Source organism: Triturus cristatus, chromosome 2_2 (genome assembly GCF_964204655.1).
Source record: "Triturus cristatus chromosome 2_2, aTriCri1.1, whole genome shotgun sequence".
Lineage (NCBI taxonomy): Eukaryota > Metazoa > Chordata > Amphibia > Caudata > Salamandridae > Triturus > Triturus cristatus.
This window is the reverse complement of record NC_140582.1, coordinates 984,518,451-984,590,539: the sequence shown is the minus strand read 5'-3', so window position 1 is coordinate 984,590,539 and position 72,089 is coordinate 984,518,451.

The following is a 72,089-nucleotide window of genomic DNA, read 5'->3' as shown; positions in this document are numbered from 1 at the left end:
TTGGTCTGGAGATCTATTATGAATCTAGACTCTAACCTGCGTAATTTGAGTTCCCTATTGCCCCCTCTTTCATTGTGTGGGACATCATCAATGCAAAAGAACCGTAATAGATTCCTATCGCTAGAATGTACTTGGGCAAAATGCCTTGAAATTGGATAGGAAGGATCTTTCTTTTTTATGGCCCTAGCGTGTTCCAAAATTATTTTCTTTGTCGGATGAATAGTGCTCCCTATATACATGAGATCACAGGGGCACAGTAAGCAGTACACACGGAAGGGAGCATTGCATGTAAGAAACGTATTTCTTTTCTTGGGTTTCGAATAGCCAGGAACATTGTATGTCAGTGTTTTGCTGCTTTGTTTACATACCTTGCCACATGAGTACCACATGAGTGCCACAGAAGTGACTTTCTTAGATCCCTCCCTCGCTCATTGCATAACTGCATAAGTAATCCATGATTGATTTCATTTATGTGGTAGTGGTGCCTACTTGATTCTAGAACTGCATCGCTTCTACCTAAGTAACTATATCATTAAAAAGATTATACCTTCCTGTTTACAATACTGCACGGAAACCGTCTAAGTAACATATTGACTTCGACAGCAATTCCTCGGTCATTGTGTGAGTGTATGAGTAGTACCTGAGGGAATCCATCAGTGCCTCCGTACTGCCTCAATCATTAATTTAGTGCAAAAATACAAACGGGGGGATTACATAATTCTGTTGCTAATGTCTGATTGATTGATCTCTGTAAACCACAGCCTCCATGATTGCATAAAACATTACCCAGTACACATTTAACTACCTTGAAACTACTTTTATTCTGCATGTTTTTGCATTTTGCTGTCAAAATGAAGATAAGTAAGTTATAGTAATAGACAACTACACTTTGCTTTGTTCAATATTCTTTAGTTTATACAAAAGTTAAACGGCAATTCTAACTTTTGAACTGTTTTTTTTTCAACAAACTGCAGTAACTGCTGTTAATCTCACGCTCAGGGTGCTTTTATAAATAAATTATCTTATTCCAAATAGCCGCAATTGCTCTGACCTACAAGCAGGCGTCCCGTACAGAGCAACTCTTTCACAATGTGTAACATGTTCAACCACTGTCTTTTCTCCTCCCCCACATGCGCTTGCAGATAGTTTGGTCTGGCCTTCCATCCCTACTTTGAAAACATATATTAACAGCGAACAGTAACAGAAAACGCTATTGTTTCAACATCGAGCGAGTCTCATATAACCTTGTGCGAAATTGCAATAACAGGTGGCTAAACCACCAACTGACATTGACTCAGTCTTCTATGGAAATCTCCCACTACATTTTGCCCAATTTATACACCAAATATTTAATCAGTCTGAAACTCAAGGCCTACCACATTTTTCTAAACTATCCCACTCCCACCTTGTTATCTCTTTTTAGACTATTTTCATATTAATTCCGGATTTAATTAATTCTAACTTTGCAAGCGCATTTGGCGGGTCCCTTGGTGCTTCCTCCTTGTTTCCGGAAAAGTCATTCTATAGCTATTACTGCGAAATGGCTGCCCGACCTCTGCTTCAACCCCATCCTCGGCAAATGCAGCTATACCGTGGACAAAGCTACAACTTTTTAAATGCTTGCCATTGGCGATATTTGGCCTCACATATCGCCTAAATGTGTTCAACCTGTTTTCTATTGTCTCCGGTGTCACTATGAATGCGACCTCTAAGTCTGCCTCTCTACTACTTCACAAGATCCCCTGGATTATGAAGTGTTGCTGTGTCCATTAGTGGCTCATGACCAACTTTGTTCCGAAGACACACACTTGATGGATGGATGTAATAATGCAATAAGGGAAAGATGGAGTACATGCGCTCATACGGAGAGCCTCTTGCAGCAGACTATCATCAACTATCATGCAAGTTGCCCTGACATGCTCCTGCTTGCAGAAGATTACGATGACCATGTGTGTTCTTTTGACTTGCTAAATTGTATGGCTCCCTCTCTGCGAGGAGAGATACAGATGACCTTTTGCAACTGATTGCATATCACAGTGCTTCTGAGTTCTTGAGCTTCAATAAATCTCCATAAGTGTGCATGGTAATACTATTTGATGAGCTCTTCTTTCTGCAGTTCAAAAACACTGTTTTTTTCCTTTTTCTCTTTTCGCTTTTCCTTCCTTTTAGGGTTTTCAGACATTGACTTTCTTTATAAATTCCACTTTACAGACTTGATTACGCTCTTTTGATGTTTCCACTCTGTTTGCCTAATTGTTACAGAGCTACTGGAAGAAACGGGCGACTTCTCAGTTGGGGACTTTACTATCTATAATAAAAGTTATGTAGTCTGCAGACAAACCTCTGACATGTTCTATTTTATAATAACAGTTCTTTTTAGCTGAGAGAGAAACATAACTCAAAATGGTCCTTTCTCTATTCTCTTTTTCTGATAACATCTCCCATTATCAGATATTGATTTACTACTATCCTGATTATAATTCTACGATACACATTCTTTTTTTGTTATGGCTCATATACTGCACATCACTCCATCTACTTTAAAATACATTTTTAAAAATGTATCATGCTGTATCATTTGTTACAAACACATTACGCACAGTTAATTCCTTTGCCACGATGTTTTAAACGTCATTTGCCTGCCCCATGTTCACTACCCACGAACTACTAACAATCTTCAGCCTAAGCAAATGTGAACCAGAATCTCTTTTCAAGTTACAGTTGACAGTGTCACCATATTACTATTACAATGCATACATCTTCTGTGCCTTTTCATAGTGACAGCATATTTAAAAGAAATATACACCTACATGTATACCTGTGTTTTATAGCTATCGCATCTTCCAATATATAACTTGTGTGAAAATACATGTTAAAGCATAGACATACCTTAGCAAAATTAAATGTTATCACCAATAGTCAAGCAATGTAAATTGGAGCGATATGTAAGTTACAACTGTGAAGCATATTTACAAGCCCCTATGGCCACCACAACGTCACTTTCACTGATGTTGTGGTGGCGATAGGCGCCACGCCTTATTAACAAGGCAGCGTTAAGCCACTTAACGCAGCTTAACACTGCCTTGTTAAAAAAGCCCCCTTTCACGCTATGTTATCCGTGAAAAGGGTGTCCAGTGGGTATTGTGAGGGGCATTCCACCTCAACACCCATTGATTTTAATGCTGCATCCTATTAATAAGGGCAGCGTTAATAGAAGGTAACACCAAAGTTAAGACCAGAAAAACCCTGATTTTAATTTAGCAAAACGAGGAGAAATGCTCGTTTTAGTTTTTTCAATGTGTACTCCCTTGTGCAACACACATGCAAAAAGCAAAATACCATAGTTTCATTATGTACAGGAAGGTGTCCCTTCCAGTACATAAACAAACAACTTACATCTGTGCTGAATGAAGCATCACACACGTAAATTACAAACTAACATTTTAGGTTTGTTTATGTGGTGGAGGGACACCTTCCTACACATAAACAAGCCTCCCAGCTCGCAGACACCCTTACAAGTTGGTGCAAGGATGCCAGCGGTAGCGCTAAGTTGTGAAACTTAGCATCTTTGCAGTGACAAACGCAAGGCTCCACCATATCCTTGGTAATATAGTGCAGCCTCGCATTTCCGGAGTGGCGGAAAAACACATTAAGCCAAGAACGCTAACGCCTCTCTCCGCAACTTCTTTAATAATATGCCCCTGTGTGCGGCTTTTTTATATAGCACAGAAATCAATTATACCATAATGTCTGCCCGTCACATGCCCCCAGCAGCCCAGTGACAGTCAACACACAAGGGCCACTGTTACCTTCCTTTTACAAACCATGAGAGAAAAACTGTTAGAGACCAGGAGGAAGAGGGTGGGGGGGTGTGGGAGGGTGGGAGGGTGGGGGGACTTAAGGAACGTGTCAATCCCAGTCTCTCGATCTGTCACCCCTGTGATATACCTAAGTACAGTACAAGCTGGTTGCCTCTAAATACCTTAACGTGTGCTTCACAAGTGTGCACAAACAAATGCACAAAGTATGGAAACAACATTCCTTTTTTTCATCTCACTGAAGTTATTAAAGCATGTCCATGTTAAAGCCCCCCCCCCAGTATTTTCCCACAAGCTTCAATCTGCAAAAGGACATTTCTTGTACATTACCACGGCCGATATTACACCCCAATTCATCCCTATACGTTACACACAAGACCATGTAACCATTGCAACATCACAAACGTGGAAAACAAACTTTTTTTCAGAAATTGATAACTGATTAGGTGATAAACAACATTATGTACTATAAAGTAATGTGCATATTACTTTCGTGGAAAACCATGTTTCTGATTGGGAAATAAAAAATGTTTCAAACGTACACTACATAGGATAAGATCACACCTGCGCAGTGCAACCACACCTACTATTTGCATTTGGAAGGTACTGTTCTAACTTAAAAAAATAGTCAACTTCTGACCTGCACATACTGTTGAATGTTCCAGAAACTATTAGGATGAAATATGATGAACTTATGACCTGCACGTGGTATTCAATGTTGCAGAAACTCTTGGGATAAAATTTGGTGAACTTGTGACCTGCACCCTTTTGTTAACGTTACCCACTATTCCTTTTAAACAAAGCCAGCAGGTCAATGCAAGTTCCCTTTGCCCAAAAGCAAATCTGCTTCGCCTCATGAAAGTGAGAGCAAATTTCCTCCTCTCGCTTTCATCAAGCGAAGCAAAAGTTTACTATGATAGAGCCGCAACTCTGCATAGATCCCGTCTTACTATACCAAAATACAATGTCCATGGCGGAGGCACCAAAGCTCATTGTTGAAACCGGCCCTTGGACATAACGATACCCAGGGCCATGGAAAGCTCCTCAAAAAAATTGGACGATGCGCCTCCATCCAATCTAAAGCCCGCGAACATCAGAGTCCCCGAGGCTGGCAATCCGCAACAGACCCTTGCATTTTAATTCATGAATGCACAAAGAAGTAGTGCCCCCCGGGACAGTGTGGGGAAGCTTCACCACTCCACGCTTAAATACGAATACCTCCAAAAACATGCTACTCTTCGGAGCGGAGGGGCAGGAAAGAAGCGATGCCCCCATATCATTATATTTGCTCCAAGGAAATGGCAGTCCTCGTGACAGAACTGAACCCTGTATCATAACTAAACATTGCTCCTGGGAACTAGCCCACCCAGAGGCTTAATTAAACAAAGCACTCCCTACCGTGCTCCGTTTCTCTTTTTCCCGCAGTCTGGGAAAGTTTCCCCCCTCCACACCCTCCACACTTAAATTTTACATTTACCTCCAAAGACGTACTCCTCCTCAAAGTGGAGGGGGATGGAAGATGAAACCCCCTCTCCCCCTATATCATTATATTTGCTCCTACAAAGTTTCGCTCCCCGTCACAGAAATAACCCCCGCATTATAACTAAACATTGCTCCCGGGAACTTGCCCACCGAGGGTTTAATTAAACGAAACACTCCACACCTCGCTCCGTTTTTTTTTCTTTCTGCCGTGAATTCCAGCCCTCGCGAATCCTGCTGAAAACATATAAAAATGTTTCTTTACGTTCTGACTCCCTGTGACACCCCTGACCACCGTAGGAAGGTCACAGGCAAGCTCGTGCTCGGAACGCCTCAGCCAATCAGATCTCACAATTCTCATATATTGATATCTGTAAATTTCTAAATATCTGAAAAACTACAGAACGGATTTACATCCTTTAAAAAAAGTATGTTTTCTGAACCAAGAGCTACCTGTTTGCCAAATTTGGTGCAATGCAGTACAGCAGTTCAGGCTGTAGTCGTGTGTAAAGTTTCCTGTGGAAATTAACATGGAGAAAACGCTTTTAGGGACCCCCTTTTTTCTCGGCCCCCCCTTCACGAATCACCCCCAAACTTTCAATACAGGTGCTAACCTGAATGAACAATTATTTTAGGAAAATTTGTGAAAATTCCTCAAACGGTGCCAAAGTTATTGGCAAAACACAAAAACTCTTTTTCTATGGAAACTAGGTTCTAATTATAACTACCTACTGGCGACCGTCAGTAGGTAATATATATATATATATATATATATATATATATATATATATATATATATATATATATATATATATGTATATATATATGTTAGTGGGCAGAATCCAGTGTTTCCTTTTAAAGGGCATTTCAAATCATTGAATGTAGGGTTGTCTAATCTCACGTGCTCTAGAGGGCATAGCAGGGATTGCGAGATACCTTTAAGCGAGGCCACTGGGCCATTATGATACCTACCAGCCTCAGCAGAGAGGTGCCACTGGGCAGTGCATTAATATGCACATATTCAGCGCGTAAGCTACACTGGGCACTTGCCGATCTCTTTGCTACAGGCACAGGGCATTGACTACACGTGCAATGCTTCCATTATTTCCTGCCACTGTTAGCACTAGCCACTGCTGCTAGCTACCCGAATTCCACGGTGCATAAAATCTTGGCACCCGTTCTAATGAAATACTTCATGCACTGTTATGAACTAACTCGAATTTGAGTGTAATTTATTTTAGCATTTTTTATAAGTACATATGCTAATTATTTGTTTGGAGTCTGTTTTCTGAATTAATACGCTCCTTTTGAGCATGTTTCTTTCTTCTATGTTTATGCTTAACATCACACAGGAAATGCTTTAAACTGCCGATCTCTTCACAACAGGCGTAGGGCATTGACTACACGTGTAATTCTTCCTTTATTTCCTGCCCCTTTTAGCACCTGCCACGGCTCTAGCTACCCGAATTCTCCTGTGCATAAAATCTTGGCATCCGTTCTAATGAAATACTTCATGAACTGTTATGAACTAACTCGAATTTGAGTGTAATTTATTTTATCATTTTTTATACGCACATCTGCTAATTATTTGTTTGGAGTCTGTTTTCTGAATTGATATGCTCCTTTTGTGCATGTTTCTTTCTTCTATTTTTATGCTTAACATCACACAAGAAATGCTTTAATTGTCACTTCCACTTCCGGGTCATTGTATGACTCTGACAAAGACCGTGCTGTCGAAACGCATCAGTCAATAAATACTTGAAACTTCTCTTCAAAATCCTGAGTGTGACTCCTTCTTAGGGACCTTGTACGTGATAATATGTAAATGTGATCAAGACTCCTTCTGAGTTGAAACTTGTCATGGCGGCATCCGAATAAACATCTGAAGTAACTGAGTGGTCCGTGTCCGTGCCTTTCCTTGGAGTAATCCAGAGTTTTTTGGCAGCAAGTCATATATATATATATATATATATATGACTGAATTGCTGCCTTCCAACTTCCCCACGGGCGATGAAAAGAACCAGCACGAACTCCTCTTAGTTGGAATGACAGGATGTTTATTGCTCACTCAATATGTCATTACGCGTTTCGACTGACACAGCAGCCTTGATCACATGACTATTGGTGTATATAAGTGAGTATATGTGAGAGTGAGAGATTGAAAGAGTTCCTGTGTGAATAAGTATGTGTTTCTATAAGTGATTGTTTAAAAGACTAAGTATGTGCAAGTTTCTGTAGAAGTAAGTGTGGTGGTGTGTGTATAACTGTATATGCAAGTAAATGGATGTTTGATTCTTTATTAGCATGAGTGACTATGTGTGTGAGTAACTCTACGGATGAGTGGCATTGTGTAACAGGATGTATAGGTGTATGAGTACATATGATGAGTGAGTACATGTATGAGTGACTGTATAGGACTGTTGGTGAATGAGTGGATGTGTATGTGGATCTTAGAATTACTGAAGAGGTTGTTGTAACTGGTATTGGTATGTCCATTGTTTTGAAAAGTTTAGTCTCTATTTATGAATGTGTGTATCAAAGGTTATATTAGGGTGAGAGGAGGTCTGCCACTCTATCACAAGGATGATGTCATCAGTGATGTCATCAGTGATGTCATTTGAGATGTCATCAGTGATGTCATGAGTGATGTCACTGACCATGTCATGAGTGATGTAATATGTGACGTCATCAGCAGTGCATTGCGGGCGCGCGAGTTATAGTTAGCTGAACTAACTATAACGGGGCAATTTCAATGGTTTTTTACGAGTAAAATGTCCAGCTAACTATAACATGTGTGAAACCTATGGTTTTTTCAGTGAATTTCTAAGGTTTTTTAAATGCTAATTCCTAACTATAACGTGTGTGAAACCCATGGTTTTTTCAGTGAATTTGCAAGGTTTTTTAAATGCTAATTCCTAACTATAACGTGTGTGAAACCCATGGTTTTTTCAGTGAATTTGCAAGGTTTTTTAAATGCTAATTTTTTTTTTTCTTCTATTTTTTCTAACATATTTTTATTTTAATTTTCTTACCTTTTATAAAGACTATGATTAAATTTTTAAAATTCTTTAATATGTTTTTTTTTATATATTTTTTAAAATAAACATGTAAAATTTATTTGCAGTACTTTTTTTCTATTTTTTTTTAAATTTTTTTAGTACGCGTACCGTAAGCTCACGGTAAGCATACGGTTTACGCAACGTCCGTAATTTTCCTACGCTGCTTGCGTATAGTTACGCAATTTGCGTAGCCGCGCGTACTCCGCGTGGGACGTGTACGCGTGTACGCTACACGCGCACGTTACGCGGAAGTGCCGGGAGTGACTGTTATGCGCATGCGCGCAAGCGCGTGTCTTTTTTACGCGCATGCGCACTTTTGCCGTAAGCGTACCGTAAGCGTACCGTAAGCGTACGGTAGGTCATGTGATCATGAAACAAAACTTTTGATTGGTTGAAACTACTTTCAGTTCTAGAACTCTCCTACACCACACCCATTCCCCTCATTTCTGCTTGTGATCCCTTGGGAGAAGGAGCTGGTTTGTCTTTGGGATACGATGGCAGAACAGCAGAGCTCTTCTGAGAGTGAGGCTAGCACTAGCAGCACTGTCTTGAGGCAGAGATCGAGGAAACAAAAGCCCTCTTATGTATGGGATTATTTTACTTTTCCAGAAGGCCAGCAAAAGGTAAATGCACCCTTAGTGACTTGTAAGCTGTGTAAGCGTGTACTTTCTAGAGGTAATCCTAACAGGAAGTATTCCTTTGGGAATCACACCATGAAGAGACACCTCCAGGATGTACACAGAAGGACACATGGTCATCTTTTTGGAGGTAACTCTTCAGAAAGACAAGCCAGTACATCCACAGCAGCTCAGCCTGGACCATCATCTGCAGGGCTGACTCCTTCTTCTGCAGGTCAGGTGAGCCCTTCATCTGTGGGGGGAGAATCTCCTTTTGCTGGCCCTCTGGAAATCAACCCTCGTTTTCGGAAGGTTGATATTCGATGCACATTTTGTCAAGATCTAATTTGCTATAGGGAGACCAGTGTTTCCCTAGTGAACAACAAAATAGATCAGCACATTTGTCGCTTTGAATAATTTTCCCATGCTTCCTTTCCTCTGTCCCTGCATGAACACAACGGTTCTTTTAAGAGCCAACCTTATCTTTCATCTTTTTTTTACATATGTTTTTAAAAACTTTTTTTTTTTTTTTACCGTACGCGTACGGTGCGCGTACCTTTTTTTTATTTTTTAAAAAAACCACTAAAAATCAATTATCACATTACAAGGTCCTTGAGAGACTACAATCATTATTATTGACTTACCATACTCACTCAAAAAAATATTTATTCATTTGTTTTTAAAAAAAATAGTTTAAAAAATGGTTCTAGTTTTCGAAAATTTTCTATATCAATCTGAAAAAAAAGAAAAAAGTATTAATATTTTAAAAACAATTTATAATACAGTACACATATTTACATTTTTTTCCAAAAAATATTTTACAGACTGAAACCTGAAAACCCCACTCGCTTGTAAATACTGTGCATGATTATACATGGCAAGCACATGGGTGTGTGCTAAGAGTCTGCTTCTTCCCCCAAAAATTCGCTCCCCCTTTCCATCTAATGCAACTGTGAAATCACCAGAGCAATACGCAATAAATCTCTGCCTATAATTCCTCTCTGCACACAGAGTCATGTTTTCACATTAGTCCCAAAACGAAATTTCTTTGCCAATTTGAAAGCACACTTACTGCTCTTTTTTTTTCGGGGCAAGTGAAAATCACTTTTACAGACTGACACATTATGAAACCACTTTTTTTGATTTTCTTAAATGCACATGTCCAAACTTCTTTTTCAGACCACCTCCATGTGTAACCTGGGTGGCTGCCTACACTCTAGCAAGGGCAACCAGCCTTAGTGATGCTGAATGTATTTGCATTACAGACTGAAACCTGAAAACCCCACTTGCTTGTAAATACTGTGCATGATTATACATGGCAAGCACATGGGTGTGTGCTAAGAGTCTGCTTCTTCCCCCAAAAATTCGCTCCCCCTTTCCATCTAATGCAACTGTGAAATCACCAGAGCAATACGCAATAAATCTCTGCCTATAATTCCTCTCTGCACACAGAGTCATGTTTTCACATTAGTCCCAAAACGAAATTTCTTTGCCAATTTGAAAGCACACTTACTGCTCTTTTTTTTTCGGGGCAAGTGAAAATCACTTTTACAGACTGACACATTATGAAACCACTTTTTTTTGATTTATTTAAATGCACATGTCCAAACTGCTTTTTCAGACCACCACCATGTGTATTCTCGGTGACTGCCTACACTCCAGCAAGGGCAACCAGCCTTAGTGATGCTGAATGTATTTGCATTACAGACTGAAACCTGAAAACCCCACTCGCTTGTAAATACTGTGCATGATTATACATGGCAAGCACATGGGTGTGTGCTAAGAGTCTGCTTCTTCCCCCAAAAATTCGCTCCCCCTTTCCATCTAATGCAACTGTGAAATCACCAGAGCAATACGCAATAAATCTCTGCCTATAATTCCTCTCTGCACACAGAGTCATGTTTTCACATTAGTCCCAAAACGAAATTTCTTTGCCAATTTGAAAGCACACTTACTGCTCTTTTTTTTTCGGGGCAAGTGAAAATCACTTTTACAGACTGACACATTATGAATCCACTTTTTTGATTTTTTTAAATGCACATGTCCAAACTGCTTTTTCAGACCACCTCCATGTGTAACCTGGGTGGCTGCCTACATTCCAGCAAGGGCAACCAGCCTTAGTGATGCTGAATGTATTTGCATTACAGACTGAAACCTGAAAACCCCACTCGCTTGTAAATACTGTGCATGATTATACATGGCAAGCACATGGGTGTGTGCTAAGAGTCTGCTTCTTCCCCCAAAAATTCGCTCCCCCTTTCCATCTAATGCAACTGTGAAATCACCAGAGCAATACGCAATAAATCTCTGCCTATAATTCCTCTCTGCACACAGAGTCATGTTTTCACATTAGTCCCAAAACGAAATTTATTTGCCAATTTGAAAGCACACTTACTGCTCTTTTTTTTTCGGGGCAAGAGAAAATCACTTTTACAGACTGACACATTATGAAACCACTTTTTTTGATTTATTTAAATGCACATGTCCAAACTGCTTTTTCAGACCACCACCATGTGTATTCTCGGTGACTGCCTACACTCCAGCAAGGGCAACCAGCCTTAGTGATGCTGAATGTATTTGCATTACTGAGTCCAACCTCAAACCCTTAAACTATTCTTTTTTTTTCCAGTACACCTTAATTTATTGTGAAAACATACTCCATATTATTTTACATGTTCCTCACATTTAGATTTCTCCCAAAACAGAAAATGATAAACGCAACTACAACAAAAACAATTTCCATTTCTATTATTCATTTCTTAAGTTACCACATACATCCCCTCTCAAACTGTAAACTCACCTTTAAAATTAGTTAGTTGTGAAAGAAATGTGACACTCAAACAGCAGATTATCAGAGCCAGGATCTCTGTTGTGTTCACCTCTCTCCTCTCAGCAGAACCAGATAATGGCAAACTTTCCCTCTATTTTTCCACACATATACATGTAAGTTTCAAATCTCAGTGCTTCCCCCTTTTTTTCAAATGTAATCACACATTTCTATTGGTTGAAAACCAACCCTTTTCCAAAAGTACCCTTCCCCCAACTTGACTTCTGCCTAGTACCCTTCCCCCAACTTGACTTCTGCCTGCTACCATAGCAACAGCTCATGGAACACTGCTGTGTTGAGTTAGGTCAGAAGTTCGCCAAACAATGTTTCAATTCCACAGAGCAAGAGTGCTTGACTTTTCAAACCTAACAGCAAATCCATAGTACTGTTCTTTGGTAACACATTTTTCTGTACCAATACAAAACATGCTTCTATTAATTTACACATACAGCCTAGTTTTTATTCTAGAATGGTATGAAACAGCCAATCAGTTCTTTTTAAAAAAAAAAAAATATGTATGCCTCCATTTCCAAACTGTCTTTCTTTTCATATTGCCATTCTACTGAAAGACACCTCCTGAGTGCATCCAGTTCTCCTTTGAAGATGTTCACAGTGTGGATTGTAGGGCACAGCTATGTCTTCTGGAGTGAAAAGTTTGCAGAGAAAACAGATATGGTGAGAGACCTTGCTTTGCCAAATGTAGACATTAAATGGATTGGTCAGAGAGGGTTAAAGTGGCACCAATTGATGCCATTGGTGAAATCCTTCATACAAATCCAACACCCTGACCTCATAATAGTGCACTGTGGTGGCAATGACCTAGGCACTTTGACTGGGGTAGGTCTGGAAATGCTTATGAAGGACACCTTTGCACAACTGTTTTCACTTTTCCCTAAAACTGCCTTTGTGTTTTCCAACATATGCCAAAGGCAAAAATGGAACTGGTCCAATCATTTCTGTCCACAGATTGACAAAGCAAGAAAGCACGTCAACAAATCTGTTTCTGCTTTCCTCCGTGACTATGGTATGGGTGCCATTTACCACAACAACTTGCGTTACGACATGCAAGACATTTATAGAGGAGATGGTGTGCACTTCACTGATGAAGGGAACAGAGTCTTCCTCTTGAACCTTAGACTCTGCATCGGTACTTACTTGTAGGTACCACTAAAAAAATCACTTCATAAACACAACGGCTCTTTTTAGAGCCCCCTAATATCTAAACACTTAAATCTGATTTTCATTTCTTTTTTTTTTTTTTTTTTTACCGTACGCTTACCGTACGCGTACCCCGTGATTTTTTTTAAAATCAATAAATGTTTTCTTTGTACTTTTCTGTCCTTCTTTGACCCCCTTACAAATGTTAGGGGGTCTGTAACTCTCCTCATTGCCCCCTTTTCTTGTTTTCACTCTTTTTTTTCAGAGTGAAATACACAAAATGGCGGCCGCCGCTTCCTGGTTTTGGCCGATTCGAATGTTTACTAAGATCTAAGAGCCAATCAGAATCGCGCTCGCGCACGCCACCGTACGCTTACGGTAAGCGTACGGTAAGCGTACCGTAAGCGGGCTCAGATATATATATTGATTTAAGGGCTATTTTCTCAGAATCTACTGAACAGATTTACACCAAACCTACAAAAGGCACTTCCTTGACCTAGGGACTACCTCTCTGCCAAATTTCGAGTAATTCTGTTCAGCCGTTCGGGCTGTAGCTCGTTCTAAAGGTCCTATGGAAAAATGCATGGGAAAAACGCGTTTTGGGACCCCCCTTTTATCTCAGCCCCCGCTTGACGGATCCCCCCGAGACTTTCAGGGTAGGAACGGAGCGTAGCGCCCCACCTATTTTGAGAAATTCGCGAGGATTCATCGACCGGCGCCAAAGTTATTCAAAATAGAATGTTGCGGATTTCCTATGGAAAAGGGGTCCTAACTATAACTACCTACTGGCGACCGCCAGTAGGTAATATATATATATATATATATATATATATATATATATATATATATATTCACTGAAAAAACCATAGGTTTCACACACGTTATAGTTAGGAATCAGCATTTGAAAAACCTTGCAAATTCACTTAAAAAACCATAGGTTTCACACATGTTATAGTTAGCTGGGCATTTCACTCGTGAAAAACCAATGAAGTTCCCCTGTTATAGTTAGTGCAGGCAACTATAACTCACGCGACCGCAATCCTCTGCTGATGACGTCAGATATTACATCACTGATGACATATGTGTTTTTCTGAAAAAAAACATATTTGTAATATATGTATAGCTAAAAATGAATGGAAGACGACATGGGTAAATAAGTGTCTAAATACAGTATTAGCATCAACAGAGGATTGCGGTCGCGTGAGTTATAGTTGCCTGCATTAACTATACCGGGGGAATTTCATTGGTTTTTCACGAGTGAAATTCCCAGCTAACTATAACATGTGTGAAACCTATGGTTTTTTAAGTGAATTTGCAAGGTTTTTTAAATGCTAATTCCTAACTATAACGTGTGTGAAACCTATGGTTTTTTCAGTGAATTTGTACGGTTTTTTAAATGCTAAGTTATGTATTTATTTATTTTATTTTATTTTTTTAAGGTTTTTCACCGCGCGCGTACCGTGCGCGCACGGTGCGCGCGCTGTGGCCGTCGGTGCGCGTCGCGCACCGAGCGCCCACGTTACGTAGTTCGCGGAATTTTTCCGTTTCTACCGTGCGCGTACGCTACGCGCACTCCGCGATTTTCATAAAAAATTTAAAATACATTTTTGCCCTTGGGGTCCTTCTGGGACCCCCTGACCATGGCTAGGGGGTCAGGAACTGTCCAGCCTGCCCCCTTTACACGTTATCCACCTTTGTTTTTCACCCCTCAGACTGTGAGAGACAAAATGGCGGCCGACACTTCCTGGTTTCGACCGATTCGAATGTTTACTAAGATCTAACAACCAATTAGAATCGCGCTCGCGCACGGCGGCGTGCGCGTACGGTAAGCTTACGGTACGCGCTCGGAGCGCGCCTATAGATATATATTGATTTAAATGCTATTTTCTCAGGAAATACTGAACAGATTTACACGAGACCTTCAAAAGGCACATCCCTGACCTGAGGGCTACCTCTCTGCCAAATTTCAAGTAATTCTGTTCAGCCGTTCGGGCTGTAGCTCGGACTAAAGGTCCTATGGAAAAATGCATGGGGAAAACGTGTTTTGGGACCCCCCCTTTTTCTCAGCCCCCGCTTGACGAATCCCCCCGAGACTTTCAGGGAAGGAGCGGAGCGGAGCGCCCCACCTATTTTGAGAATTTCGCGAGGATTCGTCAATCGGCGCCAAAGTTATTCAAAATAGAATGTTGCGGATTTCCTATGGAAACACGGTCCTAACTATAACTATCTACTGGCGATCGCCAGTAGATAATATATATATATATATATATATATATATATATATATATATTCCGACAACGCTGTAATTCCTCCTTTCCTGAATCCCCAGCAACCACGGACACCAATTGAGCTTCAATCCGGTCTTTTTAATGAGAGCAAATAGGCAAACAATACTCTACGCGTTTCGGGATCACACTCCCTTGATCACGAGTAAAGCAAAGTAAACCAGGAAGTGCAATAAATAGTCATGTGATTCTTTTGATAAACAAAGAAAACAGACTCTTAGGCTGCTCGTTACTTCACGAGGCCATTTTTTTCTTGAAAGCAACTTTAACAAAGTTCCGACAAAATTGCATTTCGTGGGACTGAGTAACACGTTTGATGTGATCTGAACATTCATTGCATTATATACTAATCAGTGACTATTCCCGTTCATTTAAATCATGAATCTATGCATTTCATCAAATTCCGATTCACTCGTAATTATTTCAAAACCATTGTCCATTCCAGCCCAAGTGGGCATTGTATACAATGTCCAAATTAAATTATTTGAACGAAAATTATTTTTACTTGACATTTAAATCGCATGTATGTATCTTCAGTCAACACTTCTTGCCCCAGTGGGCTTATCAGAAATACTCAATCTTCCATATGTCACCAGAATAGATCAAATTTTGCATCTACAAGAAAAAACAAATAAATCAATCAACAATTGATCAAAACAAATGAAGTAAGACTATACTTCCTGAAACTTTGCAATTTAAAATTCATAAAAACATTTTTTGCAATAGCATTTATACACGAGTTGCTGACTCTCGTTTCAAAAATGCTGGCCTGTGAAGATTCAACATAAACATGTTCAAATTCATCCTAAGTGCACCGCTAACTCTTCGTCACAGTTATGACCTATCGGGGCCAAAGTACCATACTGGATTATTAGTTTTGACTCCAATCGTCTGAGGTCCTGTACTCTATTTCCTCCTCTCTCATTCATCTTTATTGTGTCAAGGACACAAAAACTCAGTAAATCACTGTTTTGATTATGATGACTCAGGAAGTGTCGTGCAACAGGGTATTGTTTATCGCCATGCTTGATGGCGCGAAGGTGTTCTAAAATTCTAATTTTAGCCTTATGTATGGTGCTGCCGATATAGGCTTTTTTACAAGGACAAAACAGGGCATAGACGGCATAATCTGCAAAAGGCTGTTTCCAGCAGTTTTTTTCCTAAAAAGGCAGCTTTTTAATTTGTCATTTTGGATAGTAAGGTCACAGAGTACCATTGAGTTTCTTGATCTTTCCCTTACTATCCAAAATGACAAATTAAAAAGCTGCCTTTTTAGGAAAAAAACTGCTGGAAACAGCCTTTTGCACGCACGCAGCTGTCACCCAAAACCTCTGCTAGACAGTATCCCTTTGGGAGAACTCTTGCGAGCCAAGCGCAATTGCAGCTCCCCGGAGGATTACGAAAAGGAAGAAGGAGTGATGACTTTGAGATTTCTGGAAAGAGGTTACTCAAAGACTGTTGTGAACAGAGCAAAGATAGAAGTAGCTAAAAGATCAAGGGAATCATTATTAACTGAAAAAGAAATAAAAGATGATGGGACAGAGAAAATAAGGTTCATTACCTCCTTTAATAATCAAGCCAGTGATTTGCGCAAGAGCCTCAACACTTTTTGGCCAGTGTTACACACTGACAGTGACCTTTCAAAAAGTGTGGAATTGTTTCCACAAGTCACATATAGAAAGGCGAAATCATTAAAGGACACACTGTGCAGAACTATTGAACCTACACAAACCAACATCCTAGGAGTACAAGGCTTTTACACATGCAGAAAGTGTAAGGCGTGCAAACATAGCAAAAACTGCAAGGAATGCATCCTTTCTCCAAACAACAAGCCCCACAAGCCCCACAAGATTTTAAAACATACATCATGCAACACAGATTATGCCGTCTATGCCCTGTTTTGTCCTTGTAAAAAAGCCTATATCGGCAGCACCATACATAAGGCTAAAATTAGAATTTTAGAACACCTTCGCGCCATCAAGCATGGCGATAAACAATACCCTGTTGCACGACACTTCCTGAGTCATCATAATCAAAACAGTGATTTACTGAGTTTTTGTGTCCTTGACACAATAAAGATGAATGAGAGAGGAGGAAATAGAGTACAGGACCTCAGACGATTGGAGTCAAAACTAATAATCCAGTATGGTACTTTGGCCCCGATAGGTCATAACTGTGACGAAGAGTTAGCGGTGCACTTAGGATGAATTTGAACATGTTTATGTTGAATCTTCACAGGCCAGCATTTTTGAAACGAGAGTCAGCAACTCGTGTATAAATGCTATTGCAAAAAATGTTTTTATGAATTTTAAATTGCAAAGTTTCAGGAAGTATAGTCTTACTTCATTTGTTTTGATCAATTGTTGATTGATTTATTTGTTTTTTCTTGTAGATGCAAAATTTGATCTATTCTGGTGACATATGGAAGATTGAGTATTTCTGATAAGCCCACTGGGGCAAGAAGTGTTGACTGAAGATACATACATGCGATTTAAATGTCAAGTAAAAATAATTTTCGTTCAAATAATTTAATTTGGACATTGTATACAATGCCCACTTGGGCTGGAATGGACAATGGTTTTGAAATAATTACGAGTGAATCGGAATTTGATGAAATGCATAGATTCATGATTTAAATGAACGGGAATAGTCACTGATTAGTATATAATGCAATGAATGTTCAGATCACATCAAACGTGTTACTCAGTCCCACGAAATGCAATTTTGTCGGAACTTTGTTAAAGTTGCTTTCAAGAAAAAAATGGCCTCGTGAAGTAACGAGCAGCCTAAGAGTCTGTTTTCTTTGTTTATCAAAAGAATCACATGACTATTTATTGCACTTCCTGGTTTACTTTGCTTTACTCGTGATCAAGGGAGTGTGATCCCGAAACGCGTAGAGTATTGTTTGCCTATTTGCTCTCATTAAAAAGACCGGATTGAAGCTCAATTGGTGTCCGTGGTTGCTGGGGATTCAGGAAAGGAGGAATTACAGCGTTATCGGAATACGTAGAGGTTTGCCACCTCGCTGCGGACCACCATCACAAGTGAGTAGGGGGAGGGCTAACGGTAGCGGTTTGCTACCAGTGCGGTTTGTGATATATATATATATATATATATATATACTGTGAAAAAACCATATGTTTCACAGACGTTATAGTTAGCTGGACATTTCACTCGTAAAAAACCAATGAAATTCCCCCGTTATAGTTAGTTAAGCTAACTATAACTCGCGCACCCGCAATCCACTGCTGATGACGTCACATATAACATCACTCATGACATGGTCACTGACATCACTCATGACATCACTGATGACATCTCAAATGACATCACTGATGACATCACTGATGACATCATCCAGTGAATGTGTGTTTTTCTGAAAATTAAATAGGTTTTATATATGTATATCTCAAGGTCGGTGGAAGAATAAATGGGTATATACGTGTCTAAATGGATGATTTTTTGGGGAAAAATTTATTGTGTAACTGATTGATAAAGTGTATCATAGTGAATACATGGCTTAGTGAGTAATGTTTAAATATGTAAATATCTGTATCAGTCTCTCACTTTGTGTATAAGTGGCTGCATGGGTTGGTGAGTAGCTACATGGGTGTCTATATAGGTTATTAGTTGGTTTTTTGAGTATCAGTCTGAGTGTCTGCATGGTTCGGTGGGGGGTATTACGTAGTGCATAGGTGCATGAATGATTGACTCACTGTATGTGTTGAAGACAGCATGTGTGCAGGACTGTATGGGTGGATGAGTATGTGTAAAGGTGTGTTAGTGAGTGAATGACTTTCTCAACAGTGTCTTTATGAGTAACTACTTATGTTTTAAACTAGTATATGTGAGTGTTGGTGTATATAAGTGAGTATATGTGAGAGTGAGAGTTTGAATTTGTTCCTGTATGAATAAGTATATCTTTCTATAAGTGATTGTTTAAAAGACTAAGTATGTGTAAGTTTCCGTAGAAGTAAGTGTGGTGGTGTGTATATAACTGTATATGCAAGTAAATGTATGTTTGATTCTTTATTAGCATGAGTGACTATGTGTGTGAGTAACTCTATGGTTGAGTGGCATTGTGTAACAGGATGTATAGGTGTATGAGTACATATGATGAGTGAATACATGTATGAGTGACTGTATAGGACTGTTGGTGAATGAGTGGATTTGTATGTGGATCTTAGAATTACTGAAGAGGTTGTTGTAACTGGTATTGGTATTTCCAATATTTTGTTAATTTTTAGTCTCTATTTTTGAATGTGTTTATCAATTGTTATATTAGGGTGAGAGGAGGACTGCCACTCTATCACAAGGATGATGTCATCAGTGATGTCATCAGTGATGTCATTTGAGATGTCATCAGTGATGTCATGAGTGATGTCAGTGACTATGTCATGAGTGATGTTATATGTGACGTCATCAGCAGTGGATTGCGGGTGCGCGAGTTATAGTTAGCTTAACTAACTATAACGGGGGAATTTCATTGGTTTTTTACGAGTGAAATGTCCAGCTAACTATAACGTCTGTGAAACCTATGGTTTTTTCACTGAATTTGCAAGGTTTTTTAAATGCTAATTCCTAACTATAACGTGTGTGAAACCCATGGTTTTTTCAGTGAATTTGTATGGTTTTTTAAATGCTAATTCTTATATTTAAAGTGTGTGAAACATTTCTTTTTTTTTTATCTTTGCAAGGTTTTTTACTTTTTACTTTTTTTACTTTTTTTTCCCTTTAAACACTATGGTAAAATTTTATGCATTCTGCAATATATAAATTTACACCTTTTTTTAAAAAAAACAGGTAAGATATAGTAGTATAACATAGTGATTCTTTTTTCCTTACCGTAAGCGCACGTTTTGCTTTATGTACGTAATATTTCTACTCTGGTTGCGTATGGTTACGCAATTTGCGTAGACGTCCGTACTGCGTACGCGACGCGTAAGCGCATACTTTACACGCGTACGCGCGCGCGCACGTTACGCGGAAGTGTTCGAGCGTGCCTGTTATGCGCATGCGCGCGTGGCTTTTGTACGCGCATGCGTACTTTTACCGTAAGCACTCCGTAAGCGCTCCGTAAGCGTAACGTACGCACACGGTTGGTCATGTGATCAAGAAACAACACTTTTGATTGGTTTAAACTACTTTCAGTTCTAGAACCTTCCTACACCACACCCATTCCCCTCATTACTGCTTTTGACCCCTTAGGAGAAGGAGCTGAGTTGTCTTTGTGATACGATGGCAGAACAGCAGTCCTCTTCTGAGAGTGAGCCTGGTAGCAGCATCATCAGAGAGAGAAGGAGGAAACAAAAGACTTCTTTTGTATGGGAATATTTTACCTATCCAGAGGGGCAGAAAAAGGTAAATTCTCCTTTAGTCACCTGCTCACTTTGTGAGCGTGTCTTATCTAGAGGGAATCCAAGGAAGAAGTATTCCTTTGGAAATCACTCTATGGTTAGACACATTAAGGATAAACATCCCAGGACTTATGCTCGACATACTGGAGAAACATCTCCAGTAAGTCACCCGAGCACACCTGCAGAAGCTCAGCCGAGTACATCTTCGGCAGCTCAGCTGAGCCCTTCCTCTGTGGTGGGAGCATCACCCTTTTCTGCTCCTCTGGATATAAACCCTCGTTTTGGGAGGGTTGCAATGAGGTGCACAAGATGTCATGGCCTTATTGTTCATGCGGAGACCAGTGTTTCCCTCATAAACAATAGGATAGACCAGCACATCTGTGGTCCTTGTTAGTATTCCCATTCTTTCTTTCCTCTTTCCCTTTATGAACACAATGGTTCTTTTAAGAGCCAACCTTACCTCTTAACTTTTTTTAAAAAAATTTAAATGATTTTTTTTTTTTCTTTCTTTTTTAGCGTACGCCTACGGTACGCGCATTTTTTTTTTTTTTTTAAACAAAAAAATTTTAAACACCCTACAAGGTCCTTGAGGGACTACTACAGAAATGAGAAAAGCATAGAGAAGAGTAGTGAAAAAAAATGAGCATTAAAGTAAATGTGTGATAATTCCAGAAATTTCACACTTACCTGACATTGAAAATAACTTAATTAAAAATAAGTGATTTATTTAACTTTATATAAAGAAGTTTATTTTTCATATTTTTCCTTTCTCAATCTGTAAAAAAAGAAAAAGGTATTAATATTTAACAATACATTTTAGAATACAGTGCACATATTTTCATATTTCAACAAACATTTTTTTGCCCTTTTTTTGCTGTTTTCAGAATATATTGCATTTCACTGTATATCGTAAAAGCAATTGCATTCATCACTTAACAGCGGGCAAAAAAAAAAACAATCTGAAAGATTGTTTAAAAAAAGCCCAGAATCTCTTCTCACTAAAACATACCGTAGTAGAAATGTAACATTTGCAATAAAAATCTCACCTAAGAACAATAACTAATTCCAGTAAATATCGTATGAAAATTGTGTTGCATAAGCATAATCACCAAAATAATTTGTGTCAACGAAGTCCACAATGCAAATTATTACCTTTCCTTTAGGCCAAATGGTAATATTTAAAATATTTTTTGATGACATTTCCAATGGTAATCCAATTAAATTGTAATAATGTTTTGTATAGATGTTGCAATTTCTGTCTAAAATTTTGGTTTCAGAAAAATTAAATAGGAATTTGCTAAATCAAAAGGCAAACGTTGCTTGAAAACCAATTGAGAATCATTACACAGTGTCCAGCCTTTTTCACATTTAAGAAAAACTGTGTAATGACCAGAAGTTACAATAGGTCCATCATGGAAAATTATTGCAACTGTGACAAAAGTTTTTCCAGAAATTGATAATTGCTGTCCTGTAAATTTCTTTATTAAAGTGTCCAATTTTGTTCCATCAGCTCTACAACGTTGCATCATTAAAATTACATACTGTCCATATTTCTTTAAAAATAACGTTGAAAACATGTCTGATTTACATTTAGAACATTCCATGTTGTGATTGGCATCTTTAACTAATTTACTAAAAGTCACTGATTTAGTCTCTGGCAATGTTAAATAGATAAACCTTTCTGAATCAAAATTAGAGCTGCATGTGTAGAAACAGTTTTCACAACTATGTTCCCATTTATAACAGAGACCAAACAAATTTTCAATTTCTATCCCTTCATCTTCAAGTACCAAAAGGATGTACATCAAGAATTCCTGTGCATCTTGATGGACATTTTGAGAAAACTGTGTTCGTCCTGAACAAACATCTAATAGATTTCTAATTTCAGTCGCACTTTCTATTTTAGCTTTATCAACACTCATCTTCTCATAAAGAAGACTTAGCACAGAACAGAATCTTTTTTCATGATTTTCTATTATCTGCTCTTGCAAACTTTCAAGATAAAATACAACATTCAGCACTACATTTGCGTAGCAGTTGACACCAGAGCTATTTTCAAAATGGCAACCAACAACCTCTTCAACATTGTCCTTTTTCTTTTTGCTTTCAATCACATGACTCTCTTTTTGTTTTCTCTTCTGTACATCCTCATTACAGATATTCTCAATTCTCCTTTTCCGACAAACAACACGTTTCTCCAACACAGGATACTGACCTAAATGAGGAGCATAGGTTCTTCTTAATCTATTATACTCCTTAACACAATTTGCATCAGCACTAACTTTTGAGTCATCAAAGTCTATCATGAATAAACCAGATAATGTTTTCACTTGTGACAAAGCAACATATGCCATACCTTCTTTGAACACAGTAGATCCAATGTTTACAAATGCACTATCAACAGTTAATCCTTGACACTTGTGAATAGTTACAGCATATGCTAGAGAAAATGGAAACTGCTTCCTACGTACATATAAGTCTTTCACAAGCAAAAAACGGACTGAACAACGACTAATGTCTTTTACCTCTTCAATCTGATCAAATTTTATTTTTATAAACTCAATTCCTTCTTTTTTCTGGTAGTTAACAAAACCCACAACTTTACCCATAGCTCCATTTACTAAACCTTTTTCAACATCTAAATTTCTCCTTAAAAATACTCGACAGTTCATGTCAAGATATAGATTTTTTTCTAATCCAGTTGTTTTCGAAATGTTCTTCTCTAGAGAATCCAATTTATTTTTCAGTTCGCCTGTTAATGTAATAGTAATTCTTTCATGTTGGATTTTGTCCACTGCTTCGATTTTCTTAATCTCTTCCTTTTCCAATTTCAAAAGTTCCTCATTAAATATTGAGCATTCACGTAGTGTTGGCATTAAGCAGATTACAGTATTTTTTTTTCTGCAATGTTCTTGTATATTTTCTCTGCAACTATTTCTTCACTTGGAAATAAATTATGTAGCAACCGACTCTGTAATGCTTTTCTGCCAACTTCTGTGAGTAGTCCAATTCTGATATCTTTCAGAATACTTCCATATTCTTCATCATTTGCTTGCCTCATATTGGTAGTGAGTTCTTTGTACTTAAAGAATGACCAAATATTCGCATTACCAATGCTTCCTAATGACTTCTTTGTGTCCTCATGTGTCACAGTATTAAACACTGGTTGTCCTTTAACTGGAGTGAGCTGCAGTAGATCCCCAAAAACTATTACATGTTTTCCACCAAATAACACGTCATAGTCTCTTTTTAGAATTTGCTGCATTCTTAAATGCACAAAGGCAAGCAATAAGTTTGATACCATGCTTACCTCATCAATAATGAGAACTTGCATCTTTTTCAACACTCTTGAAACTTCGAAACATGCTTCGCCAGTTAGCTTGTGATATTCTATTTTGTTCTCATGCTCCACTGGTAACATTAGCAAGCGCTGGAGAGTAATTCCTTTGATATTATATGCTGCTAACCCAGTTGGAGCAGTAACAACACAAGGTAAAGTTGAATCAGTTTTTTGCTGTAGGTAGCTTCTGATGACTTTAATTAAGAAACTTTTCCCAGTTCCAGCTTGTCCACTCACATACAACCTAATTGGTTCAAATGATGTGCATGTGCACTCTTTATTTTCATGTAGTAATCCGTGATCAATTTTTTTTCTGACTTCTTCATAAATTTGTCGTTGTTCTTCATTCAGTTGTTGTTCCAAATCTGGTAAGTCTATTAAATCTTCCTGAGCTTGATTCATAGCCGTTTCCACTTCAGTCATGGCTATTGCAGCTTCATTTTCTAAGATTGGCTGTCCTAGTGGATCTTGACTGAGCGTTCCAGAACTTTGGCTGTCTTGAGAACTGTCTCTAGCTACTTCAGCTGCAATTGTAGCTTCCTGTTCAATTTCTTCGTTTAACATTTGGACATAATTCCTGAAAATACTGCATTCAATGGTATCTTTACATGCATTAAATGAATCCTCATAGCTTTGAAATTCTCCAAGTAGTTCGTCCTCTGTACGCCATGGTTTAAACAGCTGTAAAAGTGCCAAGTAGTAAAATTCCTTTTTGTCAGGAGTGTCACAACTCAGCTTCCTGTGATTAATCAAACTTCCTTTTGTTTGCTTCACTAAACATCCTTCCTCACCAATGACTTTATATTTTCCATTGTTGATGTCTTCTGTGGCTTTCCGTGAAAAAATGTAGTTCTGCAGCACTTCATAAAGACACATGTTCTCAAGATGATGACTTCTTTTTGGGTAATATGTGTCCAACATGTTTGTTTTCAAAATATCTGTACTTTCTGGGTCGTTCTCGGCCAAATATGCAATTTCTCCAACAGATTTCAGTACCCGATTTCGCATTCCTGCAAGGCCTAAACTGACCCAAATTATTCTTCTTGATTTCGAGTACAGACTTGCAGATGATAACCTATCTGAAAATTCATAGGATCCAATTTCTCGATGTGATAACATCTTTAAACTGAAACTGTACAGCTTCTTACTGATAGTCTTCTCGTGAGAAATCTCTTTCCACATTTCCTTCAATTCTGTTTTCTCAGATTTAGTGATGTAAGATGTGACATACCGAGCAACAGCAATAGAATTGTCTGCCACATACTGAATATCCATGTTAGCATTCCACATGGATAAAATGACTGGGTTGTAGTCATTTATATATTTTGACTCTTCTTTTCTTCTTAGGTTGTACGTATTTTTGGGAGATTTTCTTGTAATAGTATGTCGCACAGCTGACATAAAACTGTTGACTCTTCCTTTGGAAAGAACAGGTCTAGGAAATCCAAATCGACATTTTGTGTAGAATTTATCTTTGGTCTTGTACTTCCGTCGACAGTATTTTCCACACCGATGACTTTGGAAATGTAAAACTTGCTCTTTTAACTTTTTCTCTTCTGTGCTTTTAGGTATAGCACATGTTGCATATTCTTCAATGAAAGATAACACTGCTTCATCAGCATCTGTTCCAAATGTTGGTGCATCCTTGATCCACAACAGCATATGAATGTGAGGAGCACCTCTTGCTTGGTACTCTTTTCTCCAAAAGAAATCCACAACTTCTCCAAGTGGTGGATTTTTTTTATTGCAGATGAAGGACATCATAGCCTCAAATCTATGATTGAAATATCTGCAAACATTAACCGGATCCAATGAGCACAGTTCTCCTGCTGTCTTGTATTCGATGTTTTTAATGTTTGAATTTGCCTCTCGTAGAAAATCCAGTAAATCATCCCAAGCGTACTCGGCACAGCTTAGGGTTAGGAACCATGTTGGAGTTCCTAAATTCCGTAACATACATTTCAATTCTTGATGGCGTCGGTACCAATATTCATTCGTCCCACGCTGACAAGCCATTAGATTGATCAATTGTGATTCCAAATGATCATCTCACTGCTGCACTTTGTTCATAAAATCCTTAGCAGACACATTATGTAGATGTGTTCCACTTTTTAAAATGTGGTTTTCTGCATAAGATAGTGCAGACAAGTCACTTTCAAATAACAGATGGAACAAATAAGGAATACTTTGACGAAATCTGGGATCTTCTGCATATAATCTTGTAGTCCGATACTCAGAAGCAGGAATCTGGACTGGACATTCATCGTATCGTCCACCTTCTCCTGTAGGAAACAGCTGGGGAAAACAACGAGCTTCCAAGCTCTCCTCCCATACACTCACAGGAGTTCCTTCTGCTTTTTTCATTTGAAACAGATCAATGGTGTTTGCCATTACTTCTTTTGAATGAAGAGGATGTATGCTGAAATGTTCATAAATTTCTTCTTCTTTTGACTTGTCAACTTTTTCAATTTGCCCAGTTGGTGTTTCTGTGTCTCCTAGTACATCTTCTTCATCTTCATCTATATAAATTGAGTCATACCATTTATTATTTTTTTTCAAATACAAATTTGCTCTTTGTACTTTTCGTACATCTACCAGCTCCTGCCAAATTTTCTTACTCTTTGTAGGTACACCATTAACCAGAATAACTAATGGTTCAGTTTCCAAAGTATCTGTATCAATAGTTTCCATATTTTTTTTAAAAATCCAACGGCAAATAGACAACTCTTCCTTTTAAACCTCTCTGTAAATCTGAAGGAGGTAATTTGCCTGTTTTTGGCTCCATACGTACTATGGTCTGGAACTGATGAACGCATTGAATGAGTATAGACTCATACGTATTTAAATCAGAAAGTGCAGCAGGAACTTCAACCAATTCTAAATTATTATGTACAGCTCTAGCTGGCATTTTATTTTCTTCTAACTTGTTGTAACAGTATTTACAAATACGATGATCTTCACCCAATTCAAAACAATTTTCAAGAAATATATATGTTGCAAAATCCTTCCACTTATAATTATCTTCTTCTTCACTTTTTTTGTAGAGATCAACATTCCTTGTTTGGATTTTATAATGGCTTCTCCGGCAACAATTACAAGTAATATTTGGTCTTTCATTAGAGATGATAGCAAATTTTGTTATTTGATCTTCAAATTTCTTATTTACGGAGGGTTCTACATTCTCTTCCACATTTTCCTCAATAACTGTGTCATTCCCTGCACTTTCTTGTTCCGGACCAAAGTAACTTAACTGAATTTCATCAGTAACCTTCTCAACATCTGATACAGATCCACGGAACAGAGTCTTATTCAACTCATTTAACTTTAGTGCTGGACTTTTAGCAAAATACAATCTTCTCACAAACCTTCTCATTTCAGTATGATGTACTGCCAGCATCCTAAAATGATGAAAAACACTTTGACACACTTTCCTAGATAGACAAGCCAGAGAATGTCCTTGCAAACAAGTATTCTCTCTCACTCTGCATGGATCTAGTCTTTGAAGCACCTTAATCTTCTGTTTAACACTTTTTTTACTATATTCTCTTAGAAAGTCACGTAATTTATCAATAGATTCTTGTCGTACAGTACAAATACTACTACAATTCCAAGTGTACACTGGGGCTTTAGGACGTCTCCCCAGAACCTCATCAGCCATCACTTCTTCCTCATTTCTTGGAACCATTTTCTCCTTTTCCATTACACAACCATCCTTAACTTCATATGCTCTTCCATTGGTGTCAACTGCATGCAACAAACTATTACTTTGAAGATAACTGTCTTCATTAAAAAATGGTTCAGTACTTGAACTATGCATCCATTCTCCTAAAAACACTTTACAAAAGGTATTTCTTTTTACTACTGTTTCCGTTTTGCTTTGTGACTTCATTACATTAACTATTTTTTCTAATGTACGCATCCTGTTCAAAATTAAAATGAATAGTTTTCTTTTTAAATCTAAATCCTTAGCTACAATGGCTTCAATATCTTTTTTTCTCTTGTAAAGTTTAGCTCTTTTCTTATATTTTTTCACATCCTTTAGCAAATTGGACTTCACTCTTCTCTGAAACATTTTCCTACGGATCTCTTTAAATGCTGATTTTCTTTTCAAGTTAATTTTTATAGCTTCTGCTTGTACATTAGCATTTAGTAAATTCTCACTATTCTCTTGTTGTTTTCTACTTGAAACAATTTTTCCAATGGGGGCATTTTTTAAATTTTTCCTTTTTTTGAATATATTTTTAAAGAATTCCTTTGTCTGCTTACCAGAAGACTTTTTCTTTTTCCCAACATGAGCATCTTCAACTAACTTGGGTCCTCTAGTTGTCTTTAAATATACTTTTTGTTTCTGTATTTTTCGCTGTCTTGATTTTATAGGCATCTTATATTTCCTTCACTGCTCTGCAGCAATACCTGAAAGAAACTAAAAAAAATACCTTTTTGTAATTTTAATATATTACTATATTTGTTATGATCTTTTATTTTCTTATAACACTATCTACCCCTTTCCTACAAGTGAAAAATACAAGAAAACCAACACGAATTTAATCTCTAAGAACAATTTCTGTGTGCACACAGACTCTTGGTGTGATTCTAGGCAGAACACGATATTTCATTTGCAAATCAAAAGCACACTTATTTTTTTTTTTGCAACTGTTAATTACTATAACAGTCTGACACATTTTCTTTACAGTTTAGAGAGGCAGAAAAGAGCACATGTCCAATCAGCTTTTTTAGAGCATGTACATGTGTAACCTGGCTGACTGACTACACTCCATCAAAGATAATGATCCTTGGTGATGTTCAATGCATTAGCGTACCTCACTCCTACCTAAAACACCACACAGTGCTGATTAGTAAGCATGAGTGTACAGGAAAAACAGCTACCTCTCTGCTAAGAGTGTGGTTCTGAAGACTATCTACTGTCAGGTGCAAGAGAGACTTGAATGGACCCTTACATAACTGCATAAACACTGTAAACATGTATGTAACACTACATGTGTGGTAAGGGTTAATATGAGTTTTTAGCATGTAGCAACTACATGACCCATTGCAAGAGTGGAAGAAAAATCTACCATGTTGATTTAAAAAATGTTAGCATTTGCCTCTTATTTGAGAAACTGTTTTGGCCTGAATGCTAACCACCACATTTCCAGAAAACAAGCTTCCCCTTTCACACTTACTACTGTTTTCTGTGATTTTAGGCAGAAAATGTAATTTGCTTGCCAATTTCAAAGCACACGTACTACTGGTTTTTCCTGCAAGTGTTAAGTACTCTAACAGTCGCATACATTTTCATTACAGTTTTCAGATACAGAAAACAGCACATGTGCAAACAGCTTTTTGAGACCATGAACATGTGTGACCTTGGTGACTGACTACACCCCAGCAAAACAAATCAGCCTTAGTGATGTTGAATGTATTTGCGTTACTCACTGCTACCTGAAACACCACTCACTTGTGAATACTAAGCATGATTGTACAGGATAAACTGCTGGGTGTGTGCTAACAGTCTGCTTATGCAGACTGTGTATTTTCAGTTACAAGAGACATATGCATGTATACATGCAAAAAGAACCAGAGTTTCACGAAATACATCTATGACAACAATTCCTGTGTGCTCACAGACTCATGCTGTGATTCTAGGCAGAAAATGAAATTTGCTTGCCAATTTCAAAGCACACTTACTACTGTTTTTTTCTGCAAGTGTTAAGTACTCTAACAGTCTGATACATTTTCATTACAGTTTTCAGAAACAGAAAAGAGCACATGTGCAAACAGCTTTTTGAGACCATGAACATGTGTGACCTTGGTGACTGACTACACTCCAACAAAAGAAATCAGCCTTAGTGATGTTGAATGTATTAGCATTACTCACTGCTACCTGAAACACCACTCACTTGTGAATACTAAGCATGATTCTACAGGATAAACTGCTGGGTGTGTGCTAAGAGTCTGCTTATGCAGACTGTGTATTTTCAGTTGCAAGAGACATATGCATGGTTACTTCCAAAAAGAACCAGAGAGACACGAAATACATCTCTGACAGCAATTCCTCTGTGCTCACAGACTCATGCTATGATTTTACGCAGAAAATGAAATTTGCTTGCCAATTTCAAAGCACACTTACTACTGTTTTCTGTGATTTTAGGCAGAAAATGAAATTTGCTTGCCAATTTCAAAGCACACTTACTACTGTTTTTTCCTCCAAGTGTTAAGTACTCTAACAGTCGCATACATTTTCATTACAGTTTTCAGAAACAGAAAAGAGCACATGTGCAAACAGTTTCTTGAGACCATGAACATGTGTGACCTTGGTGACTGACTACACTCCAGCAAAATAAATCAGCCTTAGTGATGTTAAATGTATTATCGTTACTCGCTGCTACCTGAAACACCACTTACTTGTGAATACTAAGCATGATTCTACAGGATAAACTTCTGGGTGTGTGCTAACAGTCTGCTTATGCAGACTGTGTATTTTCAGTTGCAAGAGACATATGCATGGTTACTTCCAAAAAGAACCAGAGAGACACGAAATACATCTCTGACAGCAATTCCTCTGTGCTCACAGACTCATGCTGTGATTTTACGCAGAAAATGAAATTTGCTTACCAATTTCAAAGCACACTTACTACTGTTTTCTGTGTTTTTAGGCTGAAAATGAAATTTGCATGCCAATTTCAAAGCACACTTACTAATGTTTTTTCCTCCAAGTGTTAATTACTCTAACAGTCGCATACATTTTCATTACAGTTTTCAGATACAGAAAAGAGCACATGTGCAAACAGCTTTTTGAGACCATGAACATGTGTGACCTTGGTGACTGACTACACTCCAGCAAAAGAAATCAGCCTTAGTGATGTAGAATGTATTAGCATTACTCACTGCTACCTGAAACACCACTCACTTATGAATACTAAGCATGATTCTACAGGATAAACTGCTGGGTGTGTGCTAAGAGTCTGCTTATGCAGACTGTGTATTTTCAGTTGCAAGAGACATATGCATGGTTACTTCCAAAAAGAACCAGAGAGACACGAAATACATCTCTGACAGCAATTCCTCTGTGCTCCCAGACTCATGCTGTGATTTTACGCACAAAATGAAATTTGCTTGCCAATTTCAAAGCACACTTACTACTGTTTTCTGTGTTTTTAGGCTGAAAATGAAATTTGCATGCCAATTTCAAAGCACACTTACTACTGTTTTTTCCTCCAAGTGTTAATTACTCTAACAGTCGCATACATTTTCATTACAGTTTTCAGATACAGAAAAGAGCACATGTGCAAACAGCTTTTTGAGACCATGAACATGTGTGACCTTGGTGACTGACTACACTCCAGCAAAAGAAATCAGCCTTAGTGATGTTGAATGTATTAGCATTACTCACTGCTACCTGAAACACCACTCACTTGTGAATACTAAGCATGATTCTACAGGATAAACTGCTGGGTGTGTGCTAAGAGTCTGCTTATGCAGACTGTGTATTTTCAGTTGCAAGAGACATATGCATGGTTACTTCCAAAAAGAACCAGAGAGACACGAAATACATCTCTGACAGCAATTCCTCTGTGCTCCCAGACTCATGCTGTGATTTTACGCACAAAATGAAATTTGCTTGCCAATTTCAAAGCGCACTTACTACTGTTTTCTGTGTTTTTAGGCTGAAAATGAAATTTGCATGCCAATTTCAAAGCACACTTACTACTGTTTTTTCCTCCAAGTGTTAATTACTCTAACAGTCGCATACATTTTCATTACAGTTTTCAGATACAGAAAAGAGCACATGTGCAAACAGCTTTTTGAGACCATGAACATGTGTGACCTTGGTGACTGACTACACTCCAGCAAAAGAAATCAGCCTTAGTGATGTTAAATGTATTATCGTTACTCGCTGCTACCTGAAACACCACTCACTTGTGAATACTAAGCATGATTCTACAGGATAAACTGCTGGGTGTGTGCTAACAGTCTGCTTATGCAGACTGTGTATTTTCAGTTGCAAGAGACATATGAATGGTTACTTCCAAAAAGAACCAGAGAGACACGAAATACATCTCTGACAGCAATTCCTCTGTGCTCACAGACTCATGCTGTGATTTTAAGCAGAAAATGAAATTTGCTTGCCAATTTCAAAGCACACTTACTACTGTTTTCTGTGATTTTAGGCAGAAAATGAAATTTGCTTGCCAATTTCAAAGCACACTTACTACTGTTTTTTCCTCCAAGTGTTAATTACTCTAACAGTCGCATACATTTTCATTACAGTTTTCAGATACAGAAAAGAGCACATGTGCAAACAGCTTTTTGAGACCATGAACATGTGTGACCTTGGTGACTGACTACCCTCCAGCAAAAGAAATCAGCCTTAGTGATGTTAAATGTATTAGCATTACTCACTGCTACCTGAAACACCACTCACTTGTGAATACTAAGCATGATTCTACAGGATAAACTGCTGGGTGTGTGCTCACAGTCTGCTTATGCAGACTGTGTATTTTCAGTTGCAAGAGACATATGCATGGTTACTTCCAAAAAGAACCAGAGAGACACGAAATACATCTCTGACAGCAATTCCTCTGTGCTCACAGACTCATGCTGTGATTTTACGCAGAAAATGAAATTTGCTTGCCAATTTCAAAGCACACTTACTACTGTTTTCTGTGATTTTAGGCAGAAAATGAAATTTGCTTGCCAATTTCAAAGCACACTTACTACAGTTTTTTCCTCCAAGTGTTAAGTACTCTAACAGTCGCATACATTTTCATTACAGTTTTCAGATACAGAAAAGAGCACATGTGCAAACAGCTTTTTGAGACCATAAACATGTGTGACCTTGGTGACTGACTACACTCCAGCAAAAGAAATCAGCCTTAGTGATGTAGAATGTATTAGCGTTACTCGCTGCTACCTGAAACACCACTCACTTGTGAATACTCAGCATGATTGTACAGGATAAACTGCTGGGTGTGTGCTAACAGTCTGCTTATGCAGACTGTGTATTTTCAGTTGCAAGAGACATATGCATGGTTACTTCCATAAAGAACCAGAGAGACACAAAATACATCTCTGACAGAAATTCCTCTGTGCTCACAGACTCATGCAAAAATCACCACATACATCCCCTCTCGAACTCATAACTCACCTTTAAAATTAGTTAGTTGAGAAAGAAATGTGGCACTCAAACAGCAGACTATCAGACTCAGAATATCAGAGCTGTACACCTCTCTCCTCTGAGCAGAACCAATTAATGGCAATGTTTCCCTCTCTTTTTTCACACATATACATGTTAATTACAAATCTCAGTACTTCCCACTTTCTTTTCAAATGAAATCATACATTTCTATTGGTTGAAAACTTCAACCCTTTCCAAATGTACCCTTCCCCCAACTTGACTTCTGCCTGCTACCATAGCAACAGCTCATGGAACACTGCTGTGAGGAGAGAGGTCAGAAGTTCACCACACAATGTTTCAAATGGAAAGACCAAGAGGGCTTCACCTGTCCAACCTAACAGCAAATCCAAACTATTCTTCTGTGGGAACACAATTTTCTGAACCAATACAAAACATGCTTCTAAAAATGTACACATACAGCCTACTTTTTACTGTAAAAAGATTTGAATCAGCCAATGAGTTCTTTTTATTTAAAAAAAATATGTATGCCTCCATTTTCAAACTGTCTTTCATTTCATATTGCCATTCTACTGAAAGACACCTTCTGAGTGCATCCATATCTCCTTGAAAGATGTTCACAGTGTGGATTGTAGGTCACAGCTATGTCTTCTGGAGTGAAAAGTATGCAGAAAACAGAGGTATAATGAGAGACCTTGCTTTGCCAAATGTAGACATTAAATGGATTGGTCCGAGAGGATTAAAGTGGCACCAATTAATGCCTTTGGTGAAAACCTTTCTACATCTCCCACAGCCTAACCTTATTATTGTGCACTGTGGTGGAAATGACCTAGGCACTTTAACTGGGGTAGGTCTGGAAATGCTTATTAAGGACACCTTTGTGCAATTGATGTCGCTTTTTCCTCAATCTGCCTTTGTATATTCTAACATATGCCAAAGGCAAAAGTGGAACTGGTCCAACCAATTTTGTCCACAGATTGACAAAGCAAGAAAGCAAGTCAATAAGTTTGTTTCTGCTTTCCTCAGAGACTATGGTATGGGTTCTATATACCACAACAACTTGCGTTACAACATGCAAGACATTTATAGAGGAGACGGTGTACATTTCAATGATGAAGGGAACAGAGTCTTCCTCTTGAACTTTAGACTCTGCATCGGTACTTACTTGTAGGCACCAAAAAACACTTCATAAACACAACGGCTCTTTTTAGAGCCCCCTAATATCTTAACACTTAAATTTGTTTTTTTCTTTTTTCTTTTTTCTTTTTTACCGTACGCGTACGGTAAGCTTACCGTACGCGCACCACGCGATTTAAAAAAAAAAATTTAAATGTATTTTTCATACTTTTATGGCCTTCATGGACCCCCTGACAAATGCTAGGGGGTCTGCAACTCTCTTCGTTGCCCCCTTTCCACGTTCTCCTCCTTTGTGTATCAGTGTGAGACACACAAAATGGAGGCCGACACTTCCTGATTTCGACCGATTCGAATGTTTACAGTCATGTAACCACCAATCAGAATTAACCTCGCGCATGGCAGCGTGCGCGTACGGTAAGCTTACCGTACGCGCTCGGAGCGCGCCTATAGATATATATATTGATTTAAATGCTATTTTATCAGCAAATACTGAACACATTTACACCAGACCTACAAAAGGCACATCCTCTCTGTCAAATTTCAAGTAATTCTGTTCAGCCGTTCGGGCTGTAGCTCGGACTAAAGGTCCTATGGAAAAATGCATGGGGAAAACACGTTTTGGGACCCCCGTTTTTCTCAGCCCACGCTTGAAGAATCACCCCGAGACTTTCAGGGTAGGAGCAGAGCGGAGCGCACCACCAATTTTGAAAATTTCGCCAGGATTCGTCAACCGGCGCCAAAGTTATTCAAAATAGAATGTTGCGGATTTCCAATGGAAACACGGTCCTAACTATAACTACCTACTGGCGACCGCCAGTAGGTAATATATATATATATATATATATATATATATATATATATATATATATATTACCTACTGGCGGTCGCCAGTAGGTAGTTATAGTTAGGACCACGTTTCCATAGGAAATCCGCAACATTCTATTTTGAATAACTTTTGCGCCGGTCGACGAATCCTCGTGAATTTTTCAAAATAGGTGGGGCGCTACGCTCCGCTCCTACCCTGAAAGTCTCGGGGGAATTCGTCAAGCGGGGGCTGAGATAAAAGGGGGGTCCCAAAACGCGTTTTTCCATAGGACCTTTAGACACAGCTACAGCCCGAACGGCTGAACAGAATTACTTGAAATTTGGCAGAGAGGTAGTCCTCAGGTCAAGGAAGTGCCTTTTGTAGGTTTGGTGTAAATCTGTTCAGTAGATTCTGAGAAAATAGCCTTTAAATCAATATATATATCTGAGCCAGCTTACGGTGCGCTTACTGGGCACGCACGCCACGAATGGCGTAAAGTAAGTTAGCATTTAAAAAACCGTACAAATTCACTGAAAAAACCATAGGTTTCACACATGTTATAGTTAGCTGTACATTTTACTGATAAAAAACCAATGAAATTCCCCCGTTATAGTTACTGTAGGCAACTATAACTCACGCGACCGTAATCCTCTGCTGATGACATATGTGTCTTTATGAAAAAAAAATATTTGTAATATATGTATAGCTTAAATTTAATGGAAGAAGACATGGGGAAATAAGTGTCTAAATACAGTATTAGCATCAGCTGAGGATTGCGGTCACGTGAGTTATAGTTGCCTACAGTAACTATAACGGGGGAATTTCATTGGTTTTTTATCAGTAAAATGTACAGCTAACTATAACATGTGTGAAACCTGAGTGTCTGAGTGTCTGTATGGTTCGGTGGGGGGTATTACGTAGTGCATAGGTGCATGAATGAGTGACTCACTGTTTGTGTTGAAGACAGCATGTGTGCAGGACTGTATGGGCGGATGAGTGTGTGCATGGGTGTGTTAGTGAGTGAATGACTGTCTTAACAGTGTCTCTATGAGTAACTACATATGTTTTAAACTAGTATATGTGACTATTGGTGTATATAAGTGAGTATATGTGAGAGTGAGAGATTGAAAGAGTTCCTGTATGAATAAGTATGTGTTTCTATAAGTGATTGTTTAAAAGACTAAGTATGTGTAAGTTTCTGAAGAAGTAAGTGTGGTGGTGTGTGTATAACTGTATATGCAAGTAAATGGATGTTTGATTCTTTATTAGCATGAGTGACTATGTGTGTGAGTAACTCTATGGATGAGTGGCGTTGTGTAACAGGATGTATAGGTGTATGAGTACATATTATGAGTGAGTACATGTATGAGTGACTGTATAGGACTGTTGGTGAATGAGTGGATGTGTATGTGGATCTTAGAATTACTGAATAGGTTGTTGTAACTAATATTGGTATGTCCATTGTTTTGAAAATTTTAGTTTCTATTTTTGAATGTGTGTATCAAAGGTTATATTAGGGGGAGAGGAGGTCTGCCACTCTATCAGCAAGGATGATGTCATCAGTGATGTCATTTGAGATGTCATCTGTGATGTCATGAGTAATGTCACTGACCATGTCATGAGTGATGTAATATGTGACGTCATCAGCAGTGCATTGTGGGCGCGCGAGTTATAGTTAGCTGAACTAACTATAACAGGGGAATTTCAATGGTTTTGTACAAGTGAAAAGTCCAGCTAACTATAACGCCCCTGAAACCTATGGTTTTTTCAGTGAATTTCTAAGGTTTTTTAAATGCTAATTCCTATCTATAAAGTGCCTGAAACCTATGGTTTTTTCAGTGAATTTCAAAGGTTTTTTAAATGCTCATTTCTAACTATGCCTACAGAGATAGGACATGTGAAGAAAGAAGAAAAAACGCACAGAAAGAAAAAAAAGAAATGCAGAAAGAAGCAACAGAAGTCCTCAAAGACGAAGAAAAGTGCAGGAAGAAGGATAACGTGCAGAAAGAACAAATAGAAGAGCAGAAAGAAGCCTTGTTGCAAAATCATCCTGTACCCTCAACTTTTTCAGACGGATACTGGTGGTAACTGAATCTGACTAACCAGTCCTAGAGCCAGTGCTATGTTAAAAGACACTCAGAATACAGTGAAAACACCTACATACACTAGCGAACACTATGCGTTGGGGTCCCCCTGTGATCAGCATGACCTCCTCTGTAAGCCCCTAGTATATAATAGGGCAGGGGATTAAAACTACCTCTTAAAACGCGCCACAGGGCGTGTTTGCACACATCACCTCAGGCCCCATCCCCTCACTTCCCCACTGTGTAAACACGCCCTGTGGCCGTTTTAAGTTGGGAGATTAAGTCCCTTTGAATCCTGTGGGTCCCAAGGGTCCAACTAGACCACTAGGTACCTCCAGTAAGCGCCACAGAGCTGCGTTGCAGAGAGATGTAAAAAAGGGCACGGCCTAGACCACCTCTCTGCAACGCAGCGCAGTGGCGCTTACAGGGAGCACCTGGTGGGCTAGTTGGCCCCCAAGGTCCCTCAGGATTGAAGGGGAATTATTTTCCCAACTTAAAACCCACCACAGGGCTTGTTTGCACACGTTAACTCAGGCCCCGTCCCCTCCCTTCACCACAGTGTAAACACGCCCTGTGGCCGTTTTTTGTTCGGAGATTAAGTTAATTTGAATCCTGAGGGTTCCTAGGGTCCAACTAGCCCACTAGGTACCTCCAGTAAGCTCCACAGAGCTGCGTAGCAGAGAGGTGTAAAAAGTGGCACGGCCTGGACCACCTCTCTGCAACGCAGCTCAGTGGCGCTTACTGGAAGCACCTGGTGGGCTAGTTAGCCCCCAGAGGCCCTCAGCATTGAAGGGGAATTATCTCCCCAACTTAAAACGCACCATAGGGCGTGTTTGCACACGTCACCTCAGGCCCCGTCCCCTCCCTTCCCCACTGTGTTAACACGCCCTGTGGCCGTTTTTTAAGTTTGGAGATTAAGTCCCCTTGAATCCTGAGGATCCCTAGGGGCAAAATAGCCCACTAGGTACATCCAGTAAGCGCCATTGCAGAGAGGTGTAAAAAGGGGCACAGCCTGCACCACCTCTCTGCAACGCAGAGCAGTGGCGCTTACTGGAAGCACCTGGTGGGCTAGTTGGCCCCCAGGGTCCCTCAGGATTGAAAGGGAATTATTTCCCCAACTTAAAATGCACCACAGGGCGTGTTTGCACACATCACCTCAGGCCCCGTCCCCTCCCTTCACCACTGTGTAAACGCGCCCTGTGGCCGTTCTAAGGTGAAAGATTAAGTCCCCTTGAATCCTAAGGGTCCCTAGGGTCAAACTAGCCCACTAGGTACCTCCAGTGAGCGCCACAGAGCTGTGTAGCATAGAGGTGAAAAAAGGGGCGTGGCCTCAGAACACCTGTATGCAACGCAGCTCCCTGGCGCTTACTGGAGATACCTGTTGGGCTAGTTGGCCCTCAGGGACCCTCAGTATTGAAGGGAAATTAATTCCCCAACTTACAACTGGCCAGGAGGCGCGTTTGCAGAGTGCTGCAAGGAGGGGGCGTGGCCTCCGGCGCGATGCCGGTCTTTTATTTATTTTATTTTTTTAAGAAGGAGGGCTGTGTGGCCCCCTTCTTTTTCTAATTTACTGGCCCTGGAGACCCCATCCCCCAGGGCCTGCACACAAACTTTTTTTGTTGAAAAAAATAAATTTGGCCCTCCCAAGGCCTTAATCGGCCCCGGGGACCCCAACCCCCGGGTCATGGCTTTTTTTTTTTTTTTATTCTTTAGGAGGGGGCTGCGTTGCCCCCTTCCTCAGGCCACTTATGGCCCCGGGGACCCCATCCCACAGGGCCGGCCTTTGTATTTTATTATTTTAAAAAAATATATATTTATAGAAAAACCTAGGACATGCTGGACAAACCGTATGTACCTATCACCATGACGATTTGCGTGATATTCATTAAAAGGCGACTATGCATAGAATGAATCCACATGGAATGTATTTACACCGCTAGTGAAGCTCTGACGTGTCTGACGCCCTACCGTGCCTAATCCCAGTGCCCCTGCCGGTGGGTACTCTCCAAGTAGACACCCTTGGCGTTTATTTATACAAACATGGGTAGCTATTGACGGACACATTTAATATACACGCACACCAAGCCATTCAAAGGGGATTCGACAAAAATTCGACCAAACTATGCAAGAAACCCCACTCACAGTTAATAAAACACACATCCACCGCCGGATGTTTAATACTTTTTATTTTACTCTCTGGAAAGGAGACGAACCTCACTTGAGAGTCACAGCGTGCTCCTGGCTGAGCCCAATGCTGTGTTACACCCACCAGTGCCCGCCGAGTGCCTCACACCTCTGTGTTGTATTTCACCAGCTAGTGCGTATGCTATGACACTCTCTAGCCCATGTGCACTGTAACACCAGCCCATGAATATGTCATGCCACACTTGCATTCACACGGGTTATATTGCCCCATCTAACGTGCCTTCCTCGATGCCTATGTTATAACGCACAGTGCTATGCCATACATATTACAATCTGGGATCCATATCTTTGTCACAGTGCATATGCAACGTTACACTCCCCAGCACATATTTTATATCACAACTTTAGAGACTAGTTAGGTTACACAACACTGCCCTGTGCATATTACACTCCAAGGCGCATATCGCATAGCACACGCTAGTGCCTGTGCTATCTCGCGCTCTCCAATGAATCTGTCATTGCGCACAATGTATTGCATATTATATTTCACACCCCGGTTCATCTTATATCACACTGTTTGGTGCATAGTTTATACCATATACTATATCTAGTTTTCATTTTCAATCGTGCTCCCAGGACTATGTTCTATATAACACTGCGTCCACCTACCCTTTTCACGGGCATTACATTTTGCGATGGGGGTGGAGGGTCAGGGGGTGTTTCTGCCAAGTGAGCCCGGAGTCACAGTCACAAACGTTCTCTTCTTCCTGAATAAAAGTGAGATTATGATGCATACTTGTTCATATTTTAAGTAGTTCACACAGACACACATTTTAAAAACAATAAAGTTCCTAATACCCACCTTCTCTGAACAGTTAGCTTGCTGTCCCATCCACCTCCTCCCTATCCTCTGTTGTCTGAATCCACGGACTAGCCTCCTCTCTCCTGCCATGCATGGTCTGATGTGCTGCCACTGCCCTCCATTTAGCATGATGTACCAGTCCACTCCTCCTGCCCTCCTTTGCCCAATTCTATGGCCCATCATTGACCTCCTGCTTAGCCTCTGTGCTTAGCTTGCTGCCCCTATTCTCCTTCCCCCTGCCCTCTTTGTGCATGCCCCTGCTCCATCCTTTTTGCCCACCATGTTCCATGGACCTGCCACTCCTATCTACTCTGAGTGTTCTGTTGAGCTGCACTCCCCTCCCACCTGCCTAGCATTGTCAGATGACTGTAACCTGTCCCTGCCACCTCCACCCTGCCTGTCCACATGCCATGCCCCTATCCCCTTCCTCCTGTCCTCCATGGTTCATTTTACTGCCACACCCTTCTGCCCTCCCTGGTCTGTTGTGCTGCAACTGCTCCTCCTGCCTGCCCCGTGCAATCTGTTGTGAGGCCCCTTCCCCTGAACCCAGGTCCTGACCCTCCCTTCTATCCTCCATGGTCCTTAATGCATGCCCCTGCACCCTCCTTCTTGCCCATCATAGCCATTGTGCTGCCACTAACCCTCCCGCTTGCCATGCATGGTCTTCTGTGCTGCCATGGCCCCTCCCACCTTCCCTGTGTGGTCAGCTAGCTGCCCCTGAACCCCTCCCACCTTCCCTCCATGGTGTGTGTGTATGCCATCATAGTCTCATTGTTGCTCTCCATGGTGTGTCTTGTTTCTAGTGCCCAACCTGCCTGACCTCCATGGTCATCTTGCTGCTCCTGCCCTGCCCCCTTGCCCCCAGCCCTCTGTTTCCATGTGCAGACCCCTATTCCCTCCCTCCTGGCTTGTCTGTTCCATTGTAATGCCCCTGATCCGTCCCTCCTGCCTTTATGGTCTGTTATGCTGCAGCTTTCTCTCCTGTCTGTCCATTATGGTCAGCTAGCTACCATTGCCTCTTTCCCCTCTGTTCTCTGTTGTCCATGTACATGGTCCTGTTCCCTCCCTATTGCTTTCTATGGATTGTTGTGCTGCACTCCCGTCCCGCATGCGCTGTGTGGTGTATTGTGCTGCTGCAAACCCTGATGCCTGCCCTGTAGGGTCAGTTTGGTGCACCTCTCCATGTCCCTCCTGTCCTCTGTTATCCGAGTCCATGTCCCAATCCCAATTCCTCCTGCCTACCATGATCCAATGTACCATACTTGCGAACATTTCAAACTTGGTAAGAGGGAGATTTTGAAAAAAAACTGGGGTATTGATTTTCCCCTTTGAGTTACATTGAAAAAGAGGACATTGTAGACAGGAGACAGATCAAATAAAGACCATTTGAGCTTAAAAACATTGGACGTTTCCTGGCTGAAACGGGTCTGTTGGCATGTATGGTTGTACTACCACTGCCTCTTTCTTCTGCCCACAATGGTCTATAATATTGCCACAGCCTCTCTTGCCAGTCCTGTATTGTTGGTTTGTTGCCCCTTCCCCCCTTTCCACTGCCCTCCATAGTCTGTTGTGCTGCCACTGCCCTTCCTGCCTGCCCAGTGTGGTCAAATTGTTGCATCTGCACTCTCCTACCTGCCTTCAATTTTCAGAGTCTGTGCCCCTGGTCTCTGCCTCTCAACAGTATCCCAATGAACAACTAGATTGCTAACATTCTATATTTATTACAAAAGTGTGGAACGCCTGACGTCATCTTGATGTAATCAAAACTGTAATACCTAGAGTATTTCCTTTAGAAATTACATATATGAGAGGGTCTTATTTGCATCAAAATTATGGTTAGTGCTCTAAAAAACTAAAATGAGGACATATTTTCTGAGTTTTCAAATAGCGACAAAGAACTTTTAAATTATTTGTAATCTTTATGTTTTTTTATCCAGTTGACGACTTGATTAAATGTTGCACCTAGGGGAGAGGATGTGGTGTTACTTCCAGAGCTGCAGATTTTGCAACTGGGGAACCAGGTTGGAGTTTCTGCTTCAGCTCATCATTCTGTGATTCTGGTCAAATCATTTAATCTCCCCATGTCTACAACCAAAATGAATTTGATCTTGTGTGATGTAACCAATGCTCATGTAAAGCACTCCAATACATGACAAGTCTGCACTATATAAAACTGCAAATACACAAAAAATAAGTGTTTTGCACACTTCTGTCATTGGGCTACATGTGGGCTACATCTGGGTGATATTTGTGCTGCATTTGGGCTCTTTTGTCTCTGGTGGCAATATTGGGAGATTTATTTGTTATGAAGTTTCCTAATTTCCTCATTTACTGCAGTCTCCTCAGTAGGAAATGCTTTCAGTTTTTTACTTTGATTCCATCAAGAAGGTATTCAGATATGTCACACATTTGCCATAAATTCTGAATGTTAGCACTCTAGTTGCTTATTAGATCACTGTAGTAAAGCTACTGCTCACCAGGGAAGTCTGCTGCTGGTATTGAAAGTGCATGTTTCAGTCTGCATGTCAGAATTTTTTAATAAAATAGAAGAGGATTTGAGAAGTCACTCAAAATGTGCCCTAATTTTTCTTTCTTCAGCACTAATCATAATTTCTATGGCAAAATAAACCCCCTCATTGTGTTCCTTTTTAGATTAAGGTACCAATTACGATCCGGTAAAAAATTTCCCCGTACGACTCGTATCCGGTCTTTTTACCGTACGAATCGTACAAGTGCCGTACAAACTGCCAATTACGATTCGCATGGGAAAAAGACCATACGAATCGCATTGGGAATCATTCCCCACACGTCCTCGGGTCGTAAAAAGTGTCCGACACGTCCTCGGACAAATCACCATACAAATGTGAAAAGTGAAGTCCGACCGCGGTATCACGATCCATCCCGTGCGTCAGAAGTTACAACCGAATGTAAAAAACACCGTCCGCACCGAACACCCATAGCAACCATGGAGAAATGTGCCCGCATACGCGCCAACCCCCCAGCCCCCGTACGTATGCGCTGACCCCCCCCAGCCCCCGTACGTACGTGTCGAACCCCCCGTGTATGTACACCCGTGTAAGTGTCGTACCCCCGTGTATGTACACCCGTGTACGTGTCGTACCCCTCCGTGTATGTACACCCCTGTACTTGTCGTACCCCCCGTGTATGTACACCCCTGTATGTGTCGTACCCCCGTGTATGTACACCCGTGTATGTGTCGCACCCCCACCTGTGTATGTACATCCCTGTACGTGTCGTACCCCCACCCGTGTATGTGCACCCGTGTACATTAGAGTCGTACCCCCACCCGTGTATGTACACCCGTGTACGTGTCGTACCCCTCCGTGTATGTACACCCCTGTACGTGTTGTACCCCCCGTGTATGTACACCCCTGTACGTGTTGTACCCCCCGTGTATGCACACCCCTGTACGTGTCGTACCCCCCGTGTACGTGTTGCACCCCCACCCGTGTATGTACACCCCTGTACGTGTCGTACCCCCGTGTATGTACACCCCTGTACGTGTCATACCCCCACCCGTGTATGTACACCCGTGTACGTGTCGTACCCACCCGTGTATGTACACCCCTGTACGTGTCGTACCACCCGTGTATGTACACCCCTGTATGTGTCGTACCCCCGTGTATGTACACCCCTGTACGTGTCGTACCCCCACCCGTGTATGTACACCCTTGTACGTGTCGCACCCCCCGTGTATGTACACCCCTGTACGTGTCGTACCCCCGTGTATGTACACCCGTGTACGTGTCGCACCCCCACCCGTGTATGTACACCCCTGTACGTGTCGTACCCCCGTGTATGTACACCCCTGTACGTGTCGTACCCCCACCCGTGTATGTGCACCCGTGTACGTGTCGTACCCCCGTGTATGTACACCCCTGTACGTGTCGTACCCCTCTGTGTATGTACACCGCTGTACGTGTCGTACCCCCCCTGTATGTACACCTGTGTACATTAGAGTCGTACCCCCACCCGTGTATGTAGACCCGTGTACATTAGAGTCGTACCCCCACCCGTGTACATCAGAGTCGTACCCCCACCACAACCTCCTAAGTACGGAGCGCACCCCAGGCCCCAACATCACAACCGCATGTACGAGTCGTACCAAGCCACACACAAGGACAGCACTGTGCAACAAAATGGCCCATGTACACCCCGTGCACACGCTAAAAACGCACGTACACAACCAGGACAAACCAAAACAACACAAGAATACACCATTCGAATGGCACAAAGCCACTAAACATGTCCAACAACCACTAAAACAACACATTCACTGACCTGCAACTGCCAAAAACAAACAGAGGCCCAAAACACCACCACTCCTTATAACACACCCACCCAAACTTCAAACACAGCCACACCCACCAATGGACCAATAAAAAGGGCCCACACACACAAACCATGAGCCTTTGCAACAGACTCACTGCTGCCAGACCCCACAGACAACCTACAGCACCAAACTAGAAGCTTTACCACACCTTACAGTTGCACACCTTCACACAACCACCTTCACAAACACCCCCTCATCACATTCACACACACACCTGCACAACCACACCCACACACCCACAACCATCCACACACCCCCCCATCCACACCCTCACCCCTCACCATGCCCACTAACAAGAATCCAAAGTTCAGTAACCGAGAGTTGGAGGTCCTTGTCGATGAAATCCTCAGAGTCGAGCCACACCTCTTTCGAACATTGGTCAGACAGACCAGCATATCAGCAAAAACAGCCATGTGGCAGACCATCGTCGATGCTGTGAATGCTGTTGCGGACACCAGAAGGAACAAGCAGGAATGCCAAGCCAGGTGGTACGATCTGCGGAGGAGGGTCTGAGCCAAGATGATGGATGAACACAACCAGGCCAACGTCACTGGAGGAGGGCCGTCCCGCAGACCCGTACACTACCATCCCTGGGAGGAGAGGGTGATGGCCATACTGCCGGTGGAGGCAGTCGAAGGATTAGGAGGACTCCGAGACCCGGGTGAGTACACAAACAATGCACCTCACATGGGGGGAACGTCATCCACAACCAAACTCACAAACAGGCACGCTACCACCCCAAGCTATCGCATGACTCAACCACACTCCATGAACACACACATGCCACTGGCGCCACCATGCCCCATGCACCCAGCTGGACAATGTCAAGTCACAGGCCACAGAAGACACCAACACATGACACGGTAACCCGGATGGCGGGAGGGTGGGCCCAAAAAATCACATAGTGCAACTCAGAAGCAGACAACAATGCCCTCTGCCCATATGGCCTAGGTCACAGCCAGACAAACAGTGTGTCCCCACACTTGAAAGACTCGCCAGCAAATGGCGGACGCCTTGCATTAACACATGGGTGTGAAGGCACTGTTTTGCACATGACAGCAGCTAATGAACAGCCAACACTGTGAAAGAGTGGCAGCACACACCACCACAGCAGCAGCGCAGACACAGACACTACACCCAATGGGTGCCTGGAGATCAGAAACAAACTCACATCAACAAGCCAAGGGCCATTCAAATATCTGCTAACAGTGTGTACCCAGGAAGCTGGGCTGAGGTGACAGAGGGTGACACACAGAGGGAGGGAGAGGGGGACAGAGAGGGAGGGAGACACAGGAAGACGGACAGAGGGAGGAGGCTGACACACAGAGGGAGGGAGAGGGGGACAGAGAGGGAGGGAGACACAGGAAGACGGACAGAGGGAGGAGGCTGACACACAGAGGGAGGGAGAGGGGGACAGAGAGGGAGGGAGACACAGGAAGACGGACAGAGGGAGGAGGCCGACACACAGAGGGAGGGAGAGGGGGACAGAGAGGGAGGGAGACACAGGAAGACGGACAGAGGGAGGAGGCTGACACACAGAGGGAGGGAGAGGGGGACAGAGAGGGAGGGAGAGGGGGACAGAGAGGGAGGGAGACAAAGGAAGACGGACAGAGGGAGGAGGCTGACACACAGAGGGAGGGAGAGGGAGACAGAGAGGGAGGGAGACACAGGAAGACGGACAGAGGGAGGAGGCTGACACACAGAGGGAGGGAGAGGGGGACAGAGAGGGAGGGAGAGGGGGACAGAGAGGGAGGGAGACACAGGAAGACGGACAGAGGGAGGAGGCTGACACACACAGGGAGGGAGAGGGGGACAGAGAGGGAGGGAGAGGGGGACAGAGAGGGAGGGAGACACAGGAAGACGGACAGTGGGAGGAGGCTGACACACAGAGGGAGGGAGAGGGGGACAGAGAGGGAGGGAGAGGGGGACAGAGAGGGAGGGAGACACAGGAAGACGGACAGAGGGAGGAGGCTGACACACAGAGGGAGGGAGAGGGGGACAGAGAGGGAGGGAGACACAGGAAGACGGACAGAGGGAGGAGGCTGACACACAGAGGGAGGGAGAGGGGGACAGAGAGGGAGGGAGACACAGGGAGAGCAAATCAGCCATGTGGTGTGTGGGAATGTCTGCTCGTCAGCAGGTGGACTGCGTGCATGTAGACAAGGGTGGCCAGTGCCAGCACCCCCCCTCTCCTCCATGGCAAAACACAGGGCCATGTCACAACCTGTGCACGAGCACAACGACAGCTACCTGCATCATACAAGTGTGTGTAACAACTTCATGTGCCCACGTACAGTGCAACACGGAAGGCGCCAATGCACGGCTCGCCACACCTGCCCACTCCACTGCTGACTGCAGTCACACTTGACGCAGCAAGTAAGACTGTGCCACACATAGTTAAAGGCGCCAAAGCTGTGCCCAAGGGACACACCCATGCACAAGTGCACTGTGAGTGGAATGCAAGACAGATCCAAATTCCCAGAGGAAATGTTCCAACTTTGAAACTGATGAAACATGGATGTTGCATGGACCAAAATTAACATTGTCTCTCTCACACACAGGTCAACCTCGTGGTTCACCCCCCAACACTGGGGGGGAAGACTCACAGGACCCGGCTCTGTGGGAGGCCGATCCCACCGGCAGCGACGACTCTCACCACTCTGTGGACGACCCCGACCAACCTGGCCCCTCTCGTGTCCAATGACCTGCAGCACCTGCATCAGGTTCAACAGGGCCAACCACCACCCCCACTCCTGCCACATCCCAGGAGACACCCAGGATCCCTGCCCCACCACCACAAAGCAGCCAGGCTGGCCAGGAGGGACACGGTGTCCCGGGCACCCAGGAGGAGGCGAGCAACAACGCCAATGCCACCCCTCAGGGGTCCCGGAGACCCGAAGTGCCCACAAGGGCAGGCCAGGTGCAAGTGGGCAGGGGTGGTGGGAGTGGAGGACGGCGGAGGCGCCAGCCTGACCAGTTGGCTGGGGAACTGGTATATTCCCATGTCCGAAACATCCTGGACACATACCGGCAGGACACCACGGGCATGGCCCAGGTTGTGTCCGTCCTCGAGGGGATCAAGACCCAGCAGGCCCAGCAACATGCGGAGCTACATGCCTGTCTACTGCAACACCAACGGAGGATGGAGGACGGACAGGCTGAGCTCGTGCCGGTGTACACGGGAATTCACAGTACACTCTGTCGGATGGCCGACAACATGGGCAACCCTCCCTGTGCCAGAAGGCGTAGAACATCACCACCCACAGGGAGGGATCAGGAGGAGGAGGAGGAAACATCTGATGGAGCATCCCAAACATCATCACGGCCTGCTTCTGAGGGTCCCCGCAGGAGGGCGGGTCGTCCACGGAAAAGACCGTGAGGGTCGGCGCTACAGCACCATCTCCCAGGACACCTGGCCTGGCACCTGGCCCACTGGAGCAACAGCAGCACAGCATCAAAAGACATTCTCTGACACATGGCCTTGCTGGTCACTGTCTGACCAATGTTGACAAAGACTGTGGCATGGACTCTGAGGATTTCAAATGGCAAGGACACCAACTCCGCTACTGAACTTTGGATTCCAAACACCCGGAAAGCCCCTCATGTCATACCCCCCCCCACTAAAATAAAAAGTCACACCATGAAGAGAAGATGCCTGCTGGTTGCATTATTACCTTACATGTGTCTTGTAAAGTCTAAACATGCCTGAGTTCTCTTTTGACTTCAACCATCCACACCCTGGGGCCTGAGTCTGGCACAGGACACACGGGTCACAGTGTATTAGGCAAGACAGACATGGAGCACCATACACACCCGTGATGGGCCCAACCAGCTGAGGGGGTGGCCGCACAACCGTGCCGACAGACATATTGAGTACAGCAACAGTCATGCGCAGAGGTCAGGGATCATGTCCAGTGTCCTGGGGGGCACCCAGGTATCTGTAGACAGGTGGCAGAACCATGTCCTGCAAGCTTGAGTCCGGTGGATGCAGATAATGGGGGCCTGGCGAACGTTGGATGCATGGGGATGGCACATGTCACAATACCCACACAGTCATGGATATCATGCACAATACACAGTCTCATCCCACACACACAGCTTTCATCTTGCTACTCGACACATAGACACATAGCCACTATCAGGGAAAACCATGCCAGACATGCTGGATGCACCGTGGCAACACACCAGCATTGACTGAGAAGAGGCACCTTGGAGGCATAGGGACACCTTTATTAGTCATGTATTCGGGATTGCAGAGGCAACTTGAAGCACACATGAACAGTTCATGTGGAGTAACATGTGGGTCCAACACTGGCACCCCCCTTCTGCAGCTCAAATGCGTGATAGCCATGGAACTGGCACACAAGTGTCGGCTAACAGCTAAACACCCCCAGCTGCTCACGGAGAGCCTGCCATACACCATTGATCCGCTGATATGGAAGTCCCACAGCATGTCAAGCCAATGCAAACCGTATGTGTCCGAGGGCAGTGTTACACACATTGATGCCATCATCACAATCCACTATCCCATCACTGATGACTGTCAACAAGTCTGACCATCTATTCAGGTGTACACAGCTGCATGTCATGTGTACCATGGTGATGCAACATGTCTGCAGAGGAACCAAACATCGACAGGGGCAGTGTGCATACATCGTGAACAACTGCCACACCCAATACACCCCTGATGCATCCCTTACCCTAAGGAGACTTCCAAACGTGTCTGTGCCTGTAACGCTGAGTCAGCACACGATGACGTGTCCATGAGGAATAGCAGTGCCACAACAATGCAAGCAGCAGACGGCATGCGCAAGTACCTGGGGAAGAGAGACACACAAGAAGTCAGCCACAAAAAGCACAGCCACTTGCATGTGCATTTACTCGACACATGTATGGATGACAACATGCTAGGTCACAATTATGACTGGGGAAATACAACCATCACTGGCACCATCACTCCAGTGACACACCCACACACACCTCTGACTCACGTGCCATACATGCAGGTGGAGACACACATCACAACACATGCCCCACGGGGACCAATGCGTGCACACTCAGACACTGGTACTCACCACTAAGCAAAGAAGTCGCGTATGAGCCGAGTCCGGATGTCCTCCTGCGGCTCCACATCCTCCACATCACTAGCCCCATTGCCAAGCCCTTCGTCCTCCACGGGTGGATGGTCCTCGTCATCTTGATCTAGGATGAGTGGCACAGCTTTCTCAACTGCCATGTTGTGCAGCATGCAGCAGACCATGAAGATTTTGCAGACCTTCGCCGGGGCATATGGGAGTGCGCCACCGGTCTTGTGTAGGCACCTGAATTGGCTCTTCAGGAGGCCAAACGTCCTCTCTATCACTCGCCTTGTCCGGCCATGGGCGGTGTTGTAGCGGAGCTGGGCCGGCGTGATGGGGTTGCGGAGAGGTGTGATCAGCCATGGCATGTTGGGATAGCCAGCGTCCCCTACATGGAAAGCACATGGACATCGTTAGAACAGGAGAAGCGGTCGTGCTGGAAGTCTACGAAAAATACAGGACAGACAGACTGTACCCACCAACAACACATGCTCGTTCGTTGCACAGCTGCGTCATCATTTCAGGCACCCTGCTACGCCTCATGATGTAGGCATCATGTGCTGATCCTGGAAAACGAGCACAGACATGTGAAATCACCATGTTGGACAGACACACCACAAGGGCATTGATGGAGTGGTAGTGCTTGCGATTCCGGTACGCTACCTCCTGTGCCTGTGGTGGTACCAAAGCAACATGTGTCCCATCTATGGACCCAATGACATGGGGCATTCCTCCCAGGGCATAGAATCCACGCTTGACCCCAGTCAACATTTCAGGGGTAGGAAAATGGATGAAGTCATCCAGGTGAATCAACATGGCCTCTAAGAAATCATGCAGCACACGGCAGAACATGCTCTGGGACATGCCACCAACATAAGCTATGGTATTTTGAAAGGTACCCATGGCTAGAAAATGTAGGGCTGCCATTACCTTCAGCTTGGGTGTCAGTGCCGTAGGATACCTGTGCAGCGGTTGCAGGTGTGGTGCCAGTCTCGCCGTCAAATCCAGAATCAACCGTTGGGGGAAGCGGTAGCACCGGATACAGTCATTCTCCCGCATGGCAGCCAAGTCCGGAATTGGTCGGGGAAGAGGCGGCGCTCTGCAGTAATTTGGAAGTGACAAGGAAGAGTGTTAGAAAAGGTAGACGGACCGGGAGGGCCGGCCGGGGTCAGGAGGAGAGGTCTCCGGGGAGAGCCGTCTCCAGCGATCGTACAGACAAGTAACTTCCCCCCCACAGACAAATACCACACACGGATAAGGTTCAGTGATCTTTATAAGCACTTATTTAAGGTACGGTGAAAGGGTACAAGGAGGTCTGGACTCAGGGGTCCCCTCGATCAGAGTCTCGCAAGGTAGGGAAGGGGGTGGCGGGACAGTCTATTTACCAATCAGGTAACTCGGATGCGATGGTGATGAGCTCACGATCCTCGAACTTTGGAGAGTAGGTGGTATGGGCCGCGGCAGCGCCAGCAGGTCCCGGTGCGGATGGTCGATACAACGGGCCGCGGCAGCGCCAGCAGGTCCCGGCGAGGATGGTCGGTACAACGGGCCGCGGCAGCGCCAGCAGGTCCCAGGAAGATGATTGTTGCAGAAGGCCGCGGCAGCGCCAGCAGGTCCCGGTGAGGATGGTCGGTACAACGGGCCGCGGCAGCGCCAGCAGGTCCCAGGAAGGTGATTGTTGCAGAAGGCCGCGGCAGCGCCAGCAGGCAGGACGATGGTTCACAAGAGCGGGCTACGGCGACGCCAGTAGACCGTCAGGGTTGAGTTCACTCGGTGTCTCTCGACTCCAGGATACAACTCCCTTCCTGCTCCGGAGCTGCCCCAGTTATAGGGCTGGTGCCCTTTGATGTCCGGACCCTCGCACTTGGAGGTCGGAGAGTCCGGGATGAAGGTGTCCAGACACCCAGCAGGGGGTGGAGCCAGTGCCCGGGGGAGCTGGGCGCGATCGGCACCTGGCGGGGGAGAGCCCTTGACACTTCGGTCTCCCATTGACCTGTCAAGTGGTCCGCTCACCTCCTGGGGGGATCGTGGTGCCGGGATGTCGGGGCCGGCCAGGCCCGGGGTTAGGGTCGAGGGGAGGCCAGGCGGCCGCGTGGTACAGGGTCCAAGATGGCGGCTTGACCCGGCCGGGAAAGTCGGTGGGGCTGGACCCCGTGATGCGTAGGGGTCCGAGGGCAGAGGGTCCGTCGGGGGACGGGGTACAGGTGCTTGTCGCGGGGTTATGCCAGGTGGCCCGGAGTCCGGGCCTTGTCGAGCGGGGAGGGCGCGAGCCGTCTGTGAGGCCTGTCCAACATGCGTCCCCCCCAGCTGAAGGCGGGGAGAGTCACCCATCTCCTTGGGGACTCTCTTCGTCGAGGCGGAAAAAGCGGGACAGGCCATCCGCGTTGGCGTGGTCTTGGCCCGGTCGGTGCTCCACGGTGAAGTCCATTCCCTGCAGGGAAATGGACCAGCGCAAGAGTTTTGGGTTCTCCCCCCGCATCTGCATCAGCCATTGCAGGGGTCGATGGTCGGTCTGTACCCGGAAGTGGGTACCGAAGAGATAGGGCCGGAGCTTTTTTAGGGCCCACACTACTGCAAATGCTTCCCTCTCGATGGTGCTCCAACGCTGCTCTCGGGCCAGGAGACGTCGACTGATGAAGGCCACCGGCTGGTCATGACCTTCGGAGTTCAACTGAGAGAGGACGGCTCCGATGCCGTGGTCGGAGGCGTCGGTCTGCACCACAAACTCTCGACTGTAATCGGGGGCCTGGAGCACCGGGGCGGTGCACAGGGCGGCCTTCAGCTCCTCGAAGGCCGCTTGACAGTCAGGAGTCCAATTGATCCGCTTTGGCTGGTTCTTAGATGTGAGACCCGTGAGGGGCCCCACGATGCTGCCGTAGTCCTTCACGAACCGCCGGTAGTAGCCGGTGAGCCCCAAGAAGGCTCGGACCTCGGTCTGGGTGACGGGGGGCTGCCAGGACTGGATGGCAGCAATCTTAAGTTGTAGTGGGGCCACCAGCCCGCTCCCCACTTGGTGCCCAAGGTAGGTCACAGATCCTTGGCCAATCTGGCACTTGCCGGCCTTAATGGTGAGGCCGGCCCGCTGGAGGGCTTGTAGGACCTCTTGTAGGTGACGGAGGTGGTCGGCCCAGTGGTGGCTGTACACAGCGATATCGTCCAGGTAGGCAGCGCTGAATTCTTCAAGCCCCGCCAAGACCTGGTTCACAAGGCGTTGGAACGTGGCGGGGGCATTCTTCATGCCAAAGGGCATGACCTTAAATTGATAGTGGCCATCGGGGGTGGAGAAGGCTGACCGTTCCTGAGCCCTGGGTGTGAGGCCGATTTGCCAGTAGCCCGCCGTTAGGTCGAAGATACTAAGGTAGCGGGCGGCCCCCAGCCGGTCGATCAGCTCGTCTGCTCGGGGGATGGGATGAGCGTCGGTCCGGGTGACAGCGTTCAAGCCCCGGTAGTCGACGCAGAATCTCAGTTCAGGTGCGGTGCCGGGGGCAGCGGCTTTGGGAACCAGTACGACCGGACTGGCCCAGGGACTGTCCGAGGGCTCGATGACCCCGATCGTGAGCATCTTGGCCACTTCCTCCTGTATGCAGGCCCGTACCCGATCTGGTACGCGGTAGGCCCGGTGCCGGACAGGGGGACTGTCCCCGGTGTCTACGTCGTGCAAACACCAGGGGGTGACCCCGGGGGTGAGGGAGAACAGGGCAGCGAACTGCAGCAGGAGGTTCCGGCAGTCCTGTCGTTGCTCCGTAGTGAGGGCGTCAGAGAGCCGGACCCCGTCCACGGAGCCGTCCTTCTCTTGAGTCTTCAGGAGATCCGGGAGGGGCTCGGAGTCTTCTTCTGTGCCACTGTCCGTGGCCATCAAGAGGCTGAGTTCGGAGCGCACAAAGTGCGGTTTGAGCCGGTTGGTGTGGAGGACCCGAAGGGGGTTCCGGGAGGGCCCCATGTCGATGAGGTAAGTGACGGGGCTTTTGCGCTCGACCACTTTGAAGGGCCCCGTCCACTTATCTTGCAGGGCACACGGTTCGGTGGGGGACATCACCCATACCTGCTGCCCCGGCTCGAATTCCACGGAGGAGTTTTTGTGGTCATACCACCTCTTCATGTCCTCCTGGCTGGCCTCGAGGTTCGCCTTGGCCATCTCCCTGAAGCGCCGGGTTTGGTTTCGTAAGGCCAGGATGTATTTGAAGACGTCTGGAGGGGTCGTTAGGGGGGCCAATTCCCAGCCCTCCTTCACTAGGCTGAGGGGCCCTCGCACAGGGTGTCCGTACAGGAGTTCAAAGGGGCTAAAGCCGAGGGACTTCTGGGGTACTTCCCGGTAGGCGAAGAGGAGGCACGGGAGCAGTACATCCCACTGGCGACGGAGAGGCTCTTCCAATCCCCCAATCATCCCTTTGAGAGTGCGGTTGAACCGCTCCACTAGTCCGTTCCCTTGGGGGTGATAGGGGGTCGTGAATCTGTAGGTGACCCCGCATTGTTGCCAGAGGGACTTCATGTATTTCGATATGAAGTTCGTACCTCGGTCGCTGACGACTTCTCGGGGGAAGCCTACCCGGGAGAAGATCCCCATCAGGGCCCGGCCAACCACTGGAGCGGTCACGGTCCGTAGGGGCACCGCCTCGGGATAGCGGGTGGCATGGTCCACTAGTACCAAGATGAACCTGTGTCCTTGTGCCGTGCGGGGGTCCAGCGGTCCCACAATGTCTATCCCCACCCTCTCGAACGGGGTGGTGACCACCGGGAAGGGTTGTGGAGGGGCCTTAAGCTTCCGGCCACTCTTCCCGCTGGCTTGGCATGTGGGGCACGATCGGCAGTGGTTCAGGACGTCATTCCTCATTTTTGGCCAGAAAAAGTGGGTCACCAGTCGACTGTACGTTTTATCTTGGCCCAGGTGCCCAGCCAGGGGGACATCGTGGGCTAGGTTGAGCAGAAAGTCTCGGAAGCGGAGCGGTACCACCAGAACTCGACTGGCCCCCAGCTCGGCGATTCTTTGCTCGCTGTAGAGCAGGTCGTTATCCCAGTAGACCCAGTGGGTTCCGGTGGTGTCCCCGGCGGCTTGGGTGCTGGCTTGTTGGCGGAGTCCCTCGAGGGAGGGACAGGTCTTTTGCTCCTGGCGGAACTGTTCCTGGGTGGGCCCCCCTTCTTGCCGCCACTGAGCCAGATCCGGAAGGTCCTGGGGTTGCGTGTTTTCTTCGGTGGTCTGGTCTGGGAGGTCGGGCTCGCCGTTGTCCTCTACGGGGGCAACCGGGGGCGGAGGTGCCGGCCATTCGGTTTCTTCTGATCGGGGGGCGGCACGGCCGGCCATGGATCGGGTGGTTATGCAGGTCCAGTCCGGGAGGCCCAGCATCCCCAAGTGTTCTCTTCTCTCGACGGTGGCCCACGGGGAACTCTCAAGGTCATTCCCCAGGAGGCAGTCCACGGGGGCATCGTCCCGGACCGTCACTTTCAGTAGGCCGGAGACCCCTCCCCATTCAAACGGGACGCAGGCCATCTTACACATGCTCTCAGAGTTATCTGCCGAGCGGACGGGGCAGAGAATGTTCGGCAGGATCTGCTCGGGCTTCACCAGGTGACAGCGGACGGCTGTCACGCTGGCGCCGGTGTCGCGCAAGGCCTCAGCTCTCTGTCCATTAATGGTCACCCACTGACCGTATTTTCTGGTGTTGGCGGGTAGGGGAGCCTGCGGAACCATGTCTCTTCCCCCTAAGCATGCCAGGACCATGGCGGCCGGTTCCCACCCTTGCTGGTCCGGCTCACACTCCTCGGGTCCTTCCGACGACTGCTCCTCCCCCAGGGCCGCGGCAGCTACCTGGCGGGGCTTGGGCGTTTGGTTCAGCGGGCAGTTCGGATCGTTGGCGTAGTGGCCTAGTCGCTGGCACCGGTGGCACGTGACGTTGGCTCGGTACCCAGGCCGCAACGGGGGGTTGCCCCGGCCGGCCGGCGGCGGGGTGCTGGTCACGGTGGTTGCCGGTAAGGCGTCTCTCCCACGCCCCTGGCCTCCTCCTCCTCCCCGAGGACGGTGCTGGCCTTGGTTGCTTCTGTTCTGGTCGTGTGGCCCTTTTCGGCCCACTCGGGTGCTTTCCCATCGGTCAGCTTCGGCGGCGAGCTGCCGGGGGTCAGTCAGCTTACTGTCGAGTAGGTGCTGCCTGAGCTCGACGAAACAGTTGTTTGATAGGTGTTCCCATACCATGAGGTTGAAGAGTTGTTCGTATGTGGTGACCTGACTTCCCTTGATCCAACCCTCGAAGGCCCGGCTGAAATAGTTCACGTATTCCACCCAAGTTGTACCTGGGATCCGGGTGCAATCCCTGAACCTCTGGCGGTACATCTCGGGTGTGAGGCCGTAGCGGGTGAGGAGGGCAGCCTTCATGTGGTCGTAGGACGACATTTGGTGATCGGGGAGCTGCAGCAGGGCATCGCGACCCTCGTTGACATATCTCCCCCAAAGTCCGGCTCCCCAATCACTCCGGTCGATCCGGTGGGAGGTCATTGCGATCTCATAGGCCTTAAACCACTGTTGTATGTCGTCTTCTCGGACATACTCGCGGACCACATCCTTGGGGATGTGAACTTTTTTCTCAGTTGGTCCCGGGGTGTGTGGTCTTTCAGGCACCCCCAAGTCCTTATGCTGTTTGCGCAGTTCTATTTCTGCCAATTGGCGCTCGTGCTCGAGCGTTATCTTTTTCTCTTCCAGCTCTCTCTGTCTCTGTTTTTCTTCCCGTTCCTCTCGAATCCGCATATGCTCGAGGTTGAGTTTCTGTTCAGCTAACTTGAGCTCCCCATCCATCTTGAGTCGTGCCATCTCTAATTCGTGCAGTCTGACTCTGTCTCTTTCTCGTATCTCCTCCGGTGAGAGGCCCGTTCCCCGCTCCTCGGGAGTCGTGGCGTTTCTCTCTGGTGTAACGCTGTTTTGGTCTGGTGTGACGCTGCTTTGGTCGGAGGGTCTTGCGACCCCCGTTTCTGTCCACGACTCAAGGGCGCGCTTTAGATCATCCGTGGGGTGAGCTACTCTCTGTACGATTACGCGTTGATTCGGATCGCGCCGCTGGCCACCAATGTTAGAAAAGGTAGACGGACCGGGAGGGCCGGCCGGGGTCAGGAGGAGAGGTCTCCGGGGAGAGCCGTCTCCAGCGATCGTACAGACAAGTAACTTCCCCCCCACAGACAAATACCACACACGGATAAGGTTCAGTGATCTTTATAAGCACTTATTTAAGGTACGGTGAAAGGGTACAAGGAGGTCTGGACTCAGGGGTCCCCTCGATCAGAGTCTCGCAAGGTAGGGAAGGGGGTAGCGGGACAGTCTATTTACCAATCAGGTAACTCGGATGCGATGGTGATGAGCTCACGATCCTCGAACTTTGGAGAGTAGGTGGTATGGGCCGCGGCAGCGCCAGCAGGTCCCGGTGCGGATGGTCGATACAACGGGCCGCGGCAGCGCCAGCAGGTCCCGGCGAGGATGGTCGGTACAACGGGCCGCGGCAGCGCCAGCAGGTCCCAGGAAGATGATTGTTGCAGAAGGCCGCGGCAGCGCCAGCAGGTCCCGGTGAGGATGGTCGGTACAACGGGCCGCGGCAGCGCCAGCAGGTCCCAGGAAGGTGATTGTTGCAGAAGGCCGCGGCAGCGCCAGCAGGCAGGACGATGGTTCACAAGAGCGGGCTACGGCGACGCCAGTAGACCGTCAGGGTTGAGTTCACTCGGTGTCTCTCGACTCCAGGATACAACTCCCTTCCTGCTCCGGAGCTGCCCCAGTTATAGGGCTGGTGCCCTTTGATGTCCGGACCCTCGCACTTGGAGGTCGGAGAGTCCGGGATGAAGGTGTCCAGACACCCAGCAGGGGGTGGAGCCAGTGCCCGGGGGAGCTGGGCGCGATCGGCACCTGGCGGGGGAGAGCCCTTGACACTTCGGTCTCCCATTGACCTGTCAAGTGGTCCGCTCACCTCCTGGGGGGATCGTGGTGCCGGGATGTCGGGGCCGGCCAGGCCCGTGGTTAGGGTCGAGGGGAGGCCAGGCGGCCGCGTGGTACAGGGTCCAAGATGGCGGCTTGACCCGGCCGGGAAAGTCGGTGGGGCTGGACCCCGTGATGCGTAGGGGTCCGAGGGCAGAGGGTCCGTCGGGGGACGGGGTACAGGTGCTTGTCGCGGGGTTATGCCAGGTGGCCCGGAGTCCGGGCCTTGTCGAGCGGGGAGGGCGCGAGCCGTCTGTGAGGCCTGTCCAACAAAGAGTGAGTGCACCACAACAACAATTAATTTGTACTGAGCACATGTTAATCTGTCTATACACATATGCTACATACGGAGTCAGGTATGTGCCACATGCCCTGGACACGTATGGCTGGCAGGTGACACTCGTACCAAGACCCAGCTACACACGGAGATTGAGAACCTCCACATGCCATGGCATGGGATTAGCTGTGTCCCAGTGCAAGTGAACAGCCAGACGCAAGACAGGAGTGACATACACCCACACATCAGCAGAAGTAGGATGTCGATTGCAGAGACTGGTAGCGGAACACTAGAGCCACAGGTCACATGACATAACACTAGGACAGCCCACACACCTTGCCATGAAGGTGCACATGTCATGACTCACCACACATTCATAGAGAGGATGCAGACATGTCCTTGTTACGCTACTCCGTGTCCCATGCATACATACGCACCTCACATCCGATACCACATGTGGCATGGTGTGCGGAACAGTGTGCAATGTCAATCTACACACAGACACATGTTGGTTGCTGCAACAGCTGCAGCTTTTGAGGGTGCTCCAACATCAACCTAATGGGAACTCCCCACACATACATGACATAGTCACATCGTGCACCGTGGGTAGTGACAAGTCAGGTGTGGTAACCCCTGTACCGGGCATCAGGGGACACTTCCGTGTGTTGGTGTCCGTGCCATGCCAGTGTCGCTCATCCCAAGTGTGCAGTACGACATGCACACATGTCAAAGGAGTCAAGGGCATGCCTGGCAAACATTGCACCGTCACACATTACATCTGTACACATCTCATCATACATCTGGTGTCTTCTCGACTCAGGAGTCATGTGCCACATCACAGCCTGTCACACCTGTGCCCCACACATGTAGTACTGCCCAGACAATGCCTTGATGTCCATCCATGGACAAGTATGTCAGCCCTATTCCTTCCTGTGTGCTGCCTGTCACCACTGTGATGTGTGAAAACCACCGTACTGCTGCTAAGATGGCCTGTGTACGTTCCCGTATCACTATGGGAGTGCTGCCGTATGTGTACCCATAGTGATGGTGAGCATACAGGCATGTGTACGGTCAGTAAGTACGCATACGCAAGAACACCCATAGTGGTACGGCCCGTACACGCATGTGTACGTTCACTATCACCATGGGTGTCCTCGCGTATGCGTACTCGTAGTGGTACAGCCCGTACACACACCTGTACGTTCACTATCACTACAAGTACGCATACGCGAGAACACCCATAGTGGTAGGGACCGTACACACGCCTGTACGTTCACTATCACCATGGGTGTCCTCGCGTATGCGTACTCGTAGTGGTACGGCCCGTACACACGCCTGTACGTTCACTATCACCATGGGTGTCCTCGCGTATGCGTACTTGTAGTGATAGTGAACGTACAGGCGTGTGTACGGGCCGTACCACTATGGGTGTTCTCGCGTATGCGTACTCGTAGTGATAGTGAACGTACAGGCGTGTGTACGGTCCCTACCACTATGGGTGTTCTCACGTATGCGTACTCGTAGTGATAGTGAACGTACAGGCGTGTGTACGGTCCGTACCACTATGGGTGTTCTCGCGTATGCGTACTCGTAGTGATAGTGAACGTACAGGCGTGTGTACGGGCCGTACCACTACGAGTACGCATACGCGAGGACACCCATGGTGATAGTGAACGTAAACACGCGTGTACGGGCCGTACCACTATGGGTGTTATCACGTATGCGTACTCGTAGTGATAGTGAACGTACAGGCGTGTGTACGGGCCGTACCACTATGGGTGTTCTCGCGTATGCGTACTCGTAGTGATAGTGAACGTACAGGCGTGTGTACGGGCCGTACCACTACGAGTACGCATACGCGAGGACACCCATGGTGATAGTGAACGTACACACGCGTGTATGGGCCGTACCACTATGGGTGTTCTCGCGTATACGTACTCGTAGTGATAGTGAACATACAGGCGTGTGTACGGGCCGTACCACTATGGGTGTTCTCGCGTATGCGTACTCGTAGTGATAGTGAACGTACAGGCGTGTGTACGGTCCCTACCACTATGGGTGTTCTCGCGAATGCGTACTCGTAGTGATAGTGAACGTACAGGCGTGTGTACGGGCCGTACCACTACGAGTACTCATACGCGAGGACACCCATAGTGATAGTGAACGTACGCACGCGTGTACGGGCCGTTGCTATGCATTTGGGGTGCCCTAGGGGCCCGGAACGCACCGTACCTGTGGGTGAAGCTCAATTTTACATAGGGGACACATGAGGGACAAGTATTAAGGCCTACATGCATGCTGGTTGTCATGGAGACCAAGTTTTAAGTTTGAATTTGTTCTGGAAGGTGCACAGCAGAAGTCAGTTGGAATGAATCTACTTTGTTGCAATGTGTTTGTGGGGTTGACATCATGCTGAAGAAAAAAACACAATAAGAACCCACTGACTGTGCTAGGTTTGAAGGGATTGGAGGAAACATAGGATGCAAAGGTGAGTGACCAATCACTCTGTACTCCTGTGCATGAAACAGGCCAGCAAGGCAGATATAAGGCAGCCAGGTCCCATGAGGGAGCACTTGCCTGCACATATTTCGATTCTACCACACTGCTGCTGCTCCTGATTCCCTGGAACCATGTCAAGGTCTGTGGAGAGGTCACAGCCATTCACCCTGGAGGAGAACCTGGCATTGCTGGATGTGATTCTCCCACAGTACCCCCTGCTGTATGGGCGACCAGGGTATCAGGTGAGTGCAGAGCTACTAGCACAGACTGTGTCCCTTTTTTTGTGACTGTGACTTCTGCCATTGTGTCCAGGTGTGACACACATGCTATGTACTGTAGGGGGGGTCCCACGGGGGGGGGGGATGCCTGATGTCTCCCAGCAGTGCCCAGAGACAGGAGGGGTGTGTGCAGAGGCCTCCCAGCAGTGCCCAGAGTCAGGAGGGGTGGGTGCCTATCAGTCCCAGCAGTAGCCAGAGACAGGAGGGGTGGGTGCCTATCACACCCAGCAGTGCCCAGAGACAGGAGGGGTGGGTGCCTATCACTCCCAGCAGTGCCCAGAGACAGGAGGGGTGTGTGCAGAGTCCTCCCAGCAGTGCCCAGAGACAGGAGGGGTGGGTGCCTATCACTCCCAGCAGTGCCCAGAGACAGGAGAGGTGGGTGCCTATTACTCCCAGCAGTGCCCAGAGACAGGAGGGGTGGGTGCCTATCACTCCCAGCAGTGCCCAGAGACAGGAGTGGTGTGTGCAGAGTCCTCCCAGCAGTGCCCAGAGACAGAAGGGGTGGGTGCCTATCACTCCCAGCAGTGCCCAGAGACAGGAGGTGTGTGTGCCTATCACTCCCAGCAGTGCCCAGAGACAGGAGGGGTGGGTGCCTATCACTCCCAGCAGTGCCCAGAGACAGGAGGGGTGGGTGCCTATCACTCCCAGCAGTGCCCAGAGCTAGGAGGGGTGTGAGCAGAGGCCTCCCAGCAGTGCCCAGAGTCAGGAGGGGTGGGTGCCTATCAGTCTCAGCAGTGCCCAGAGACAGGAGGGGTGGGTGCCTATCACTCCCAGCAGTGCCCAGAGACAGGAGGGGTGTGTGCAGAGTCCTCCCAGCAGTGCCCAGAGACAGGAGGGGTGGGTGCCTATCACTCCCAGCAGTGCAGAGACAGAAGGGGTGGGTGCCTATCACTCCCAGCAGTGCCCAGAGACAGGAGGGGTGGGTGCCTATCACTCCCAGCAGTGCCCAGAGACAGGAGGGGTGTGTGCAGAGTCCTCCCAGCAGTGCCCAGAGACAGAAGGGGTGGGTGCCTATCACTCCCAGCAGTGCCCAGAGACAGGAGGGGTGGGTGCCTATCAGTCCCAGCAGTGCCCAGAGACAGGAGGGGTGGGTGCCTATTACTCCCAGCAGTGCCCAAAGACAGGAGGGGTGGGTGCCTATCACTCCCAGCAGTGCCCAGAGACAGGAGGGGTGTGTGCAGAGTCCTCCCAGCAGTGCCCAGAGACAGAAGGGGTGGGTGCCTATCACTCCCAGCAGTGCCCAGAGACAGGAGGGATGTGTGCCTATCACTCCCAGCAGTGCCCAGAGACAGGAGGGGTGGGTGCCTATCACTCCCAGCAGTGCCCAGAGACAGGAGGGGTGGGTGCCTAACACTCCCAGCAGTGCCCAGAGACAGGAGCGGTGTGTGCAGAGGCCTCCCAGCAGTGCCCAGAGTCAGGAGGGGTGGGTGCCTATCAGTCCCAGCAGTGCCCAGAGACAGGAGGGGTGGGTGCCTATCACTCCCAGCAGTGCCCAGAGACAGGAGGGGTGGGTGCCTATCACTCCCAGCAGTGCCCAGAGACAGAAGGGGTGTGTGAAGAGTCCTCCCAGCAGTGCCCAGAGACAGGAGGGGTGGGTGCATATCACTCCCAGCAGTGCCCAGAGACAGGAGGGGTGGGTGCCTATCACTCCCAGCAGTGCCCAGAGACAGGAGGGGTGGGTGCCTATCACTCCCAGCAGTGCCCAGAGACAGGAGGGGTGGGTGTGATGCACAGTGTGAGCTTTGATAATTGATTGTGTCTTTGCCCTCATTCCACCTGTGTACTTTCACTGGCACGTACTGCTTTTGCCCTTCCCCAGAGGAGTATGTCCCTATGGCAAAGGTGCAATGCGTTGGCTGCATGACATACCTTGTTGTAACCAGCTAATTTGTTCTCATATGTGTCTCTGTGACATGTTGCAGGTGTATTGATGTAGTGTCACTTGTTCATTCTCACAGGTAGGCGCCTCTGCCAAGGAGCAGATCTGGCTGACCGCCGTCAGTGCCGTGAGGAGTGCGGATGGTCGGAAGCGGCGCCTGTCCCAGGTGAGGAAACGCTGGCAGGATATCCGGTGCTGGATGCGGAGGATCGCACAGGTCCTGCTGGGGGACTCACCTGAGAGCCATAAGAACGGCGGGCGCCGCCGTCTCTCCCACATCCACAAGCGTGTGCTGGCGGTGGTCTTTCCAGACTTGGACAGGCGCTTACAGGAGATGCAGCAGCAGGAAGGGGGTAGGTACATGTGTGTTTGTTGTGTTTCGCCAGCATTTGTAAGTGCACTGTTCCATGGATGCACTGCCAGGGTTTAATGGTGCTGTGCAGATCCTGTTACCCACAGTATTGCAGTGCTCTCCTGCCTCCCTTCCCCTCCTTGCAATGTGTTCCCTGGTCTGTGTGGAGTCACTCCGTCACAAGGTTATGTAGCCTGGCACCTTCTCCACGTGTACAATGCCTGCAGCATCATGTGTGGGGGTGGTGTGTAACAGGTTTTGGGACCTTGCCTGTGCCCTGTCCAGTTCTGGTCTTGTGGGTTCCATGTCAGTTGGCACTAATGCTGAGTCCAGACATGGGAGTTAGTCTCTCAAGTGTGAGGCCTTACAGCATGCATGTCCTATGTGGTGGCCTGTGACATGATGTGCATGAGTGTGCGGGACGCATAGTGCGGGGATGGTAGCGTGTGTTGCTGTCATTCCCATTCAGGAGCATGGAGTTGTGTGGCCACTACTGTCCCCAGGGGCATGTTTTCTAGGTATCATGTGTGTAATCCGAATATGTTGACAATCTCTGTGTCTACAGCATAGGTTGTGCTCTGTGCCATTGTCCCCTGGCCTAATGTATTTTGACGTGAAATGTAGTACAAGTGTCCACTGTACAGACTGACCTGATTTTCCTTGTTCATACTCACGGTGGACATTGCCTGTGTGTCTTGTTACAATCATCTGATGATGCCCATTTGTACATGAATAGTTGGACAGGCGCACCTTGGGTATTTTGTGTGCAACCTTGATTTGTTGCATCCCATGTGTATTTCACCCAGACTAAGGGATGTAAGTGCTTCCTGTGTCTCCAAATAATAGTCTCATGTAGGGGGTGGGTGGTGCGGGCATGGCCTTCATGTCACAACCTGATATCTCCTTGCTAGGACTGGCCAGGGTGTGATGTTTGTCTGGACATGCACTCAAGGTGCAGTGGGCCAGTCATGGTGGGCATGTTTTCAGTATAACCTATGCTGCATGTGCCTCTTGTTCCTGGATATGGTCCCTGCTCATCCCTATTTCCTGCCACGCTGTGTGGTGCAGATGCAGTGCTGGATTGTCCCCAGGGCCTTGCTCCTCAGTCAAAATTCCATTCCATCTCATTTGCTATTGTGTCATGCTCTCCATAGTTTTTCGGTGGCATGGTGGGTCAAACAACTGTGTCTTGCATGCCCTACATATGTACCTTGTTTTGTAGATGTAACTCTTCTTTTGTTTCAGGCTATGCACTGTGACCTATGTAGATTGCACTCATGTGACATATGTATACAGGTGTATGATTAATTTCTGTCTCTTCACCCTGTCCACAGCATCATCGGGGGACACGGAGGGAGACATGGGCACAGACGGAGCAGAGGGACCGAGCACCAGTGCCAGCGGTGACATCGGGGCTGGCACATCAAGTGGGACTGAGGCGGAGGAGAGTGAAGCCGGGGACCTGTCGACTGGCACAAAAGAGTATGAAGCTGACGGGTCCGAGGATGATCTCTCCGAGTGGGCGGCGGCTGCACCAGCAGCTGACAGCGGCACTACATCTCGCCCCGCCCCCTCCATTGCCATCAGCCGCCTCCCACTTGCTCGTGTCCCTTCCCAACGTGCCCGGTCACCACATGTCTCCTTCCTGCCAGGCACCGCACCCCCTGCCCCTGTCTCCACTGCTGCCGCCAATGCCGAGTCTGTGGACATCCAGCGGCAGTTGCAGGTTGGTCAGGCTGCGATCCTTAATGTCCTCCATGGCCACAGCCAAGTGCTGCACAACATGGAGGCATACTTGGAGGGCATTCATTCATCGCAGGCTGACCAACGCAGCTTGCTGAGGTCGATAGACTCGATACTGACTGCAGCAGTGGGTCTCCTGCAGCGCTACGTCCCACCCCCTACCCCTGCCCCATCCACACTTCCCACTCCCATGCCTGTCCCACGTACACCCAGACGTCAGCATGCACCCACCACAACACGCACAGGCACCACACCAGCAGGGAAGGTCCACCACACACCTCCTGACACGCACACACAGGGTGAAGTAGGCACACCCACTGGGTCGGGGGGCAAACGTGTGACATACAGCCAGAGTGGGAGTCCGCATTCCACCCAATCCACTCCCTCCAAATCCCCTCCCCTCAGCTCTCTTGGCTACATCTCCCCCAAAGACTCCTTCATGGCCGCTCTGTCCCTGAGCCCCACAGTGACCCCACCACGCAAGCGGTCAAGGAAGTCCTCGGTCAGGGTGGTTGATTCCCCCCCCTGTCTACACCCTCCCCCAGTGGCGCTGCGACCCATCCCTCTGACCCCCCCCCCTCCTTGGGGCCTGTGGTTCCTTCGGGTGCAGGGGATTCCCTGGAGGACCTTGCTAAGGTGTGCAGCGAGATCCTGGCCTCCGCCCTTGGCCCTGCCCCACCCCCTGTGGTGGAGTCCTCCATCCCTGCACCCACGATGCCTACCCTTCACCCTCCTGTCCCTGCGGTGCCTGTTTCTTCCCCCCCACATGATGCCCTCACGCCTGTGGAAGACGACGGAATGTAACTGTGCATGCAAGCTAGGGGAAACGCATCCCACTGTGTCCCCCATCCAGCTGTGACTTCTGGACTGCCCTATGGGCTTTGTAAATATTGAACTTTCTACGAACAAACAATTTTTGATAATGCTGATTAAAGCCATTTTTGTTTCCTTTGAACACTACTGCTTTACTGATATTTAAGGGTGGGCGTAGTGGGCGTAGTGGGGCTACGTGAAGCAGCACGTAGTGTGCCCAAATCTACGCACACTACGCGCTTCGCGTAGCCCCACTACGTGCCACCCACCTCCCGCCCGCCCTCCTTGTAAATAATATCAGCAATGTAAAATAAATTAAAGTAAAGCGACTTACCGTAAGCGCGGCGTCTCCGGGGCTCCCTCTTCTTCGTTTCTAATTTCTTCTGACAAATGCGCATGCGCGGACGCCCGCGCATGCGCATTTCTTGCAAGAAATGCGCATGCGCGGGTGTCCGCGCATGCGCATTTGCCAGAAGAAATTAGAAACGAAGAAGAGGGAGCCCCGGAGACGCCGCGCTTACGGTAAGTCGCTGTACTTTAATTTATTTTACATTGCTGATATTATTAAAAGGAGGGCAGGCGGGAGGTGGGTGGCGGGTGGCAGGCAGCTACGCTTCGCCCTCGGCGTGTGCGTAGCGCTGCCCTGCTTCACCTACTTCGGAAAGTGCGAAGCAGGCAGCGCTACGTACACTACGTGGGCGAAGCGTAGTGCTACGCCCGGGGTTACTGATATTGCTGTTGGTGGGGCTGCTACATGATTTTGGGTGGTGATCATGTGTTGGGTGTGTGGGAAATGTAGCAGTGTGCTGGTCATAGGGGGGACCCTGGGATCTGTGTGCCATCACACGGTGTTAGCTAGGTTTCTGTGTTCATGTAAGCAGTTGCTGCATGGTGAAATTGTCCAAAGGTGTATTCCTTCCTCTGTGTACCCTGACATCTTCCCTGCAGGGTGTTCCCAATATTTAGCGCTGAGCTGTGTGTACATTAGCTGGGTGTGTGACGGACTCCTTCTACTTTGCACATGCATGCTGAGCGATGTCTCCACCTGCATCATTCGTGGCATTCTTGGTAGTCATTGTACTTGTGTATGTGGACTATTGACATGACTTCATGTGTACATGTTTTCTTTTCTGCGCTATGCATGCGTATACTCCCAGCCTCGCACACATGTGGTACATGTACTGCAGGGTCTTTGTGCACCTGACTGAAATTTGTGGGCATGGTATCTGTGGCTACTCCACCCTTTGCGTTCCATGGGCACTGCTGTGAGTGTTAGGCACACACCCCTCTTGTGACTGGGCACTGCTGGGTGGACTCTGCACACACCCCTCCTGTGTCTGGGCACTGCTGGGGGGACTCTACACCCACCCCTCCTGTGTCTGGGCACTGCTGGGAGTGATAGACACCCACCCCTCCTGTCTCTGGGCACTGCTGGGAGGACTCTGCACACACCCCTCCTGACTCTGGGCACTGCTGGGAGGACTCTGCACACACCCCTCCTGACTCTGGGCACTGCTGGGAGGACTCTGCACACACCCCTCCTGTCTCTGGGCACTGCTGGGAGTGATAGGCACCCACCCTTCCTGACTCTGGGCACTGCTGGGAGGACTCTGCACACACCCCTCCTGACTCTGGGCACTGCTGGGAGTGATAGGCACCCAACCCTCCTGACTCTGGGCACTGCTGGGAGGCCTCTGCACACACCCCTCCTGTCTCTGGGCACTGCTGGGAGGACTCTGCACACACCCCTCCTGTCTCTGGCACTGCTGGGAGTGATAGGCACCCACCCCTCCTGACTCTGGGCACTGCTGGGAGGACTCTGCACACACCCCTCCTGACTTTGGGCACTGCTGGGAGTGATAGGCACACACCCCTCCTGTCTCTGGGCACTGCTGGGAGTGATAGGCAAACACCCCTCCTGTCTCTGGGCACTGCTGGGAGGACTCTGCACACACCCCTCCTGTCTCTGGGCACTGCTGGGAGGCCTCTGCACCCACGCCTCCTGTCTCTGGGCACTGCTGGGAGGCCTCTGCACCCACCCCTCCTGTCTCTGGGCACTGCTGGGAGGCCTCTGCACACACCCCTCCTGTCTCTGGGCACTGCTGGGAGTGATAGGCACACACCCCTCCTGACTCTGGGCACTGCTGGGAGGACTCTGCACACACCCCTCCTGACTCTGGGCACTGCTGGGAGTGATAGGCACACACCCCTCCTGTCTCTGGGCACTGCTGGGAGTGATAGGCACACACCCCTCCTGTCTCTGGGCACTGCTGGGAGGACTCTGCACACACCCCTCCTGTCTCTGGGCACTGCTGGGGGACTCTGCACACACCCCTCCTGACTCTGGGCACTGCTGGGAGGCCTCTGCACCCACCCCTCCTGTCTCTGGGCACTGCTGGGAGGCCTCTGCACCCACCCCTCCTGTCTCTGGGCACTGCTGGGAGGCCTCTGCACACACCCCTCCTGTCTCTGGGCACTGCTGGGAGGACTCTGCACACACCCCTCTTGCCTCTGGGCACTGCTGGGAGTGATAGGCACCCACCCCACCTGACTCTGGGCACTGCTGGGAGGACTCTGCACACACCCCTCCTGACTCTGGGCACTGCTGGGAGTGATAGGCACACACCCCTCCTGCCTCTGGGCACTGCTGGGAGTGATAGGCACACACCCCTCCTGTCTCTGGGCACTGCTGGGAGGACTCTGCACACACCCCTCCTGTCTCTGGGCACTGCTGGGGGACTCTGCACACACCCCTCCTGACTCTGGGCACTGCTGGGAGGCCTCTGCACCCACCCCTCCTGTCTCTGGGCACTGCTGGGAGGCCTCTGCACCCACCCCTCCTGTCTCTGGGCACTGCTGGGAGGCCTCTGCACACACCCCTCCTGTCTCTGGGCACTGCTGGGAGGACTCTGCACACACCCCTCCTGCCTCTGGGCACTGCTGGGAGTGATAGGCACACACCCCTCCTGACTCTGGGCACTGCTGGGAGGACTCTGCACACACCCCTCCTGACTCTGGGCACTGCTGGAGGACTCTGCACGCACCCCTCCTGCCTCTGGGCACTGCTGGGAGTGATAGGCACACACCCCTCCTGTCTCTGGGCACTGCTGGGAGTGATAGGCACACACCCCTCCTGAGTCTGGGCACTGCTGGGAGGACTCTGCACACCCCCCTCCTGCCTCTGGGCACTGCTGGGAGTGATAGGCACACACCCCTCCTGACTCTGGGCACTGCTGGGAGTGATTGGCACACACCCCTCCTATTTCACAATATGTACGCTTAGTCCATACACGTGTGTGGGTTCGCTCCATGGGGGTACGGGTCGTACTTACACTGTTGGGGTGGGGGTACGCTCCATACGTACGCGGGTGAGGGTACGGGTCGTACTTACACTGTTGGGGTGGGGGTTACGCTCCATAAGTCCGTGGGTGAGGGTACAGGTCGTACTTACACTGTTGGGGTGGGGGTACGCTCCATACGTCCGCGGGTGAGGGTACGGGTCGTACTTACACTGTTGGGGTGGAGGTACGCTCCATACGTACGCGGGTGGGGGTACGGGTTGTACTTACACTGTTGGGGTGGGGTTACGCTCCATACGTCCGCGGGTGAGGGTACGGGTCGTACTTACACTGTTGGGGTGGAGGTACGCTCCATACGTATGCGGGTGGGGGTACGGGTCGTACTTACACTGTTGGGGTGGGGGTACGCTCCATACGTCCGCGGGTGAGGGTACGGGTCGTACTTACACTGTTGGGGTGGGGGTTACGCTCCATACGTCCGCGGGTGAGGGTACGGGTCGTACTTACACTGTTGGGGTGGAGGTACGCTCCATACGTACGCAGGTGGGGGTACGGGTCGTACTTACACTGTTGGGGTGGGGGTACGCTCCATACGTCCGCGGGTGAGGGTACGGGTCGTACTTACACTGTTGGGGTGGGGGTTACGCTCCATACGTCCGCGGGTGAGGGTACGGGTCGTACTTACACTGTTGGGGTGGGGGTACGCTCCATGCATACGGTGGTGGTGGTACGGTCCGCACATATCCATCCCCGCGCTATGTGATGCTTGTGCGACCCGTACCCAGGCCATTGCCACGTGGGTACAGCCGTCCCGCTATTGGTGGGGTGACGTAGGTGTGGGCGTGGTACGACTCGTACCCACGCTCTTAAGGCGTGGGTACGGGACGTACCTGTATAGTTGTGTTGCCGGTTCGCGTCGTCGGGCACTTCCTTTGTGGCGGAGGCTGGCTTTGCTGGACACGCCCCCACCCCCTCGTGGTGACCAGGGCATGGGGGTCAGATATGTCCAGGGCATGTGTGCTGTGTGACATTGGTGGTGGTTTTGTGGCCTGCCCCTGGTCCTGCCCCCCCCTTTCCCCCCCTTTCCCCCCCTCCCTTGGTTGTTCTGACCTTCTGCGGCGTCTGCGTCGGAACCTGTAGAGGAGGTCGACTGCTATGAGGGCCGGGATGACACGTAGGTTCGGGTCCATGTCTGTCCGTCGCGTACAGGTACTCCTTGTTCGCGTCGTCCTGATTTTCCGGCAGTTTTTGGCAGCCGGAAAATATTCACCGTGCGGGATGACGTTGGTGCGAATCGTAATTCCTGGTTCGTGAATGGCAGGCTGCGTGCGTCCCGACGTCACGCCGGCGCTTTCCCGGATCGCATTTGTATGTTTATTTTGGTCGGTCGGGGTTTTGTACGATTCGTACGGAAATGGTGTTTCCGTGCGAATCGTAATTCCATGTTTGTACATTTTGACGACCGGGTACGTGTCGGACGGAGAATTTGCTCCGTCCGACGCTTCGTACCCGGTTTTTACAGGATCGTGATCGGCACCTAAATGTTTTAAGTGTTACCAGTTAATTCCAATCAAGATGGCTTCAGGTGTGCCATACTTTTGTCATAAGTAAGACAGTAAGCACTCTAGTTTTTCTTAAGAACACTCTGGGACATTCTGTCATTGGGCTATACTTGGGCTACATCTGGGTGATATTTGGGCTACATTTGGGCTCTTTTGTCTCTGGTAGCCATCTTGGAGATTTATTTGTTATGAAGTTTCCTAATATCCTTATTTACTGCAGTCTCCTCAGTGGGAATACTTTCAGTTTTTTATTTTGGTTCCATCAAGAAGGCATTCAGATGTGTCACACATTTGCCATAAATTCTGAATGTTAGCACTCTAGTTGCTCATTAGATCACTGTATAAAACTACTGCTCACCAGGGAAGTCTGCTGCTGGTATTCAAAGTGCATGTTTCAGTCTGCATGTCAGAATTTTTTTATGAAATAGAAGAGGATTTGAGAAGTCAAAATGTGCCCTAATTTTTCATTCTGCAGAACTAATCATAATTTCTATGGTAAAATGAACCCCCTCATTTTGTTCCTTTGTAAATTAAATGTTTTAAGTGTCACCACTTTATTCCAATCAAGATGGCTTCAGGTGTGCCATTCTTTTGTCATAAGTAAGACTGTTAGCACTCTAGTTGTTCGCTAGAACACTCTGGGACATTCTGTCATTGGGCTATACTTGGGCTACATCTGGGTGATATTTGGGCTACATTTGGGCTCTTTTGTCTCTGGTGGCCATCTTGGGAGATGTATTTGTTATGAAGTTTCCTAATTTCCTGCAGTCTCCTCAGTAGGAAATACTTTCAGTTTTTTACTTTGGTTTCATCAAGAAGGCATTCAGATGTGTTACACATTTGCCATACATTCTGAATGTTAGCACTCTAGTTGCTCATTAGATCACTGTAGTAAAGCTACTGCTCACCAGGGAAGTCTGCTGCTGGTATTCAAAGTGCATGTTTCAGTCTGCATGTCAGAATTTTTTTATGAAATAGAAGAGGGTTTGAGAAGTCAAAATGTGCCCTACTTTTTCTTTCTGCAGCACCAATCATAATTTCTATGGCAAAATGAAGCCCCTCATGTTGTTCCTTTGTAAATTAAATGTTTTAAGTGTCACCACTTTATTCCAATCAAGATGGCTTCAGGTGTGCCATACTTTTGTCATAAGTAAGACTGTTAGCGCTCTAGTTGTTCGTTAGAACACTCTGGGACATTCTGTCATTGGGTTATACTTGGGCTACATCTGGGTGATATTTGGGCTACATTTGGGCTTTTTGTCTCTGGTGGCCATTTTGGGAGACTTATTTGTTATGATGTTTCCTAATTTCCTCATTTACTACAGTCTCCTCAGTAGGAAATACTTTCAGTTTTTTACTTTGATTCCATCAAGAAGGCATTCAGATGTGTCACACATTTGCCATAAATTCAGAATGTTAGCACTCTAGTTGCTTATTAGATCACTGTAGTAAAGCTACTGCTCACCAGGGAAGTCTGATGCTGGTATTGAAAGTGCATGTTTCAGTCTGCATGTCAGAATTTTTTAATGAAATAGAAGAGGATTTGAGAAGTCACTCAAAATGTGCCCTAATTTTTCTTTCTGCAGCACTAATCATACTTTCTATGGCAAAATGAACCCCCTCGTTTTGTTCCTTTTTAAATTAAATGTTTTAAGAGTTACCACTTTATTCCAACCAAGATGGCTTCAGGTGTGCCATACGTTTGTCATAAGTAGGACTGTTAGCGCTCTAGTTGTTCTTTAGAACACTCTGGGAAGCTGCAGTAGAACACAAAGGAATCAACTGACAGTCTCTGCCCTTGTTGGATGTACATGTTTTACTGAGAATGTCAGACTTCATTCTCACATGACTGTGAAAGATAATGTGAATTTACAGAAAATATGCTCTCAGTTTAGCTTATAGAT